The sequence below is a fragment of the Rhinoderma darwinii genome, chromosome 3, assembly GCF_050947455.1.
Source record: "Rhinoderma darwinii isolate aRhiDar2 chromosome 3, aRhiDar2.hap1, whole genome shotgun sequence".
Taxonomy (NCBI): Eukaryota; Metazoa; Chordata; class Amphibia; order Anura; family Rhinodermatidae; genus Rhinoderma; species Rhinoderma darwinii.
This window is the reverse complement of record NC_134689.1, coordinates 252,798,695-252,867,284: the sequence shown is the minus strand read 5'-3', so window position 1 is coordinate 252,867,284 and position 68,590 is coordinate 252,798,695. Positions and strand designations below refer to the sequence as shown.

General features: G+C 44.0%; 1 protein-coding gene across 1 annotated transcript; it reads right to left on the bottom strand.

The window, feature by feature from the left end:
* Window positions 1-10,269: 10,269 nt before the first annotated feature.
* LOXL1 (lysyl oxidase like 1) lies at window positions 10,270-31,388 on the bottom strand. The gene is made up of 7 exons (XM_075857753.1): window positions 29,974-31,388; window positions 29,019-29,127; window positions 17,786-17,923; window positions 13,622-13,778; window positions 11,584-11,679; window positions 11,373-11,488; window positions 10,270-10,456 (listed from the first exon to the last, which is right to left on the bottom strand). Exons 1-7 carry the CDS (start codon window positions 30,920-30,922, stop codon window positions 10,450-10,452), a joined length of 1,572 nt encoding a protein of 523 aa, XP_075713868.1. The 5' UTR covers window positions 30,923-31,388; the 3' UTR covers window positions 10,270-10,449.
* Between the last annotated feature and the right edge of the window lie 37,202 nt (window positions 31,389-68,590).

The following is a 68,590-nucleotide window of genomic DNA, read 5'->3' as shown; positions in this document are numbered from 1 at the left end:
GGGGGGGTGCTCCCCTCATGAAGACAGCGGACTTAAAACTATGAGTCCGCTATATTCTTTCATTGCTCCCATTACCCAAATAGAACAAATTCCTGCCTGATGCAATTAGTCACTCCGCCACTTTGGAAAACTCTACATTCACCTTGAAAAGGTACCTATGCTCACCAGCCTATGATAAAAATTGGTCTTTTAAAGACTATGTTGACACTTTGAATGTTTTTTTTCTTCTTTTATTAAATCAATGCGTTTGTTCATTTTAAGCACTTTTTTAAAATTGACTTTTATTAAAAAATGTCTTTACTTTTTAACAGGGGCCCATAGCTAAGGCTTAAGGGCCCCAATGCAAAAGTCTTAAATGACCCAACGATGCAGCACTAGCAGCCAGGGGCATTGCTAATGTATTAAAACGTCCTTAGGCATATACGTCAATAGTATATGCCTAAGGAGGCATATACTATTGAATGTGGCGTCGCTACCGCTGTAGCAGCCGCTGCTAGCGGTGCCGCCGGCCACAGGGGGGGGCACCCCAACGGGCGGCACGGGCGCCCTGATACAGAGGTAGCGACACCACTGAGAGAAGAAGCTTGTTTCAGAAGCGCCCGGGCCCGGCAACTCAGCAGCTGCCTTTCCGCCCGGGCGCTTCTGAAACATTACTTGGCCTCCGCCATGCTAGCCATCTGCAAACCTCACGATTTTATCGTGAGGTCTGCCGATGAGCTAGAAACCCCTGAATGCGGTGATTCCAATCGATCGCCGCAATCAAGGGGTTAATTGCCGAAATCAGCGGAAATAAGCCGCTGATCGGCATACAGTGGAGTGTCAGCTGTCAGGGACAGCTGGCCTCCCGGTCCCCGGTGCACACTGTCGCCGACAGTGTGCACCGGGAACCACGCAGAAACTGTACGTCCCTGTGTGCTAAGACACTGGCCACATGGACGTACAGTTGCGTCCTGGTGCGCCTAGGGGTTAACATCCATTGTGGGGAAAATGTTTGAGGGGCTATTGAGGGACTATATACAGGATTATGTGAAAAAAAATAGTATTATAAGTGACAGCCAGCACGGTTTTACTAAGGACAGAAGTTGTCAAACCAACTTGATTTGTTTTTATGAAGAGGTGAGCAGAAGCCTAGACAGAGGGGCCGCTGTGGATATAGTGTTTTTGGACTTTGCAAAGGCATTTGACACGGTCCCTCATAGACGTCTAATGGGTAAATTAAGTTCTATGGGTTTAGAAAGTATTGTTTGTAATTGGATTGAGAATTGGCTCAAGGACCGTATCCAGAGAGTTGTGGTCAATGATTCCTACTCTGAATGGTTCCCGGTTATAAGTGGTGTACCCCAGGGTTCCGTGCTGGGTCCACTAGTATTCAACTTATTTATGAATGATATAGAGGATGGGATTAATAGCACTATTTCTATTTTTGCAGGTGACACCAAACTATGTAGTAATGTTCAGTCTATGGAAGATGTTCGTGTATTGCAAGCGGATTTAAACAAACAAAGTGTTTGGGCGTCCACTTGGCAAATGAGGTTTAATTTAGATAAATGTAAAGTTATGCACCTGGGTACCAACAACCTGCAGGCATCATATGTCCTAGGGGGAGCTATACTGGGGGAGTCACTTGTTGAGAAGGATGTGGGTGTACTTGTAAATCATAAACTAAATAACAGCATGCAGTGTCAATCAGCTGCTTCAAAGGCCAGCAAGATATTGTCGTGTATTAAAAGAGGCATGAACTCACGGGACAGGGATGTAATATTACCACTTTACAAAGCATTAGTGAGGCCTCATCTAGAATATGCAGTTCAGATCTGGGCTCCAGTTCATAGAAAGGATGCCCTGGAGTAAGAAAAATACAAAGAAGAGAAACAAAGCTAATAAGGGGCATGGAGAATTTAAGTTATGAGGAAAGATTAAAAGACTTAAACCTATTTAGCCTTGAAAAAAGACGACTAAGGGGGGGACATGATTAACTTATACAAATATATCAATGTCACATACAAAAAATATGGTGAAATCCTATTCCATGTAAAACCCCCTCAAAAAACAAGGGGGCACTCCCTCCGTCTGGAAAAAAAAAGGTTCAACCTGCAGAGGCGACAAGCCTTCTTTACTGTGAGAACTGTGAATCTATGGAATAGTCTACTGCAGGAGCTGGTTACAGCAGGGACAGTAGGTGGCTTTAAAAAAGGCTTAGATAATTTCCTAGAACAAAAAAATCTAAGCTCTTATGTGCAGAAATTTTTTACTTCCCTTTTCCCATCCCTTGGTTGAACTTGATGGACATGTGTCTTTTTTCAACCGTACGAACTTTACTATACTATACCCACTGCCACCAGGGGTGTCGGGAAGAGCCAGGTACGATCCAGTACCCGACCATCTGTAGTGATGGTCGGGCACTTGGGCGGCCGCAGGCTGGTGTTATCAGGCTGGGAAAGGCTAGAAACCGTGGTACTTCCCACCCTGACAACGCCAACCTGCTGCTGCTATGTTGTATCTGGCTGTTTTTTTTAAAAAAAAAAACGAAGACAGATACAACATAGCAGCAGCGGGCTTGTGGGATGAGATTCTAGAAACATTTTGTGACATTTTTGCAGAAAGCCTCAACAAATTGACAACTAGAATTCCAAAGTCTTCAAAGTTGTAATTGCAGAAAATGGAGACTTTTTTGATGAACAAAGTCTGAACCACTTAATAGTTTTCTAGCCTTGTCATTGTCAATATTGATGTTTTCTGAAAAAAAGAAAAGATTTGATATCCACACAGTGCTATCCTAGTAATTAAAGCAGAAAAGAAAAAACAAAAAAACCCTCTAGGATATATCAGCACTCACATGGGTATTGATGTTTTCTATTAATTTTACAACATTTTAATTAATCAAAATATGGGTTTTTTATTGGAAATTGTAACAATCTCTGATTCAAAACTTTTGAATGCTACTATATTTAAAGGCAAGTTCTATGAAATTAAATTGGAATAGTAGCCATTAAATGGGAATTTGGTTTTTTTAAAGAACTGTAATGCTAACTATACACAATAAATAAAAATCTTATAAAATGGATGATTTTGGCCATTTTAGCCAACCATCATTTGCAAGATTAACGAAAACGATCCTTCACGATGGCCAACGGCAGACTTATGTCTGCAATTACGTGTGTATGGTATGATCGGCCACTCATTTGCCACTTTGCACTGGTACCAGGGAGTCAGTTTTTTTTAAAAAAAGCTAACACTTTGATCAATTAGTTTACTCTGTATGTTGCTGGTGGGATCATTCGTATGAATGATCCCATGGATGATTGATAGGCTAAATTATGGCAAATAAATGTCCTATGTGTAATGACAGGGATAGGGAAACAGACAAGTGAGCCCTAATCTACCCGCCACTCAGTCCCTGCCTACTTGCAACGACCCGCCCTAGGCGACGGGGTACAACTGGGCGACGGTCCCTACACTCAATAAGTGCACGACAGACAACAGACAAGGAAACACAGAACAAAGGGAAACGGGGCAGTTGCCCACGGCAACACCGTGAGCAACAAGAGAAGTAAACGAGCCGAGTCAAACCAGGAGAGTACGAGGTGCCAAACGTAGAGCAGGAGAGTAGTGAACAAGCCGAGTCAAACCAGGAGTGTACGGGGTACCAAACGCAGAGCAGAAGAGTAGTCAGTAAGCCAGGGTCAATACGAAGCAGGGTCAAATGGTTCAAGAAGCTGCAGAAGGGCCAGGAAACCAAGAGAGAAGAATCACAAGCAAGGAGGAACAGGAAAGGAAGGTATAAATAGACAGAGGGCGGGAGCTTGCTCCGTCTGGCCAGGCTGTGATAGGCTCTCCCACTCCTAAGCCTGCCATCCTGAGTGGTGGAAGATGGAGTCAGTCTCACAGACATAGAAGCAGGTGCAGACTGATTACCTATGGGCGTGGATACAGAAGCTGTGCCTGGCAGATCCTTAACACTATGTGTATGGCCAACAAAGTCCCTCTATGAACTGAATGGGGTTGCTAGGACATGAGTCACCTTGAATTTCTCATGCTGGAACCATTTGTCTCTCCCTAACTCAAAATAAATGCTAAACCTGTGTCTATATAAGATAAAGGAATTGACTTTTCTACATATACAGTATAGATGAAAACTTGTAAAACATCGTCTTTATTACAATAAGAGTCTTCTTGTGACATTACTCTTTAGAAATTTATAGTAAATGTATACAAGAGCAGCAATATTTTCAGGTTAATGTTAAAACCAGATAATATCTGCAACAACCTATCCAGAAGGTAAAATACAACTTCAGTACACACGATAACGACCATTACGTCTGAAATTACAGTCATTTCAGACGTAATTGCTCGTACTCGCATTTTGCGAGGCGTCTTGGACGGCCGTAATTTGGAGCTGTTCTTCATTGGATTCAATGAAAAACGGCTCAAATTACGTCCGTAGAAGTGTCATGCACTTCTTTGACGAGGCAGTAATTTTACGCGCCGTAAAATGACAGGTCGTCGGCACAGTACATCGGCAAACCCATTCAAATGAATGGGAAGATGTTTGCCAACGTATTGGAGCCGTATTTTCAGGTGTAAATCGAGGCATAATACGCCTCGTTTACGCCTGAAAATAGGTCGTGTGAACCCAGCCTAAGTTGTCCTTATTTTTACAGACAGCTCTAAGATTCCCAAGATTAATAATCGAAACTGCTAATAGAGGTAAAAAAAAAAAAAAGACACTTGCGCTGTTATAAATGCCATCCAACAGCTATCATAATAAAAAATTATGCTGAACTCATGTTACATTTCATTTTACATGTATAAATATTTATAAAGTATTATCTTTAACCCCTACCCCCTGCTTGCATTCTGGGCCCTAATGACCATGCCATTTTTTACGTTTTTCCATTGTCACATTCGAAGAGCTATAACTTTTTTATTTTTGCGTTGACATAGCTGTATAAGGTCTTGTTTTTTGCGGGACAATTTTGTAATTTTTGATAGCACCATTTTGGGGTACATATAACTTATTGATTAACTTTTATTAACTTTTTTTTGGGGGGGGGTATAAATAAACCTGAAATTTCACCACTCCTTTTTTTGCGGCCTAAATCTATGTTGTTTACCGTGTGGTATAAATAACACAATAACTTTATTCAACGGGTTGTTACGATTGCAAAGATACCAAATTTGTATAGATTTTGTATGTTTTACTACTTACACAGTAAAAACACTTTTTTTTCAAAATTATTTGTTCTTGCGTCTCCATATTTGAAGAGCCATAACTATTTTATTGTTCCGCCGATGCAGTTGTATGAGGGCTTTTTTTTTTTGCGGGACAACTTGTAGTTTTATTGGTACCATTTGAGAGGAGATGCAACTTTTTGATCACTTTTTATAAAAATAAATTTAAGTCAGGATTCACAGAAAACAGCAATTTTTCCATTGTTTTTTATTTTATTTTTTACGGCGTTCAAAAATAGATTTATAGTCTGGGTCGTTACGGACGCGGCGATACAAAATATGTGTAACTTTTTTACTTTATTTTGTTTTTTTAATAGTAAAGCATTTTGTAAGGGGAAAAGGTGGGTTTTGAATTTTTTTTTTCACATTTTTTTTTATTAACTTTATTCAACTCTTTTTAACTTTTATACTAGTCCCACTAGGGGACTTTAATATGCGATTCTCTGATCGCTATTATAATACACTGCAATACTTTTGTATTGCAGTGTATTACTGCCTGTCCGTTTAAAACGGACAGGCATCTGCTAGGACATGCCTCTGGCATGACATAGCAGGCATTCACTACAGGCAGACCTGGGGGCCTTTATTAGGCCCCCGGCTGCCATCGGAGACACAGACACTCGGCGATCTTATCGCCGGGTGTCAGTGGGATGAGAGGGAGCTCCCTCCCTCTCTCCAAAACACTCAGATGTGGTGAATGCTATTGAGCACCGCATCTGAAGGGTTAAACGGGTGAGATCGATACTAATATCGATCTCACACGTTCGAGCAGGGATGCCCCCAGCTACCTCTGGCAGCTGAGAGCAGGGAGATTTGACAGCTCCCTGCTCTGTTTACTTTATTTTAATGCAGTCCCTTTGGCTTCTTCTCAGCACAGTGGCGTCCCAGTACACTTGATGTGCAGAGGACTGCAGCACTAGGGTTGTCACGATACCAGAATTTGGACTTCGATACCGATACTTCATGTAGTATGATACTCGATACCAAAACTATACTTTGCCAACAATAATGAAAAAAAAAATGTTCTTCCATTTTCTGATGAGGGGCACGTGGTGTGATGAATTTTGAACCTCCATGTGCCTCACATTAATAGTAATTAAAGGAACAATGTCATCACCCAAAAAAATTTTCATATGTTCAAGATGTTAGTGCTTTATTAAAAACGTTTATATTTATTTGTGTGTTTGTGTTTTACTTTTTCTTATTTTTACACTTTTTCTTCCCTATGGGGGCTGCCATTTTTTGTTCCATTTCTGTGTGTGTCGATTAACGACACATACAGACATGGAATACGGCAGCCACAGTCCCATAGGGACTGCGAACGGCTCCCGTCCCATTGACTGCAGTGTACGGCGTCTGTGTGGGAACTGCGCATGCGCCGCTCCCACACAGTCCTATTCGAAATTGGCGCCGTCCGGCGCCATTTTCCTGTGGACCGGAAGTCGCGGCCGGACAGTAATATTACTACTTCCGGTCGCGGCTTCCGGATTTGTGCACTTGCACCAGCGGCAGCAAACGGAGCGGACGGGCCGGAGGGAGCCGCGGCGGCAGGAGCAGGTAAGAGATTTCAATGTATGTTCGTGTTTGTGTGTGTTTACTACTGTATGTAAACCTACTACACTGTGGGTTAGCTCAAAAAATGGCGACACACAGTGTAGGAGGTTACATCGTTCAAACCCCTCGTTTATCCCGGCACTAGCCAGGATAAAGGAGGGGGGAATGCTGAGAGCTCACTAGAGCGAGGGCTTTTAACCCAACGTTGCAATGCTGCAATTTTGGGAACAGCTCCATCTAGTGACCAAAAATGGGTAGTATTATAAATTAGAAATAATTTATAATATTTCCTGGACTCGTGCAAAAAAATAAAAAAAATTTGAACAATGTTTAATCACCCACACACTAAATGTTTAATTTTTTTAAAAAAAACATGTTTTTCTGGCAACACATTCCCTTTAACCCCATCATGTCATAATGGACAACATTGGGTTAATGTGTGAGGTACATGATGGGGTTAATTAGTATTAATCTCACATGGAGGTTCAAAATTGATAATACCACGTGCCTCACATTAATAAGTGAAAGAAAGCAGTTTTTATTTTATTTTTTAAAAGCGTAAACATCATAAATGACGCTATAAAATTGTTATTACGATCGCGATGATACCGAATATGTGTATATTTTATGTATTGAGACTTTTATTTTAATGTTTATTGTAAAAAATGTGTGTCTGCCCATATATGGTATGTCCCTCGATTGTGTCACAGGGATTCCCTGTGACGCGATCCAAAGTGCATCCCCCTTCTCATTTTCCCCTTGAATGCTGCGGTCAGCTTTGATCGCAGCATTCAAGGAGATGGTGGCAGAGATCAGAGGTTTCTCTGATCTCCGCTGCTAGTGTGGGGCTGCGTCTGCGTAATACAACCATTGCCCCGCTCCTGACAACAAGTGTGTGCGCGCGGTCGGCATAAGGTGATGCAGCCAGTACTGCACTGATGAGCGGGCGGTGCAGGCACTGAAGACAGAGAACATGAGGGTGTTTTGGAGTGCGCCCGCCATGTTCTGTCTTCAGTGACCGCGATCATTAGTGCAATGCTGGAATGCACGCGCACACGTGTCAGGAGAGGGGTAATGGCTGTATTACACAGCCGCAGCCCCGCTCTAACTACATTCATGTGTTACAATACTAAGCTGTGCGGCCCCACAGCTTAGTATCGAAATACATGAATTAACGGTATCGAACCACTTGGGGGTGCATGACATCGAAATATTATCGATATTTCGATGCATCGTGCAACCCTATGCAGCACAACTCCAGTTAAGTGCACAGGGGTTGTGTTGCTGTTCCCTGGGTAGAAGGGAGTGCACCTGTTCAGGGTAAGATCTGTAAAAGTACTGCAGCCCTTAACTAGCAATGTGACACCTTCATTCTGAAGATTGGTGTGGATCGCCGTAATCGGACCCCCACTGATCAGGAAGGGAATGACATATTCCATATGCACCGTGTTCCAAATTATTATGCACATTGGATTTAAGTGTCAGAAACATTTAATTATTCGTTTTTCAATTAAACTCATGGATGGTATTGTGTCTTAGGGCTCTTTGGATCATTGTAATAAATCTCAGACACCTGTGATAATTAGTTTGCCAGGTGTGCCCTATCAAAGGAAAACTACTTAAGAAGGACGTTCCATATTATTAAGCAGGCCACAGGTTTCAAGCAACATGGGAAAGAAAAATGATCTCTGCTGCCGAAAAGCGTGAAATGCAATACCTTGGACAAGGTATGAAAACATTGGATATGTCAAGAAAACGTAAGCGTGATCAACGTACTGTGAAAAGATTTGTAGCTGATTCAGAGCAGATGGGTTTGTTCAGATAATGGCATAATGAGGAAGGTTTCTGCCAGACAAATTAATAGGATTAGGAGAGCAGCTGCTAAAATGCCATTGCAAAGCAGCAAACAGGTATTTGAAGCCGCTGGTGCCTCTGGAGTCCCGCGAACCTCAAGGTGTAGGATCCTCCAGAGGTTTGCAAGTGTGCATAAAGCTATTATTCGGCCACCCCTAAACAATGCTCACAAGCAGAAATGGTTGCAGTGGGCTCAGAAATACATGACGACTAATTTTCAAACCGTGTTGTTTACTGATGAGTGCCGTGCAACCCTGGATGGTCCAGATGGATGAAGTAGTGGATGGTTGGTGAATGACCACCATATCCCAACAAGGCTGCGACGTCATGTTTTGGGCTGGAATCATGGGGAGAGAGTCGGTAGGCCCCTTTAGGGTCCCTGACGGTGTGAAAATGACCTCTGCAAAGTACGTAGAGTTTATGACTGACCACTTTCTTCCATGGTATAAAAAGAAGAACCGTGCCTTCCGTAGCAAAATTATCTTCATGCATGACAATGCACCATCTCATGCTGCAAAGAATACCTCTGTGTCATTGGCTGCTATGGGCATAAAAGGAGAGAAACTCATGGTGTGGCCCCCATGTTCCCCTGACCTCAACCCTATTGAGAACCTTTGGAGCATCCTCAAGCAAAATATCTATGAGGGTGGGAGGCAGTTCACATCAAAACAGAAGCTATGGGAGGCTATTCTGACATCCTGCAAAGACATTCAAGCAGAAACTGTCCAAATACTCACAAATTCAATGGATGCAAGAATTGTGAAGGTGATATCAAAGGGGTCCTATGTTAACATGTAACTTGGCCTGATGCTGCAAATTCAACAAATTACCATTTTAGTTCTTTTTACAACCTTTAAAATGTTTTGATCTCTGTTGTGCATAATAATTGGAAACAGTGCATTTTGAGTTTTTTACTTCTAAAAAAAATCTGTTATCATTAGGAGATTTGTTCAATAAAATTTGCATTATATGCATTATACTCCAACGGTTGATGGCTTGAAGATTATACCGACTGTCATTTGCATCGACTATTTAGGAAAATCAGCGAAAAATAACATTTGCATAATAATTTGGAACGCGGTGTAGCATTATTCCATCACCTCAAATAGTGAGAAAAAACCCTTTAACCAAATATTATACTGTAACTGTCACAAGTTACTCCTCTTTTATATAGCCTTTCCCCGAATAGGATCTTTTCCTATTCCGCCTGTAATTTCTCCTAGCTTTTGAGTCTCCTCCATATCTTCCACAACATATAACAGACTGTATTCAACATTCACCTCTCCCTGGACTCTTCTCTACTGCTCGCAATAAGGCAGTGACATTGGATTATTAGCAACAAATTGAAGTCAATTTTAACAAATTGACATAATAAATATACACTTATATTTGACATGAGACCATTGAGCTTCATATATTCGATATGTGATACTTCAATGAATTGCTCCAGTACGGAGGCACATAAAATAACATTAACATAAGAATGGCAAAAACTTTTGCATGACTCCGTCTTACTACATGATGTCTTGTCATAGGTGGCACTATCAATGGCAAAACAGAAAACATGGGCTGAGAGGCAAATGCTTACATATATTTGTCAAATTAAACCACACATTTCTACAAGATGAATTACGTGGAAGGAAATAATAGAATTTATTTAATGGGTATAAAAAGTGAGGGCTTTTCACACAAGTATTGATGAGAATGCAAGTGTGCTTATCAATAAAGGATGGTGAGAGGGTTGCTGACTTTGTCCAAATGGCATAGGATACTCTGAAATTCCCATAATAATTTCTTTGAGAATCTTGCTCAGAATCTTTGAAAAGAAAAAACAAAAGAAATAAGATAAGAAACATGTATGTGGTGATCAAAAACAAAGGCAGTAACAGTAGAAAAAGTTTAGCCTCATACAACACTAGAAGCACAATGCCTTAGGCCCCATGCACACGAACGTGCTTTTGCGGCCGCAATTCCCCCGAAAATCTACAGGAGAATTGCGGCCCCATTCCTATGGGGCCATGCACACGACGGTGGTTTCCAGGCTCATATCAAATAATGCACGTGGCCATTTGCACGGCCTGCGATTTACGGGCGGCTTGCGGGTGAAATCATGGCTGTGCACATGGCTACGGTCATGTGCATGAAGCCTTATAGTTTTACGGCAAGCTGTTCGGACAGCAGAAAGGATTCATTTTCTGATGAGTCCCGGGTAGAATATAAGATATCTCTAGCTCTCAGACTTTTTAATAATTTAATGCCTAAGCAACCATGATGTGGAGTAAGGCCTCATGCACATGACCGTGCATTTGCGGCCGTATACTATCCGCAATTACGGAGCAGCAATTGCGGCTAGTATAAAACACATGTTAACCTATGGGCCAATGCACACGACCGCGGTTTCCATGGTCCGTGCATTGCCCAGAGCGCAAAAAAAAATAGGACATGTCATTATACAGTCTGCATTTGTGGTCCGGGCTCATTGAAATCAACGCACATTTTGTGTGTGAACGGTCCGTGATTGCGGACAGTCCGGGGATGACACTACGCAGCCCGTCCGTGCCGTAATCAGCTACGGCCATGTGCATGAGGCCTAAGGATATAATAATGGCTTGCTTGACAGGAATAGAGTACTTCTTATTATATGCTGGTTGTTGTTTTTTTATTCCTCGATACTTTGACAATAAAAGACGGTAAAGGCAATAAATACAGTGAACATATAATGGGTTTCTTACTGTGTGATTCGGCAGTTAGTGGCTGACACATATCTTCCAGTATAGTGAATATTGCACCGCACCACATTATTGGTGAAATCAGACTCCAAAACAATGTACTTGGGATTGACTACTACCTATGAGACATGTTATATTCATTAACACATGTATATTACTACAGTATGAGAGAGACAATAATAACCTACAACAAGATCACGTTTAGTTAACTTACCTTGAGTATATAGTTTCCTGGTTTTACTTCTGTTATATCAATCCACTGACAGTCAATGTCTGCGTTGTATGTGTCATAACAGCCAGGACTTAGACCCTGAAACATAGATACAGATTGTCACTGTATTGCCAGTGTATTGTAATGACAATAAGGGAATAGATAGAAAAAGGAAATAGCATTTTAGGCCTCATGCACACTTCAGTTTTTCCTTCAGGGTGCTATCCGTTTTTGTCACTGATAGCACCCTGAACCCATTCATTGCAATGGCCCCATGCACACTTCTGTTATTTAAACGGATCCGTTGTTCCGTTCCGTGCCAAGTAGAGCATGTCCTACTTTGCTCAGTGATTCAGTGACCGTGTGGCCCATAGAAGTCAATGGGTCAGTGAAAAAAACGGATGGCACACTGAAGGCTTCCGTGTGCTGTCCGTTTTTGACTGATCCGTTGCCATAGCAACGGCTGGGTGGGACAAAGTTCACAGACTCACAGTCTACAGTAGCCAGTCAGTTCTGAAGATGGATGTGGAAAGAATGATAGCATTGGTGCAGGATCACCCAGAACTGTGGGATACGCGCACAGAATGCTACCACGACCGTTATAAAAAGGACGCCGCGTGGGAGGAGCTTGCCAAGGAGCTTTTGACACGCAGATGGCAGAAGGGAACTAGTGCCCAGCGTCACAAAATAAGTAAGTAAATGCACACATTGCACTGCTTGTTTTCTGAGCATGCTTTTCTTTTGTTCCATTGTATGTAATTCTCAGTAGGTAAACTTTACACACCCACAGTAATGTTATTTTCGCATTGACCTGCTGTCTTATAACATGTGCTTTGCAATCCCAAAATTCTGACCGGTATAGACTTTGCGCAGTTTCAAGTGTGTCAGAGGGTAGCGTAGACCTTGCACAGTTGTATTCTGTATTATTTCTAGTAGAGATGAGCGAACTTATGAAAAGTTTGGTTTGGCTAGTTCGCCGAATTTCACGAAAAAGTTCGATTCGGACCAACTAGTTCTGACCGAACCTGTAATTTCCGTGCGCCGAGCATGGTACTGTCCAGGGTGCTGATAGAGTTAATGGGCTGCACTAACTCTTTCAGCAACCTTGACAGTACCATGCTCGGCAAGCGGAAAATACAATTTTAATGTAATAAAAAAAATATATAAATACGTTCATACTTACATTCCTCCTGTCCGGCCTCCAGCGATGACGTTTCATCCATGTCACCGCTCGCTGCAGCCAATCACAGGCTGTAGTGGCGGTCACGCTCGTCACGTGACCGCCTCTGCAGCCAATCACAGGCTGCCGCGGCCTCTGCAGCCAATCACACGCTCCTCTCCTGAAATACTCTGTGCTGCCTTAAACTCTGTGGACAGGTCAGGATCCTGTTTCTTTTAAATGCTGCACTGTAGCGCAGCCTTATATCGTGGATCGAGCGGGTTCCCCAGCAGCATTTAAAAGAAACAGGATCCTGACCTGTCCACAGAGTTTAAGGCAGCACAGAGTATTTCAGGAGATGAGCACGGCCGGGCACGTTTTTCCGAGCCGTGCTGCCATTATAAAGTATAGGAGCACGGCCCGTAAAATAAAAAAATAGAACATGTTCTAGCTTTTTAACGGCTCGGGCACCTTCCCGTGAGAAAACGGGAAGGTACCCGTGGCTAACAGAAGTCTATGGGCCCGCTATTTCGGGTCGTAATTACGACCCGTAAATCCAAAGTAAGCCAAGCAGAGTAATCTCAAACTGTTCTCTATGCTCTGAAAGCTAAGAAAACAGCACTAAAAACTTCTTGTAACCTTTCTATGGGTGTTTCCTGGGACATGTGACAGGTTCAAGTGAAGTTCACATCAGTTTTTTAAACGGAAACACGGAACGGAAACGGAGTGCACACGGAAACAAAAACGGACACACGGATCCATCAAAAACGGCCGCTAAAACGGTGATGGAAGTGTGCATGAGGCCTTAGAGGGCAGATAAGCTGGAGGCAGTATAGCTATTCACAAAAGAAATGGTATAAAACACAAGACATATTCTCTTACCTGGGTGTGAGAGGTGCATGCATATCTCTTGAGGTTCCCAAAGTCACATGTGGTGTCCTCCAAACAGAAGCTAGCCTTATGTCCCTCTGCCACTTTCCGGCCTGTTGTGGCATCCAGCAGATCATAATGACTGAATTCATCCATACTATGATAGTGTCTGGAATCGACAACTCGAAAGTCAATTGTCTCTTGGTCAACTAGTTTAATTATTTTTAAACACATTTTACATTGATAAAAATATGTGAACTTTATTTTATAAAGTGGAAATCTACCATTATAAGTGACCTTCGTTTGCTGATCTTAATAATATGTTATGGCCTATTTTCATCCACAACTACACAATAGGAACATTAAACATCCAAAATTCACAAAAATAAATAAATATATGCCAGCAGCTCCTCTCTTAAGCTCCTATTTTGTCTCATACTGCAATTAAAATTGAAAAATAGATAAAGAAATCTTCTCTACGGTATGTGCACCAGGAGATCTGCCATTCCACTCCTTCTCCTCACAGTTCTGTGTCTGCTTCTAAGACAACTGGTTGCAGCAGGAGCCTTCCCCCTTTGCCCTGTCTGCAGTAGGACACACAAATTGATTAGCCACGGCCCTGGCTAACTTCCATTCACCACCCAAAATAGGAACAGATCAGTAGGAAATTAATGTTTTTTTTGCGGGACGCATTGTATTTTTTCACAATTTTTTTTCACCATCATTTGGCAACCTTCTTTTCTTTGCCATTTACCATGTGTCATAAATAACATGCTAACTTTATTCTTTGGGTCATTACTATAACAGCGACACCAAATATTCAGGGTTTTTTCTGTTTTAAGAGTTTTTTCTAATATTTTAGTAGTTTTGCATGTTTTGTTTTTTAAAAAAAACAAAACATTTATGTGTCGCCACTGCTGATGTTTCTGTATGAGGGCTTTTTTTAATATTTTATTGATTAACTTTTGTTATTTTTCTATAATTGGGGTATGGGGGGAAAAAAGCAATTCCGCCTATGTTTTCTGGAATTTTTTTTACGTCATGTGTCGAGCAGTATAAATAATGTTAATAGAAGTTGTCAAACTAACCTAATCTGTTTTTATGAAGAGGTGAGCAGAAGTCTAGACAGAGGGGCCGCTGTGGATTTAGTGTTTTTGGACTTTGCAAAGGCATTTGACACTGTCCCCCATAGACGCCTAATGGGTAAATTAAGGACTATAGGTTTAGAAAATATAGTTTGTAATTGGATTGAGAATTGGCTCAAGGACCGTATCCAGAGGGTTGTGGTCAATGATTCCTTCTCTGAATGGTCCCCGGTTATAAGTGGTGTACCCCAGGGTTCAGTGCTGGGACCACTATTATTCAACTTATTTATTAATGATATAGAGGAAGGGATTAATAGCACTATTTCTATTTTTGCAGATGACACCAAGCTATGTAATATAGTTCAGACTATGGAAGATGTTCATGAATTACAGGCAGATTTAAACAAACTAAGTGTTTGGGCGTCCACTTGGCAAATGAAGTTTAATGTAGATAAATGTAAAGTTATGCATCTGGGTACCAACAACCTGCATGTATCATATGTCCTAGGGGGAGCTACACTGGCGCATTCACTTGTTGAGAAGGATCTGGGTGTACTTGTAAATCATAAACTCAATAACAGCATGCAGTGTCAATCAGCTGCTTCAAAGGCCAGCAGGATATTGTCGTGTATTAAAAGAGGCATGGACTCGCGGGACAGGGATGTAATAATGCCACTTTACAAAGCATTAGTGAGGCCTCATCTAGAATATGCAGTTCAGTTCTGGGCTCCAGTTCATAGAAAGGATGCCCTGGAGTTGGAAAAAATACAAAGAAGAGCAACGAAGCTAATAAGGGGCATGGAGAATTTAAGTTATGAGGAAAGATTGAAAGAATTAAACCTATTTAGCCTTGAAAAAAGAAGACTAAGGGGGGACATGATTAACTTATATAAATATATTAATGGCACATACAAAAAATATGGTGAAATCCTGTTCCTTGTAAAACCCCCTCAAAAAACAAGGGGGCACTCCCTCCGTCTGGAGAAAAAAAGGTTCAAGCTGCAGAGGCGACAAGGCTTCTTTACAGTGAGAACTGTGAATTTATGGAATAGCCTACCGCAGGAGCTGGTCACAGCAGGGACAGTAGATGGCTTTAAAAAAGGGTTAGATAATTTCCTAGAACAAAAAAATATTAGCTCCTATGTGTAGAAATGTTACCTTCCCTTTTCCCTTCCCTTGGTTGAACTTGATGGACATGTGTCTTTTTTCAGCCGTACTAACTATGTAACTATGTAACTATGTAACTTTTTTCTATGGGTCGTTACCATATACGCATTTTTTTTCTGTACTATTTTGCAATAATAAAATAATTTTTAGGGTAAGCTCACAGGGGGAACATGTGTTTCCGATATTTCTGCGACTGTCCCATTCCCGTGCACATGCTGTACAACCCCATTGTTAAAGAGTGTTTTTTTTGGGGGGGGGGGGGGATTTTTTCATTAAACTTTATTTGTTATTAGTCCCACTAATGGAATTGAAATTGTAATCACGTATTAGTATTCTGAAGCATTACTGCCTGTCAGCAACACACTGATCAGACAGGGGGCGTGCCGATGGGCTGACAGAGGAAGCCCCCTCCCTTCATCAAACTCTGAAGATAGCCCTGTCAGTATTGATCATGGAATCTGAGAGTTAAAACGGGTGAAAGGTCTTTTTGATTTCGGCAGTTGCAGCGGGAGCCTGGCTTATCTGCCTGTACATTCATCTGGACATACTATTGCGGCCTACTGTGGTTACAAGACTGCAGGTAGGACGTAATAGAATGTCCAAATGTGGAAATGGATTAAAGAGAACATTACCGTTCTCCTAACATGTCTGTTTAAGTAAATACCTGTATTTTTCATTAAATCAAAATTCTGGAGCATCTATTAGTATGTTGTGCTATTCCTCTGTTGTTATTATTATACTCCTGGAAATGTATGAATAAATTGACAGCTGGGCGTTACCATTTCCATGTCAACAGGGTATGTTCCTACGCAGCTTCAGAAATTCAGCAATGATTCAACAGTGTCAGACTTTGTTGGGACATGCTCCAAAAGGGGAATGGTAACAGCCAGTTGTCAATTTCTTAGTACATTTACAGGAGGAATAAAAGAGGAACAGCACAACGCAGTTTTTAATGAAAAGGAGCTCCAGAATTGTTATTTTATACAGGGTGCAAGTATTTACTAAAACAGACAAGACAGTTGACAGGTCCTCTTTAACTAGAATACTATATTGCAATGTCATCCGCTGGGAGATTTACTGAGCAATATTGGCCTGATGTAACGAGTGTGTTTGAATTTACCTACGCAAAAAATGTTCTGTACAGACACTCAACCAATAGGGAGCAGTTGCGGAATGCAGGATCTTAGGAAAATTCTGAATGCAGCAGTAGATGAAGATGGATTATGATCCATGATATAACTCAAAATCAGTACAAGATGAGCAAAGAAAGACAATTGCAGTTACAAAAACTTTAAAAGAAATAATACACTCAATAAGTATTTTTAAAATTATTTCTATATTCACACTTACAAAAGGGAAAGTTCTTGTCCTTGCTTTTATCACAGAGATACTACAGCTATCAAATCACAGGCCAGTTTTTCTTTGTAACTTTAACTCTCTATACAACAATATATAGTATTTCAACTATAACGTGTGGCCATACGTTATCGAACCAGCAATCTAATATTTTTACTTTTGGGATATTATTGGTCATTAAAGTAATTTATAATGCCAGAAATCTGCAAGGATCTGAATGATTTTTTTGTGCCCTTACAATCTTCAAAAATATAGTTGCGCTTGTATTTTCATGTATGATTTATGATGACATTTTATAAACCTAACATTGAATCAGTCGTGGGAAATACATTTATTTAGAACAAGACCTAAACCAGTGGGAAGAATACAAATGTAACACATTCTATAGTTTATAACAAATTATTTTAGTCCAATAAACATACAAATTATTGTTATTGTCTTTGACTGTTGGATTGTTAACTGTTATTATTGCGTCTATGGCTAGTTTAGTGGCCATAAAGAGGTACTGTGACAGCATGTATAGGAGGATAATGTAGAGTCAATCTACCGATAACCTTCTTGTACTCACTGATGGCAGCTGTGCCACTCCCATGCCTGGCGAGGTCGTGTAGGCAAGAAATCTGCAGTACCCTGGTTTTTCACTCTCTGTGGGAAGCGAAGCAGAACTCTAACATCATAATCTGAAGAATCTGCTGCATATGCAGAGCTGAGAAGAGAGTATAAAGAAAAGAGGAGCTGTGAAAATCAATGATAAGCAATGTATAGCCAAAAAGCCTCAAAATACATTAAGGGTATGTTCACACGGCAGCGTCCAATACACCTGAATTTACGGAGCTGTTTTCAGGCGAAAACAGCTCCTGAATTTCAGATGTAATTGCTCGTACTCGCGTTATTCGTGGCGTCAATTACAAACGTCAATGGTGTCAGTGAAAAACGGCTCCAATTACGTCTCAAGAAGTCACATGCACTGCTTTGACGCGGGCATCTTTTTACGCCTGTGTGCACAAAACATCGTAACCCCATTGATTTCAATGGGCAGATGTTTGCCGGCGGTTTGGAGCCGTATTTTCGGATGTAATTCGAGGTGTAAAACGTCCGTAAATAGGGCGTGTGAACATACCCTATCACTTCAATGACTCCTGTGTCCAGGTCAAATTTTCTATTTCTGATATGCACTTCTTTAAACGATAATATCTTTGGAACCGCTTTGAATATCACAACTATTTTTACTTTGTTTTTGTTTTTTTACAAGACTTATGAGACTTTCATTTTCTAGATTAGTGTTTTAATTTTTATTATGAGCAGACAAATCACAAAAAAAATAAATAGATAATACATTTTTTTATATATATTTATCTATATCATATATATATATATATATATATATATATATATATATATATATATATATAAACACTGTACAGCTCTGTAACAATTAGTCCTCTTCTCTCTCCGTCACCCTGTTTTTGTTTTTTTACAAGACTTATGAGACTTTCATTTTCTAGATTAGTGTTTTAATTTTTATTATGAGCAGACAAATCACAAAAAAAATAAATAGATAATACATTTTTTTATATATATTTATCTATATCATATATATATATATATATATATATATATATATATATATATATATATATATATATATATATATATATATATATATATATATAAACACTGTACAGCTCTGTAACAATTAGTCCTCTTCTCTCTCCGTCACCCTGGATCGCTGTGAGGGGAGAGTGAAGAGGGCTATAGTCACACGACGTGAAAAAAAAGTGCAGTTAACAACGGATCAACTGTCAGTTTTTCATGGCTATTTTGCATCAATGTGTCTCAAAATTTTAATACATTTCCCGGCCGTCTGACCGTTTTTCACCGCCATTTGCCATCCGTTTTTCACGGATGTTAAAAAAAAGATGGCTTTTATTCGTTAGTTTTTTTTTGTCCCAGCCATCTGAAAACACCACAGTGCCAATGTAGATAGTGATGCAATACAGATGTAGATAGTGCCACATTGGCCACTGTAGATAGTACCAGTGCCCACATAGATAGGGTCCACTGTAAATAGTGCCGCAGTGCCCACATAGTGCCACAGTTCCCACTGTAGATAGTTTCCACATAGTGCCACACACAGTGCCCATGTAGATAGCGACACTCTGTCCCATGTAGGTAGTGCCCATATAATGCCACAGTGAAACACCCCCTGTATATAGCACCCCCGTGTAGACAGCACTACAACCCCTGTAGATAGTGCCACACCCTGCAGATAGCACCCCCCCTGTAGAAAGCGGAACCCGCTGTAGATAGCGCCACCCCTGCAGATAGCACCACCCCACCTGCAAATAGCGCCACCCCCTGCAGATAGTGCCACCCCCCTGCAGATATCGCCAGTCCCCCTGCAGATAGCACCATCCCCCATGTAGATATCGCCACCCTCCTATATACGTCAGGTCAGCGGGTCCGATCAAGCTGTTACTGATCACATCTAAGTTCATAACTTTGATGTTATTGATAACAGGTGGATCCTGCGTGGACCTGCTGTCCTGACAGATTCAGGTCTCCAAGCACGATACAGATGCTCTGCATATAAAATATAAAGCAGCTGTATCTCAAATATTTTGTAATAAAAAGTAATTAGAAAGTTGCACCAAACACATTGTCACACATTTATTTTTTTTGAGGCAATTTTGTGGTCAGTGTTTTTTTTTTTCCAAACGCAGCATGCTCTGGGTGTGCCATTTCTCTTCTCCATAGGACTTCAAAAATGCCAGAAAAAAGCACCTACAAAATGACCCCAAATAAAAACCTCTACCAAAAACGCCTTAAAAAACACATTACATAACGCTAGTGTTTTTAGAAGCATTTTAGAAGTGTTTTTAGAAGCGGTTAAAATTGCCTGAAAAATTCTGTGTTCTGTGTGTGAAAGAGGCCTTAAAGAGAAATTGTTTATTTTGAATCGTTAGGCTTTGTTCACATCTGCGTCGGAGTTCTGTTAAAAAAAACATAGCTTTCCGTTTGCATTACCATTGATTTCATTGGTAATGCTTCCGTTGCTAATGGTTTCAGTTTGTCTCCGTTCCTTTTGGCAAAATTAATAGCGTAGTCGAGTATGCGATTGATTCTGCTGAAAAAACAGAAACCTTGCAGAATGGAGACCAATGGAAGCCATTAGCAACGGAAGCGTTACCATTTAAATCAATGGTAATGCAAACGGAAAGCTATGGTTTCCCCTGAGGGAAAGGTCTGACGGACCCCATGAGCGGAACCCCGACGCAGACGTGAACGAAGACTAAGGCTACATTCACACGACAGCGAACAACGAGCCTGTGACGAACGTTTTTTTAACGGCATTCACACGGTCGTTTTCAAAACAATGAAGTTCTATGGGTGTATTCACTTTTTTTTAACAGCCCGTGAATATTCGACAATGGATCAGTTTGTACCGACCGTTTTTCAGGAAACAATCGTTGTTACGGCTGGTAAAAACTGATCCTGGCTGAGGACTCCCCGCACACAGCGCTACTTTGAGCGCTGAGCCCGGGGAAGCCCTTGCATTACTGTCCATATAAGGACAGTGAAGTCAGGGCTTTAAAAAATTGAATCCCTGGCCAGAGTATCGCAAAATCTTTGGCCAGGGACTCCAGGCTTGTAGATAGAACCCCTCCATGTAGATAGCATCCCACATCACCCATAGATAGCGCCACTGTAGCTCTCTGTAGGAGCGAAATCCCCGGCAGACAGACCCCGCTCTGGCCAGGATTCCGCTCCTGGAGAAGCCCCCGGCGTCACTATCCATATATGGACAGTGACGTCAAGGGTTTACTCCTGGAGCGGAACCCCTGGCCTGCTCTGGCAGGGGATTCCACTCTCCTGACATCACTGTCCACATATGGACAGAGACGTCAGGGGCACCATCTATGAGCGGAATCCCCGGCCAGAGGGATTCCGCTCCTACAGTGAGCTACAGTGGCGCTATCTACAGGGGAGGGGGGTGGTATCTACAAGGGGGTGGTGCTATCTACAGGGTGGGTGATGCTATATGGGGGTGTGGCACTATCTACATGGGCACTGTGGCACTATCTACACGGGACACTGTGGCGCTATCTACATGGGCACTGTGGTACTATGTGGGCTCTATGGCACTATATACAATGGGCACTGTGGCACTATGTGGGCACTGGCACTTTATATGTGGGAACTTTGTCACTTTATATGTGGGCACTGGTACTATGTGGGCACTGTGGCACTATCTGTAGTGGGCACTGTGGCACTATATAGACACTGGCGCTTTATATGTGGGCACTGGCACTATCTACAGCGGGCACTGTGGCAATATGTGGGCACTGTGGTACTATGTGGGCACTGGTCCTATGTGTGTATTATCTACAGTGGGCACTGTGGAACTATCTACAGGGACATTCCAGCACTATCTACATGGGCACTGTGGCATTTTCAGGGGGTTGGGACTAAAAAAAACCTGACAAATGAAATCCATCAATTTTTTTTAACGGCCATGAAAAACGGATGACAAACAGCCATTAAAAACGGACAGACGGACTGGAAATGGATGAAAATTTGGAGACACACTGATGCAGAATGGCCATGAAAAACTGACAGTTGATCAGTTTTTAATGGCCATTTTTTTTCACTGTCGTGCGAATGTAGCCTAATCCATTTTTCATGGCCGTTAAAAAAACTGATGAATTTCATTGGTCAGGCCTTTTTTTGTCCTAACCCCCTGAAAACACCCAAAGGAAGGTCACATGTTCACCTAGACACTATTTACAGTCTCCCTGTAGATGCCACACAGTTCCCCTGTAGATGATGCCACACAGCCTCCCTGTAGATGAGGCCACACAGCCTCCCTGTAGATGACACACAGCCTCCCCATAGATAATGCCCCACAGCCTCCCCGTAGATGATGCCATACAGTCTCCCTGTAGATGATGCCACACAGCCCCCTTGTAGATGATGCCACACAGCCCCCTGTAGATGCTGCCACACAGCCCCCTGTAGATGCTGCCACACAGCCCGGATGTAGATAATGCCGCACAGCCTACCTGTACATGATGCCACACAGCTTCCTTGTACATGCCACAAAGCCCCGTTGTAGATGATGCCACACAGACCCAGATCAGTAAAAAAACTGATGAATTTCATTGGTCAGGTCTTTTTTTTGTCCCAACCCCCTGAAAACACCCAAAGGAAGGTCACATGTTCACCTAGACACTATTTTACAGCCTCCCTGTAGATGCCACACAGTCCCCCTGTAGATGATGCCACACAGCCTCCCTGTAGATGATGCCACACAGCCTCCCTGTAGATGATGCCACACAGCCTCCCTGTAGATGAAGCCACACAGCCTCCCTGTAGAAGGTGACACACAGCCTCCCCGTAGATAATGTCACACAGCCTCCCCGTAGATGATGCCACAGTCTCCCTGTAGATGATGCCACACAGCCCCCCTGTAGATCATGCCACACAGCCCCCTGTAGATGATGCCACACAGCCTACCTGTACATGATGCCACACAGCTTCCCTGTGCATGCCACACAGCCCCGATGTAGATGATGCCACACAGCCCCCCTATAGATGATGCACCCCAACCCTACACTCACCGATGCAGCGCCGTCTTCTATAGGTAGGTCTCTAGTCTTCACATGTGGTCTCTCATCTTCACGATTACGTCATCGCGTCGCCTTTGCAGAACCCATGAAGACTAGAGACCACACCTGAACAAGACGGCGCTGCATCAGTGAGTGTGTAGGGAATTCAGCAAAACGTGCCGCCGATAGCCAGCAAGGGAACCACTAGTTCCCTTGCCTCTTGAATCCCCATGTCACAAATCCGTTTTTCACGGTTGTTACATGTATTGATGGACATTAAAAACGGATCCATTGACTTCTATGGGGGCCGTCTGGCCGTGAAAACGGCGAAAATAGGACATGTCCTATATTTTGACGGCCAATATTGATGGGCCGTTGAAAAAATGGCCGTGTGAATATACCCATAGAACACCATTGTTCTGAAAACGGCCGTATGACGGCCGTTCAAAAAATGGCCGTCACACAGCCATTTTTAACTGTCATGTCAATGTAGTCTAAGACTTTACAGTGGTCATATATTAGTAGATCAGAAGTTAGAGCAATAAACAAAGTTAAGTATTTATGCTGTTTTTTCTGTTTTACTTGATGATCTGTGGAGTTTTCATTTAAACATAATGGGTTATTAATGTGTTAATGACTATTCTGTAATAGTATAACAAGACAAACACTGAACATGTTGCAACTGTTCTTATCTGTCTCGATTATTCTTAGTGACCTAATTCTTATAAATTGCCTCAACCATGTATCCGGAGATGGCACATAATGGTTCCCAAAGGAATATTATAATTTCTCCAAGTCGCTTATAGCACAATTCTTTTACCTAAAAAGGAAAAACATAACTGAGCAACTATGTGTTTACTGCAGCCAACAAAAACACACGTCCTGGTTAACAATCTGACAAATTAAGGCTATGAAAATGCATTGCTACAGAGTACAGACATACCTGTAAGGCCCTGTTCACATCTGCGTTCGGCATTCTGTTGTTCTGCTTTATCAGAAGAGCAGAACAACGGAAATGCCGGAAAGCTCAGGTTCTGTTGAACAACGGAGACAACCGACAGTAACCATTGACTTTAATGGGTTCCGTCGGGTTTCCATCAGAGTGTCCGTGAATTTACTGGAAACAATAGCACGCAACTGTTATGGGAGTTCACACAGGGTTTTTTGACAGACAGATTTTAAATTGCCAGCGTTTTTTGACATATTTATTATGTATACTATGTTTACTATTTACTATGTATACTATGTTTTTTCCTGCCTCCCATTTATTTCAATGGGAGGTCAGAGGCATAAACTGCACGAAAAAAGATCATGCCACTTTTTTTTCCCCGCGAGCGGCCAAAAGTTGCCCAAAAAAATGCCTCTGCCACCTATTGAAATCAATTTTTTGCCACTGAATCTGACGTGGATTCCGCATCAGTGCCATAAAACCTCTGTGTGAACTCATCCAAACAAAGAGAATGGCGCTTTTTTTTTCCGCGAGTGGCCAAAAGTCGCACTGAAAAAAAACAGCCTTTGCCTCTTGTTGAAATCAATGGGGGGCAATTTGGGGCGTTTCTTGCCACTGATTCTGACAGTTTCCACGTCGGACTCAGCACCAAAAAATGCGGTGTGAATTACCCCTTAGGGATGTGCCTGAGAACCAGCTTGTCAACTGTTTCCAATGACAGAAGCTACAAGACAAGCAAAACTGTGAATGCAGCTTGGGATTATAATACAGGGTGCAATTTAGTCTATAGAAGATAAGTAATGCAATGCATATACAAAGTTATTTAACTTTTTATGTAGGTGATAACTTTAATTGAACTGTAAAATTGTGTTGAAATGTGGACAAAGCCATTAAAGTGTAGGTTAAAGGGGTTATCCAGGATTTAATAATTGATGGCCTAGCCTTAGGATAGATCGGTGGGGGTCAGACTCTTGGCACCTCTGCCAATAAGGTATTTGGAGTGGCAACGGCGCCTAAGCAGATACAAGGGCAGTCTGTGTCCAATTCACAAACTAAAGATCTCTGTAAAATGTCAGCCTTTGGTTTTCTGATGCAGGGCAATGGCAAATACAGCAAATAGAGGGTGATGAAGTAAAGTTACTAAAAGCGTGCGACATCATAATCAAAATTACATACTGTTCAGTTAAAACGTGTATGGGAACATAGAGTCCTTCAACGGTCTTATCTGGAAATGTGAAATTATGGTGAAAGGGTATGCAATTTTTGCTGTATGTATTCACTACAACATTTGCTCCACTTTTCTAGACACTCCTAAAAGCTCAGGGTAGTCACTGTACCAAACTTGTATTGCTCTGGTTAGTTGTTTTAAGTAACTCCTCCATTTTTTTAACATTTGTCTTAAATAAATATGAAATGAGGATCAGTTTTAGGCCGGGTTCCCATGTAGTGTAAACGCTGCGGAATTTCCGCAATGCAATTAAGTACGTAAATTCCACAGCATTTACAGTAGCAGCAAAGTGGAAAGAAAAACGTAGCATAAACGTTAATAAATTGACCTGCGGTGGTAATTTAATTCCGCAGCATGTCAATGTATGCTGCGTTTTTGTTGATTTTCTGTTGCGGGTTTTCCCCATTGAATTCAATGCGGATGCAAACACGCAACCGAAAAGCCAAGTGTTGCGAATTGAAACTCTGGAAAAAAATATCATACTTACCTAGAACGCTCTCCTTCTTCCTGCAGTCCGGCCTCCTGGGATGTCGTTTCATCCCATTTGACCGCTGCAGCCAATCACAGGCTGCAGCATCACATGGCCTGCAACGTCATCGTAAAAGGCCGGACTACACGCAGAGAAGACGGAGGGGGTAAGTATGAGTGCTTTTTTTCCACATCGGAAATTCCATTCGAAAAAACGTACCACGAAGCGGTGCGATTTTTCGGACGGAATGCACTGCGGGTACAAGGTTGGATACGCTGCGTGATTTTTACGCAGCATATCCGTCCCGTGAGACTTGTTTACACATTGCGTAAATACTGTGTGAACTCAGCCTTAGGCTAGATTAACAAGGGCGTTGCGCATCTCGGACGTGAAAAACTGCAGGTTTTCACGTACGAGGTGCATCCGTGCTCAGCGCTGCGGGATGCGATATCACGCATCACCCATAGACTAGATTCTATGGAGGGATGCGTGAAGCGTGAAATAATAGGACATGTCCTATTTTCTCGCTGAACCTTCACACGGTCCGGTGAAACAACGGCCCTATGAACGGCCACATTGAATTATATAGGTCTGTATGACGGCCGTTGTTTCAACGGCCGTCACCCGGACATTTAACACGTTCGTGTGAATAAGGCCCTAATGTATATGGTATCAGAAAGAACTCAATGGCAATTCAGGTTTGAGGAAGGGGACAGAGTCAACCGTGTTGGCCAATCGTCTTTTGTTTTCCATTGAGAGAAGTGGCACCAGAGATATCTGGCAGCCCCTCTTCCATTTTCCCTCAATGTGCATGTTGTTCGCAAGAACAGAATTGAGGCTCTCAGTTGGTGAGTCTAACAACATGTTTGCACTGGAATATAATAGAATGAATTAGTAACATTTGCATTAACCCCTTAGTGACCACTAATACGCCTTTTAACGTCATTCACTACTGGGCTTTAGGCTAGGCTGACGCCTTTTCACGTCAGCCTAGTCTAAGTCCTGCACGGGTCTCCCGTGCAGGCTGGTGCGGGGGCTCTGCTGTCTGATGACAGCTGAGCTCCTGCTCCAACGCCCGCGATCGAAGTTTACTTCGATCGCGGCCGTTTAACCCGTTAAATGCCGCCGTCAATAGCGACCGCGGCATTTAACTTTGTTTACAGAGGGAGTGCGCTCCCTCTCTCACTCATCGGCGGCCCGCGAATGCAATCGCGGGTCTCCGATGCGGTGTCATGGCAGCCGGGGGACTGATAAAAGCCCCCAGGTCTGCCCTGGACATATGCCTGTTAGGATGCGCCGGAGGCACGTCCTAACAGTTTGCCTGTCAGATTTACACTGACAGGCAATAATGCTCTGGTATACGAAGTATACCAGAGCATTATAGCAGCGATCGGAATATCGCACAGTAAAGTCCCCTAGTGGGACTAATAAAATCAGTCATCAAAGTGAAATAAATATTATTAATAAAAAGTACAGTAAAAAGTGGTTTTATTTAGTAAAAGTGTAAAAAAAAAAAAAAGTACACATATGTGGTATCGCCGCGACCGTAATGACTCCATTAATAAAGTTAATATGTAATTTAAACCGCAAAGTGAACACCGTAAAAAAAAAACGCCAAAAACTATGGCGAAATTGCAATTTTTTTCCATTGCCCCCCAAAAAAGTCATAATAAAAATGAATCAATAAGTCCCATGTACCCCAAAACAGTACCATTCAAAACTACGTCTTGTCCCGCAGAAAACAAGCCCAAAAAATCACTACATTGATGGAAAAATAAAAAAATTACGGCTCTTGGAAAGCGACGATGCAAAAACAAATAATTTTAGTTCAAAAGTGTTTTTATTGTGCAAAAGTCGTAAAACATAAAAAAACCTCCACATATGTGGTATCGCCGTGATCGTACCGACCCATAGAATAAAGGTAACATGTTAATTACGTCGCACAGTGAACGGCGTCAATTTAAAAACGCATAGAACAATGGCGGAATTTCAGGTTTTTTTTATAATCCCCCCCAAAAAGGTTAATAAAAGTTAATATAAAAATTATATGTACCCAAAAATGGTGCCACTAAAAAGCACAACTAATCCCGCAAAAAACAAGTCCTCATACAGCTATGTAGACGAAAAAATAAAAACGTTATAGCTCTTTGAATGCGACTATAGAAAAACGAATAAAATAGCTTGGTCATTAAGGCCTAAAATGGGCTGGTCACTAAGGGGTTAAAGAGGCTCTGTCACCAGATTTTGCAACCCCTATCTGCTATTGCAGCAGATAGGCGCTGCAATGTAGATTACAGTAACGTTTTTATTTTTAAAAAACGAGCATTTTTGGCCAAGTTATGACCATTTTTGTAGTTATGCAAATGAGGCTTGCAAAAGTCCAAGTGGGTGTGTTTAAAAGTAAAAGTCCAAGTGGGCGTGTATCATGTGCGTACATCGGGGCGTTTTTAATACTTTTACATGAGAAGTATCATCCACTTCTCTTCAGAACGCCCAGCTTCTGCCAGATCACGCTGTGACGTCACTCACAGGTCCTGCATCGTGTCGGCCACATCGGCACCAGAGGCTACAGTTGATTCTGCAGCAGCATCAGCGTTTGCAGGTAAGTAGCTACATGGACTTACCTGCTAACGCCGATGCTGTTGCAGAATCAACTGAAGCCTCTGGTGCCGATGTGTCCTCGCTCGTCTGACACGATGCAGGACCTGTGAGTGACGTCACAGCGTGATCTGGCAGAAGCTGGGCGTTCTGAAGAGAAGAGGATGTTACTTCTCATCAGAACGCCCAGCTAGTAAAAGTATTAAAAACGCCCCGATGTACGCACATAATACACGCCCACTTGGACTTTTACTTTTAAACACACCCACTTGGACTTTTGCAAGCCTCATTTGCATAACTACAAAAATGGTCATAACTTGGCCAAAAATGCTCGTTTTTTAAAAATAAAAACGTTACTGTAATCTACATTGCAGCGCCGATCTGCTGCAATAGCAGATAGGGGTTGCAAAATCTGGTGACAGAGCCTCTTTAAAGGGAAATTTTGACTGAATTCATTGTATTTTCAGACAAATAATCCCTGCAAGTGAGGAGCTAGTTAGGAAGAACTTTACTGTCTAGCAAAACGCCTTCTACTAGAGGGGACTATGCTGGATCTCCATGTTCTTGTGGACACCAGAATGGTCCCTTCTATACTACAAAAGTGCTGTCGGTAAGTATTTGTCACACCATCCCCCCCCCCCGTTTTATATACGTGTTACAGGAGATTGATGACCATCAGAAGAGACATTGGTCCTCATGATAACAATTATTGTAAGAAAAAGTGTCAGAGTTGCACATTCGTTCCATCTTCCGTTTTTCCGAAGGTTTGAAAATGTAAACTCTTCTAGGTTATTATAGGCAATACTGACACTTTTTCTATGAACACTTTTAATGTATCAGGCATTCCCTGCCAAAGGTTTTCAAGTGAATGCTTATCTAAGATCATGAAACCATTGGGTGTATATAAGGAAGGAATTTGTATTCTAGGACATTTCTGGGGGTGCAAACCTAGAGAGGCAATTTTCCTCTGCCGCACAACGTAGTGAATACAGATGAGCTCGCTGAACATAGGTTGCTGCCTGGACATAGCTTGGATCCGGAACCAAATCAGGAAGCCCTAGAACAGAAAAAAGATTTGACTATTATTAGTATGTGAGCAAAATAAAAAATTCACAGCATTTTTATATTTCTAAAGTGTGGGACTGTGTGAAATGTTCAATGGCACGGGTTGTCCACTTTAGAAAGTCCCTTTTAGTTAGAAATGTTCCCCAACAATATGCAGATCACAGGGCATCCCACTGCTAGTACCCCCCCCCCCCCCCCCCACTAATCAGCTGTAATCTGTGGGGGAACTCTTCAGCAAGTGTTCAATTCCCTACAGTGCCGCCACAGGGGAAACAGAGTATTAAATACACACGGCCTATTAAAATACATAGGATGTATGTGTAATGCACGGACGTGCTGGTTAGTCCAGAGACCAGTGGGAGAGATGCTCTTTGTAGCCACTCTCTGCTAATAGATGAGGGTTTGACCCCCTCCCCCTCTATAATTCCCTATAAGGGTATTTGAAAATGGGTTTTTAAACAAGACAATTCCTTTAAACTGGCTATAAGTGAGAAATTGCAACAACATCTATTCTCAGAAGGTTGAAATAATCATGTTAGAAGATTCCTAAAAGATTCTGATCAACAAAAGTGCTCAATAACCCCCTAACCCCCACCTCAGTACAATGTGCAATTCTCCGCATATTTCAAGCTTTAGAACTAGTAGGAAAAAAAGAAAGTAACATATACATCTACGATATAAAGTATTAAATAATATGTCAAGGCTTAAAATAAAGAAATAATAATAATCATATATCTTGCCTGATTCCACATCTTGGCGAACCAATGGAGGGGGATTAAATAGTTATTTTATATAAAATGGGAGAATAAATGTGACTAGACACTTGCAGTAAACTCACCTCTTCCACTCTGACCACCACGGAAAACACTCCCAACATTGGCTCTTCCTTGTTGCCCGGTCTGTGACTCACCTCCACTGCTCGGAGTATTAGTCACACGGCTTTGTGGTTGAAAATAATCTGGTCTTTGTGCTCCATAGTAGCCTTCTCCTTGACTTACTCCACCATAAGGGGGGACTCCTGCATCACTCCCTCCACCTCCTAGAGCTGGACGTACTGGATCACTTTCTACAGGGATATCAACTCCTCGGAATAGACTATGGGCAAAGCGTCTGTCAAGTCCATCCTGGGGCACTACAGGGTTCACTGGAGCTGGTTGCCGAGGGGGCAAAACTGGGGGAGCAAAATATGGTGGTTGAGCAAAAGGTGGAGAAGGCTCCTCATAAACATCTTCATAACCTCCGCCCCAAGGTGGTTGTGCAGCATAGCCACCCCCACCTCTGGAATAGCCATAGCTTTCTTCATGTGCTTGAGGGTAAAATTCAGGCTGGGGTACAAAGGGAGGTTGTGGTCTTGGGACAAAAGACTGTCCTACAGAATTTTGGGATGATGACTGACGTATTCTAGTACCCCCTCCTCTTCCAGCACCAGCCCCTGCGGAAGGAATAAAGCGACCTGTGCCGGCCGTTTCACCTCTCTCTTGCCAATTATCTGGCACTTGTCCAAAACCAAATGGGTGACGAGTATTGCCCCTGACCGTCTGTGATCCAGCCCGTGGTAAGGTGGGTGCTTGACGGCGAAGATCAACACCACTTCGACCTCCATCCAATACAACTCTAGTTCCTCCTGTGCCCTCTCCTGCAGCCTGGTACTCAGACCCTGAATTCAGCAGCCGATAGCGTCTTCCACTTTCTTCCCACTGGATCATTTGTCCCCAGCCTGCCCCATCCTGACTTAGGGACAAGGACAGTGCTGACAGACATAGACATAGTTGAGCTATTAGAGCCATGTTGGTGTCCTCTCTTCAGTGATAAACTGAGGAATGTGGTAGTGAGGTGCCAAGCTAGAAGGGTGAAATGAGAACAGCTTGTCTGAGAACAAGAAACTTTCAATGTTCACATGAACACACACATGTTGGTGAGAAGAATCAATGCAGAAGTGAAGCAGAGGAGATCAGCGACGCCCGACTGCAGGTTCCTGTCATGCACACCAGTGACCGATCAGCGGTGCTCTACAGGTCAGCAAAGGATGGTGCAGTCAGGCGATTAAGCAGAAGGCGCCGCTTCTCAAGCTCTCCAGCACATAAGGGGTTAACCGTCACATTCTGTGTACTCCAGGTCCCGTTATTCCGTTCATGTCTGTCAGTGACTTGCAGTCCAGTCCCGTCCCGTGTCCTCCTCCTCCTTATCTGTCTCCTCCGTCACTCCATCCTTTCTCTGTATCCATTTCTCCTATAACTTCCTGTTTATCCCCCTCTCCCCCACTTTCCCCTCTCTCCGCCCTCCTTCCTTCCTCACTGCCCCTTCCCAAACTTTCTCTCGTCAGTATAGTGCAGTGCAGCTCTCCCCTCTATTACTATAGAGCAGTTACACAACGTGTGTATCGCTAATGTAAGCAGCTGGTCATAGCGACATTACCCCCTGTGGTCCCCGCGCCCTCCTGACTCTCCCTGCAGAGAGCACCTCATGACGCAGATTGTATGTGTTTTGTTCAAATTCTATGGCAAAAAAAGAATAAAAAATTGCGCAATGCAACCCTTATACTAAAAATTGTTTCCACATTGTAGTGTATGTCGTACATATTAAGTGGGCACTATAAATGCCCGGAATACCAGGGGTAGGAAAGGGGGGAAAAGTTGCCCATAGCTACCAATCATGTAGCTTCTTTCTTTCTACAAAGGAATAAATGCTGGAATCTAATTGGTTGCTACTGGCAACCACTGCACCTTAACTAGTTTTTAGAAATCTACCTCCAGGTCAGGTCCCTAGAGGGGTTCACATGTCACCCCTTAATTTAAAGTGACACAAGGCTTGGGGAGACCTTACCCACACAATGGGCTAGATTTTTTTTTAAGCCGGCTTTACTAGCAGACAGGTGCACTGACTCGTTTTAGAGCAATGTAAAGCATATCTCCTATCTCACATCTGTATCTGGGAAAATGGGTGCAACTGAACAACAATGGTTATAAATGTTTCTGGCAGGCCCAAAAATGTCGCCTTTTTCCGGCCGCCACCTGTTCCTGTACATGATAATGTATCGTCTATACTGACAACACGTTACCTGACCATGGTGAACAATCGCTGGCGCCCTGGAGACATTATTATTTAATCTCAATAAAATGTTTCTCAGTAGTCAAAGTTGAATAATGTTGGAGCTATAGGTTTGCAGCCAGAACCACCAATGGTTGCTACTGAATACAACTTTTGCAAAGCACAACAACCTCTGGTTCAACTTGAGTTACATGTCCCTCTTATGCTGGGCATCATTTGGCAGAAGTTGCTGTGCACCATAGACCGCATGGATGGAGATAGAAGTACCCACACTTCAAGTGCAAAAAACAATCAGTTATTTCCTAATTTTCAAATTAGCCAAGAATCACACTTGTTTTTTGTATTATCTTGGATATTAGGGAATTGTATATATATTGTATATATTATCTGAATTTCCTCATTTGGGCACAGGATTGATCTAATAGCAGAGCATGGAAGCCATGTTCGAATATATTCCCCTTCATGCCTTGTGAATCCTTCAGCAGAATGCAGATTATCCTTCATGGCAGCCCGTATTGTGTTTATAGCGCAGCAGATTGCCGTGCCCTACTCCTCAGAGGGCAGTAATTCTGATAATGGATGCATGTTGGAGAATTACTGTATCTCGATGAACACGTGCATAGAGCGCTAGGGACTATCCCATATGTCCAGTCCATAAAGTAACCTGAGTGGATGAGCCTGTAAGAGGTTTTTCGTTTGTGGCCCTTGAACCTGACACGGTACCCCATTTAAGGATGACACATTAATGAAAGGCAGACTCAATACTGTTCAATATAACAGAACTTTACTACAGCTGTAGCACAATGCAGAATAGTTACTTACCGTGGCACTTAGCTTGGTGGTCTCAAATGTGAACACAGCTTAGGGGTTACAAGTGCTGGCACACAGCTTGGCAGTTTCAGTCTCATATGGGCACTTAGCTTGGCAGTTACAGTCTCTAATGAGCACACAGCATAATGGTTGCAACAGAAGGCACACATCTTTGTGGTTTACAGTCTCTGTTAAACTCAAAGAGCAATTCACAGCACTTATTGAGCGCGGTATCACTGCGGGGGCACTGTCTCAGTTTCTGGTCTTTGGTCACACTTGCAGGCAGGGTTAACAATGCTTTCAGCCGCCCTCGGTACAGGAACACGCTGGATGTGTTCCAAAACCACTTGCAGGATACACATGGCGTTCTCCAGTGATAGAGCACTCTCCCTGGCAGACCCAAGTAATACAGCAGTCTAGATTCAGGATCAAGTCGCTGGAAGTGGTCCGCAACAGCATTTTAAAACAGGATAGGTGATAAATATCTGATCAGTGGAGGTCAGACCGCTGATCCTGAGAACGGGCTTACCTTTCCGTTTCTAGGAGCCCTATATGAATGGAGAGGTAGTACGCATGCTCAGTGACCATTCCGTTGATTTCTATGGGGTGCCGAAGATAGTGCTTCGCAGCCCCATAGAAATGAATGGAGCAGTGGTCAAGCATGCGCACTACCTCTCCATTCATATGGGGCTCCTAGAAACGGCAAGGTAAGCCTGTTCTCGTGATCGGTGGGGGTTCTATCGGTTAGACACCCATCGATGAGATATTTATCACCTATCCTGTGGATAGGTGATAAATAATGATTATAGGAATAATGATTATAGGAATAAATAATGATTATGGGAAAAACCCCTTAAGGAGCATAAAGCACTAAGTCTCACATTTATCAAAAGTGGTCTTATTTTAGCCAATGTGTTTAAGTTAGGGGGGATTCACACGAGCGTGTATTCGGTCCGTGCGGGCCGCGTGGTTTTCACGCGGCACGCATGGACCAATACAAGTCTATGGGGCAGTACAGACAGTCCGTGCTTTTTGCGCAGCGTTTGTCTGCTGCGCAAAAAGCGCGACAGGTTCAATAACTCTGCGTATTTCGCGCATCACGCACCCATTGAAGTCAATGGGTGCGTGAAAACCACACAGGTTGCACGGAAGCACTTCCGTGCGAACTGCGTGTTTGCGCAACAGCTGTCAAAAGGATGAATGTAAACAGAAAAGCACCACGTGCTTTTCTGTTTCCGAACATCCAAACGGAGTGTCTTTGCGATTAGCGAAGCCGGACAAGCGAACCGAACTTCACCGGGTTCGGCCAAACTCGTTTTGGCCGAACCCGGCAAAAAAATTATCGGTACGCGACGTCAGGAGATAGTCACTGTCCATGGTGCAGAAAGAGTTAAACTGTTTCAGCACCATGGACAGTGACTTCCGATCCCAATAAACATGAACCTGTAAAAAAAAAACGAAGTTCTGACTTACCGATAACTCCCGGCGTCTTCCTCCAGTCTGACCTCCCGGGATGACAATTCAGGCCAAGTGACAGCTCCAGCCAATCACAGGCCAAGCACAGGCTGCAGCGGTCACATGGACTGGCGCGTCATCCAGGGAGGTGGGGCCCGATGTCGAGAGGCGCGTCACCAAGGACGCGTCACCAAGGACGCGTCACCAAGGCAACTGCCGGGAAGTTCTCGGTAAGTACGAACTTTTTCTTTTTTTCAACAGGTTTTTCGATATTGTGTTCGGCATTCACTGTCGAGGGTGCTGAAAGAGTTAGCTCTTTCAGCACCTTGGACAGTGACGGGCGTCGACTAGCCTCATCTCTATGATGGCGTCTGCGCGAAAATCACGCAGCCGCGCATCAGACACGGATGACACACGCAGCTGTCAAATGGTTTTTGCGCGCGCAAAACGCTGCGTTGTTTGCGCGCGCAAAAACGCAACGCTCGTGTGAATCTGCCCTTAAAGCCAGACTGTTTTATTGACATATGATGTGACACAATTATGACTGCATTTGCCCCTTTTGATAAAACTCACAAAACACCTCTGCAATTACCTTTCACCAATGGTTACTATTACTCCATTTTTTTTCTATACCAGGGTCTTTGTAAAGTAGAGATGCACCATTTTTTTCTCATTTGCAACTTTTTTGCAAAAATGTTGCATTTCATAAATCTATCTACATTCTGGCCAAGCAGTAAGCCACACTTTTCACTCAACTTTCTCAAGCTGACTTGCATGGTGCAAATGGCTCTAAATTTCTGGTGCAAATGGTTAATAAATATGTCACACAACAGATTACGCACTATTTTGCCATAAAATGTGCCAAAAAATAGGCACAAATACATTAATAAATGTTGGCCCAAATGTGTTCTCTTATTTTAATAATGTTTACTAAGGTCTGGAGACCCCCTTTAATTTCTAATATCTGCATATGTGAAACTTTTTTTGTGTTGTATTGATTTCTGGATGACTTTATTTCCTTCCATAGTCCAAAGTAATATTTGTTTTGTAAAGTTTGCACTGGGATGTGCACATGGTAGAGAAATTATATAACGTGTTCTGGGTAAGACGTGTGTCTACATATGAATTTCTAATAAAAGTACTGAGCACTGTAAGGCTGGGTTCACACGACCTATTTTCAGGCGTAAACGAGGCGTATTATGCCTCGATTTACGCCTGAAAATAGGGCTACAATACGTCGGCAAACATCTGCCCATTCATTTGAATGGGTTTGCGGACGTACTGTGCCGATGACCTGTCATTTACGCGTTGTCGTTTGACAGCTGTCAAACGACGACGCGTAAAATGACTGCCTCGGCAAAGAAGTGCAGGACACTTCTTTGCAACGTAATTTGAGCCGTTCTTCATTCAATTCAATGAAGAACAGCTCAAGATTACGGGCATCAATGACGCCTCGCAAAATGCGAGGAGGAGCATTTACGTCTGAAACGACGGAACTGTTTTCTCCTGAAAACAGTCTGTAATTTCAGACGTAAAAGCCAGTTATCGTGTGCACATACCCTTAGGGCTTGTCCACGCGTAACTGAATTGCTGCGTACATTCCGTCCGGAATTGCGGACGGGAAATACGCAGCAGAATACAGTAGCAGCAAAGTGGGGGAATTTTAACAAATCTCATCCACACGCTGCGTAAAATTTCCGACCAGAAATTCACCTGCGGTGCCTATTTTTCATACTGCAAGCATGTCAATTCTTGGTGCAGAAAGTGGACTGAAAATCCGCACCATTTTCTGCAGTAAAAAAAACGCAGGAAATGGTGGGGTTTTAACGGAAATGCTGCAGAAATTCTCTGCAGCAATTCCGTTATGTGTCTGGACAAGCCCTAAGATGGTGGTACGTAGGTACATTATAGATAATAGAGGATACTTATAAGATCACAAACCTATAATGTCTTTCTGTAAGCGGTCAAGTACACATTGCTGTACTATATTTCAGAATATTAGACTGCTCACATTAGTGGCATATTTAGGCTGGGTTCACACATAGCGTAAGTACTGCAGATTTTCCACAAAGGGATTTCATTGCGGAAAATCTGCAGCGTATTACAGTAGCAGCAAAGTGGATGAGTTTTGAACAAATCTCATTCACATGCTTCTTAAAAAACCTGCCAAAAAAAGTTAATAAATTGATTTTTTAATCCGCAGTATGTCAATTTATGCGGCAGCATCGCTTGTTTTCTATTGTGGGTCTATTGGGAATTCAATGGGGGGGTAAACCCCCAACAGAAAAGCACATGTTGCGATTTTTGCAGTGGAAAAGCTGCGATTCCGCCGCAAAAATCGCAACTCAGAAAAAAAAAGTCTGCACTTACCCAGTCACATAACAGCTGCGTGTGTCATCAGTGCATGATGCGCGGCTGCGTGATTTTCGCACAGCCGCCATCATTATGACACTCCGTTTTGATGTTTGTAAACAGAAAAGCACGTGGTTTACATTCAGAGTTTGACAGCTGTTGCGTGAATCACGCAGTTCGCACGGAAGTGCTTCTGTGCGGCATGAGCGAAAAACGGCGAAATATAGAACATGTCGTGAAATTTCTTCCATCCAAGATATTCCACGATCAACTGTGAGTGGTATTATTACAAAGTGGAAACATTTAGGAATCACCGTAAGTCAGCCACGAAGTGGCAGACCTTGTAAAGTTAGGGTATGTTCACACGAAGTGTTTTCAGGCGTATTTCGGGGCGTTTACGCCTTGAAAAACACCTGGAAAAACGGAAACTGAACACCTACAAACATCTGCCCATTGAAATCAATGGGAAAAACAGCATACAGTTCATACAGGGTGTCTTTTTACGCCTCTGTTTCAAAACACGGAGCGTAAAAAGACGCAAAAAGAAGTAGCATGTCACTTCTTGAGGCGTTTTTTGGAGCTGATTTTCCATTGAACACTATGAAAAACGTCTCAAAAAACGCCTGAATAGACGCCTCAAAAGAAGCTCCAAATTTAATTTTCAGCTTCAAAAACGCCTGAAAATCAGAGGCTGTTTTCTCTGAAATCAGCTCCGTATTTTTACCCTTAGGCTATGTGCACACGCTAGCTTCCTTTTACGTCTGAAAAGACAGACTGTTTTCAGGAGAAAACAGCTGCGTTGTTTCAGACGTAAAAGCTCCTCGCATTTTGCGAGGCGTCTTTGACGCCCGTAATCTTGAGCTGTTCTTCGTTGACTTCAATGAAAAACGGCTCAAATTACGTTGCAAAGAAGTGTCCTGCACTTCTTTGCCGAGGCAGTCATTTTACGCGTCGTCGTTTGACAGCTGTCAAACGACGACGCTTAATTGACAGGTCGTCGGCACAGTACGTCGGCAAACCCATTCAAATGAATGGGCAGATGTTTGCCGACGTATTGTAGCCGTATTTTCAAACGTAAAACGAGGCATATTACGCATCGTTTACGTCTGAAAATAGGTCATGTGAACCCAGCCTTACAGAGCGAGTGCTGAGGCGCATAGTACAAAAAAAGTCGCCAGTGCTCTGCTGACTCAAGAACTGTGGAGTTCTTAACCTCCTCTGGCATTAACATCCACACAAAAACTGTGCGCCGGGAACTTCATGGCATGGGTTTCCATGGCTGAGCATCTGCTTGCAAGCCTTACATCACCAAGCACAATGTCAAAAGTCGGATGGAGTGGTGTAAAGCCTCTGGAGCAGTGAAAATGCGCTCTGTGGAGTGATAATTGATGCTTCTTTATCTGGCAGTCTGATGAACGAGTCTTTGTTTGGCGAATGCTAGGAGATTGAATTGTCAACTGTAAAGTTTGGTAGAGGAGGGATCTACACAAAATTCAACTTGCCCAACACGAACTGTAACTCCTGAAGTCTGACCTTCCAAAGACTACCGAGATAACAGATCCCCACCCACAGGTCAGGTAACATCCTCCGGCAAACGGCAAATCCCACCCCTCAAGTCAATTTCCAAACCCAAGAAAGGGAGGCAGGGCACTGGACCAACCGTCTTGTCAGCCGCTATAAGAATGCCTAATTCCCCAGCCATTCTCAACAACGTATTCAATATGTACACAAACTGGACACCCAGCCGGGCCAACGCACAAGAAATTGTCCAAGTAATAGATGATGCTACCAAAACCAGAAGACTCCTTCACCACTCACTCAACAAAACTACCAAAGGCCTCAAAATATGAACTGGACAGCGAAAGACCTATGGGTAACCAAAGGTCCACAATGTACCCCCTATCAAAGAAGCAGCTAAGCAAATGATGACTATACGGGTGAATTGGATGTTGCTTAAAAGCCGATTCGATATCCGGTTTGGCCAACCGGGCGCCCGGACCCACTTCCCGTACCACATCTACTGCCCTAGAAAAGGAAGAATACGACACATAGCAAAGTACCTTGACTATTCTGTCATTAACAGAGGATCCTTTTTTGGAAAGGAAAGATGATGCATCATCCTAAACTACTGATCCTCCTTTTTCGGAACCACCCTCAACAGAGGAACCCGTCAAGTTGAAAGGGGGGGGGTGCTCGAAAAAGGACCTTCCATTCTACCTAACGAAACCTCCTTCTCAATTTTGTTCCGCACCACCCCATGAAACTGAACCGCCAATTTTAAATTCACTGGAACCCCTGAACAAATCCCAAAGCCTTCGCCCCGGAGTAAGAAAACCATCCAAAAAACCGTCCCGCAACAAAATCGTGTGTGCCCTATTGCCATACTGCTCGCGCCATGGCAACATTACGCATAGCCCCCTTTTCCCGCGGCGTCCCCGGGACGCTTTCCGTATCGCTTGAAACAATGGGAGGACCTCCGCAGGCCGAGCTCTCATGCCTAAATTTACACGACAGACCTGCTTTGCATTGGCCTTCATTAAAGGGCCAATACACTTCATTTTTGTTAAGCGCCGATTGGCAAAACCCTGCCCCCCCGCCCACCACGAAAGGGGGCGGGGCGTTGGGACATCATCAGCCGCATCCATAAAGGTAGATACAATTGATCACACCGCATGGTAGGGCATGCCGCCAGGCATTGACGAAATTGTTTGATGCACCGCCACCATGCCAAACCCCCATAAGTCTTGCATGCATCCCAAATGCCTTCAATGTAACAAAACATGGATGGACATTTTTCCGGAAACTTCGCCCCCAGACGCTCGCATAAATACAAAAGGCCCGCAGCCAATTGCCAAAAGTCTTAGGAATCCTTCTGCTTCTAAGGAGTGGTTAACAGGCTGGCAATAGGACCCCTCACATACAGTGTACCCCTCCCTCCATGATTTTTTGAGCTTTACCCTGGGGCCTGTGTGCTCCACCCGCTTATCTGCCTAAGGGGACTTGGGCTCCTTTTCCTCCTGCCATGCCACACTGCTAGTGCTCAAACGATCCAGGGACATGGAAACACGCATCGGCCTAGCTCCGGGCTCCACCGCAAACTGCATCCCGGAAAGCTGTGCTGCCCGCCAAGCCGATCCCCGCTCCGTGGCTAAGGCCCTGACGCTTTTTAACAGATCCTCCATGGAAAAAGCGCGAGCCAACACCAAACATGTGCTCGTTTGTTGCTCCTGCCAAACTCCGCCACCAACTCTACCCTCCCGGTCAAGCCGCTCCTCCCCTGATGTGCCGCTATTCAGTAGCTCCGAATATTAATGCCTATGGTTTTAGAACAGTATGTTGAAAGCTCCTGTAGCTGTAAGGTGTAAGTGTCACAATCCCTTTGTCTATAAAGTGTACATTACCAGGCACAGACTATGCACAAGAGTGGAGCTGTTTCTGGGTAAAAAAAAAAACAAACAGAACTTTTCACATTACTGTTATACCATGAAAGTGGTGCCAGATCCAATGGTGCCCGATAGAACTCATTAACAATAATGCGGTCCGTCGGGTCTCGGTTTTGGTGTCCGCTGTTTGACGGAAAGCATAGAACTGCATGCTGCGCTATTCTTCCTGTCAAATATGACAGAACTGAAAGACAAGGTTCCAAGCAAAGCCTCTGACAGTAGTGTGAACATTTCGATAATGTTGTACAGTTGTATATTTTGTCTATTGTTTCCTGTTATCAGCCATCTCAGACTGTTCTCAGCTGGGAATCAATGTCTACCATCATGATCACTACTTTATCTCACATATCTGCAGCTCTGAGAACCTCCAGAAGAATTTATATTCATGTAAGCAATATGGGGCAATCATGGGGTTAAAATAACAAAGAGTGGTTAGCAGGCTGGCAATAGGACCACTCACATACAGTGTATCCCTCCCCTCATGCTTTTTTGAGCTTTACCCTGGGGGCTGGAAACAGCTGGAATGAGGTAATGTGAGGAATGTAACCAGGTTAACCCTTTCAATGCCAGCTTGATCCAGTCAATGCTGTGGGCTACAGAGCCTAGAGTCATTCAAAAGTACATGTTTAACAATGCTATTTTCTCACAATTACTGGCATAAATCTCATTATATGATGATGGTTATAAATAAATTCTTCAATCCAAGTTTGGGCCAAAATAAACCAACAAGGCATTTTGTATGTTATTCCCAGCCAACAATATCACTCTTTAATTATGTGCGTTAACTTGTGCCTGGAATGCAATCCCCTGGGAAAACAGTGCGTGCAGTCCCTACAACTATTGCAACTGCAAATCTAGATGTCCGTATAAGCCTCCTTTACACACACTGGGGAGAATTTATCAATCTTTTTACACTGGCTTTCTGGTGTATGTAGAAAAGTCGCAAAGGAGCACAAAAGTCGTAATTTGCACCGCAAAGGCTTTTTGCCTTTTTGCGTTGCACACGCCACTTTTGTACAAGGGGAGCATTGCCTTGAAAAAGGGGTGTAGATTGCACCTTGTGGAGCGTAGCAAGGTAAAGGCCCGTGCTGAGCCCAGTACCTTGCCTCCCCCGGATCGGCTCCCCCCAACCCCCACCCATCGGACAGTTATAGAGGCTCTGTCACCACATTATAAGTGGCCTATATTGTACATGATGTGATCTGCGCTGTAATGTAGATTACAGCAGTGTTTTTTATTTAGAAAAACGATGACTGAGTTATGACCTATATTAGCTTTATGCTAATGAGTTTCTTAATGGACAACTGGGCGTGTTTTACTATATGACCAAGTGGGCGTTGTACAGAGGAGTGTATGACGCTGACCAATCAGTGACCAATCAGCGTCATACACTCCTCTCCATTCATTTACACTGCAGATAGCGATATAGCTATATCGCTATGTGCAGCCACATACACACACTATAACGCTACTCATGTGTCATGACAATGAATATACATTACCTCCAGCCAGGACGTCATGTGTATTCATTCTCCTGACCACTTCTGTAGCATCTGTGTGATTTACAGCACAGCACAGCGAGATCTCGCTGTGAATGACAGTTTACAGCGTAATCTCGCGAGACTACGCCTGCTGTGTTGTAAATCACAGAGACGCTACATAAGTGGTCAGGAGAATGAATACACGTGACGTCCTGGCTGGAGGTAATGTATATTCATTGTCATGACACATGAGTAGCGTTATAGTGTGTTTATGTGACTGCTAATAGCGATATAGATATATCGCTATCTGCAGTGCAAATGAATGGAGAGAAGTGTATGACGCTGATTGGTCAGCGTCATACACTCCTCTGTACAACGCCCACTTGGTCATATAGTAAAACACGCCCAGTTGTCCATTGAGAAACTCATTAGCATAAAGCTAAAATAGGTCATAACTCTGTCAAAAATGATCGTTTTTCTAAATAAAAAACACTGCTGTAATCTACATTACAGCGCCGATCATATCATGTACAAGATAGGCCACTTATAATGTGGTGACAAAGCCGCTTTAAGAAACTCATTAGCATAAAGCTAATATAGGTCATAACGCCGTCAAAAATGATAGTTTTTCTAAATAAAAAAACACTGCTGTAATCTACATTACAGCGCCGATCACATCATGTACAATATAGGCCACTTATAATGTGGTGACAGAGCCTCTTTAAACTAAAAAAAAAATTATTCCTCACCTCATTGCTCCTCTTCTCCCCTCCGCATGACGCAGCTCATGCAATGTTCTGACGCCGGGCAGCATCAGGACGTTGTATACGACGCAGCACTGATGACGTTGAAGTGCGACGCATATAAGGCTCTGACGCTGCTTGGTGTCAGGACCTTGTAAAAGCCGCACTGGAATGCTGAGGGGGAGAATAGGAGCCGTGAGGTATGTGTTTTTTTTATTTTATGGACGATGGGGGGGGCATGGCCACGATCATTGCGCTACAATTGTGGCACATGGCTGGTCAAGAGATGCAACACATTTATTAAGGTGCGTTAGCTTGTTACTCCAACTTTTCTATCTATTTAACTGGCATATGAAAAGCCAGTCTTAATAAATTTCCCCTACTCTTTTTTCAAATGTTTTTTACAAGTGTTTTTGGTGGTGTTTTTTTTACTTTGAAACATTTTAAACATGCATTTTTGTCTGGCAAAACAAATGCTATGGGAAAATATTCCAGAAAAAACACCATACCCAGAGCATGCTGCTTTTTGAAAAATCACGCCACTGACCCTAAAAATATCAGAAACCAAAAAGCTTTTTATGGAATGTTTTCTATATTTCACAATAGACTTTAAAGTAACTTCTGGATGTAGTGTTTTCTTACCGAAAAAAAAAAGAGGTGAAAAATGTCAATGAAAACGCAGCGAAAAACACAGTAATTAAAACTGTTCAGGTTTTCTTCTAATTTAACAGGAGGATACACAAAAATCACATTATACTAAACAAAAGTTAAAAAAAAAAAAAGTTATTTATAATAAGAAACCTCCTAATAAAAAGTAAGAACTGGTCGCCATCTTCAGGCATCTTGTGAAACTGTTGTGCCGTAGTAAAACATGAAAGTAAGGTATCCATGTAACATGATTGTAATGTCACCAGAGGTAGGGGGGATTCACACGAGCGTGTATTCGGTCCGTGCGGGCTGCGTGGTTTTCACGCGCCACGCACAGACCAATACAAGTCTATGGGGCAGTACAGACAGTCCGTGCTTTTTGCGCAGCGTTTGTCAGCTGCGCAAAAAGCGCGACAGGTTCAATATCTCCGCGTATTTCGCCCATCACGCACCCATTGAAGTCAATGGGTGCGTGAAAACCACGAACCGACTGAAACAGCGCACCAGCTGTCAAAAGGATGAATGTAACCAGAAAAGCACCACGTGCTTTTCTGTTTCCAAACATCCAAATGGAGTGTCTTTGAGATGAGCGAACCCGGACAATCGAACCGAACTTCACCGGGATCGGCCGAACTCGTTTTGGCCGAACCCGGCAAAAAAAATTCCGGTACGTGACGTCCGGAGATAGTCACTGTCCAGGGTGCTGAAAGAGTTAAACTGTTTCAGCACCATGGACAGTGACTACCGATCCCAATAAACATGAACCTGTAAAAAAAAACGAAGTTCTGACTTACCGATAACTCCCGGCTTCTTCCTCCAGTCTGACCTCCCGGGATGACAATTCAGTCCAAGTGACAGCTCCAGCCAATCACAGGCCAAGCACAGGCTGCAGCGGTCACATGGACTGCCGCGTCATCCAGGGAGGTGGGGCCCGATGTCAAGAGAGGCACGTCACCAAGGACGCGTCACCAAGGCAACGGCCGGGAAGTTCTCGGTAAGTACGAACTTTTTCTTTTTTTTAACAGGTTGCTGTATATTGTGTTCGGCATTCACTGTCGAGGGTGCTGAAAGAGTTACTGCCGATCAGTTAGCTCTTTCAGCACCTTGGACAGTGACGGGCGGCGACTAGCCTCATCTCTATGATGGCGGCTGCACGAAAATCACGCAGCCACGCATCATACACGGATGACACACGCAGCTGTCAAATGTTTTTTGCGCGCCCAAAACGCTGCGTTGTTTGCGCGCGCAAAAACGCAACGTCCGTCTGTATCTGCCCGTAAGATAACTCACATTAGTAATATTATTATAGATGATAGCATAGTAACAGCCCCATGGTCCATTTTATAACTAAATACAGCAGACCTATCAGACTCTTCTTATAGGAAAAAAGTCATTCAATACTCTCACATTTACATAATTGGCAACATTAGATTTTTTTTTCCAGGGACACTTAGGGTGTGGCGTCTTTGGTTAGTGTGTCTTATGTGGGTGTGGTTTATCTGGTGGGTGTGGCGAGTGGCTTTCCAGAATTTCTGCATGCAAAAAAACAAACAAAATTTCTGCACTAGTTTGGCTGACAACTACTATGGTGGCCGGTATGTCTCGTGTTATCTGGTTGTTTATAGGCAGGTGATGTCTCACTTTATCACTAAGGCTAGGCGATATGTGCTGACCACTAAAACCAGTGTAGATCGTGCCGCACTCAGTGCCCCTTGCAGATGGTGCTCCACACTGTTCCCAGTAGATTTTGCCACACACTGCTCCCTGTATATATTGCCACACACTGCTCCCTGTAGATGATGCTGCACACTGCTCCCTGTAGATGATGCCACATGCTGCTCCCTGTAGATATTGCCACGCACTGCTCCCTGTAAATATTGCCACACCCTGCTCCCTGTAGATGATGCCACACCCTGCTCCCTGTAGATGATGCCAAACCCTGCTCCCTGTAGATGATGCCACACTCTGCTCCCTGTAGATTATGCCACATTCTGCTCCCTGTAGATATTGCCACACACTGCTCCCTGTAGATGATGCCACACACTGCTCCCTGTAGATGATGCCACACATTGCTCCCTGTAGATGATGCCACACACTGCTCCCTGTAGATATTGCCACACACTGCTCCCTGTAGATATTGCTACATACTGCTCCCTGTATATGATGCCACACTCTGATCCCTGTAGATATTACCACACACTGCTCTCTGTAGATAGTGCCACATACTTCCCCTGTAGATAGTGCCACATACTTCCCCTGTAGATAGTGCCATATACTCCCCCTGTATATAGTGCCACATAGTCCCCTTGTATATAGTGCCACATACTCCCCCTGTAGATTGTGCCTCATACTCCCCCTGTAGATAGTGCCACATAGCCCCACTGTAGATAGTGCCACATACCACCACTGTAGTTAGGCCCCACCCCCTCCCCTCCCTGTAGATAGAGCCATTTTGGCTCCCTCTATAAAGCTGAATCATCGGCCAGGTGTCAACAATGCTCTGGCCGGGGATTCCGCTGCAGGAGGTGTCCCTGATGTCACTGCCCTTATAATGACATTGAATTGATGGGCTCATTCTATGAGCGGAATGCCCGGCCGAGCGTCAGTAACGCTTTGGCCGGGGATTCTGGCATGCCTGGAGGAGCCCCTGACTTCATTGTCCATATGTAGACAGTGACGTCATCAGTGGCTCCCTCTATAAGCGGAATCCCCGTCCAGGCATAGGCAATGCTCTGGCCGGTGATTCCACGTCAGGAGGAGCCCCTGACGTCACTGCCCTAATATGGATGCCCTGGCTGGGAATTCCACTCATAGAGAGAGCGCTGACTTCACTGTCCATATAAGGGCAGTGATGTCAGTGGCACCTCCTACAGCGGAATCCCCGGCCAGGGGGTGGCAATGCTTTGCCTGGGGATTTCGATCTAGGAGGGGTGAATGGCTGAGCAGGAAGCGGATAATTTCCTGCTCTGCTATAGTATTCAATTGTATTTGCGCCCTGGGGACGCAGATACCATTGAATGTAGCAGTTACCGGAACAAGTCCCGGGACAGTAATTTGCCCGGACTGTTTCTGTAAATTCGGGACATTCCCGTCAAATTTGGGACAGTTGGCAAGTACGCATTTACAGATAAGTAAAGGATGTCATACATGTGACTTTTCATAGGTTACTTTTGGAAAAAAAACAGCACAGACATGTAAAAGAGGAGGTTATTATGCATTTTATTTTCCAATCAGGTTGCTGCTTTCATTTTCCAAAAGGCCTCTGAAAAATGAGAGGTGATTTGTGATTGGTCGCCATGGGCAAGTACTACACTTTTCCTTTGCATTAGTTTTCATATATCTGCTCCAGTGGCTCGAACTATTTCATCTGGGCAAGGTGGCTGTTATTATGAGGACGTGCTTCAGCTGTCATTAAGGGGGCACTGTGTCTGTCGTTATGGGGCGCTGTGGCTGACATGATGGGTGCACTGTGACTGGGTCATTGCTTGTCTACTTTTCTAGAATGTCTAGTGTGGTGTCAATAGGTTTGTGCCCCAAGCTAAAAGTAGCATTATTGTATAATGACTGTGATTAGGAATGGCTAGGATATTTGAGAGTGTGACTTATTACACCTGTATTCTCCCTCAAATCATTTATTTTTCAAAAGTTTTTATTAGAATTTTCCAATAAAAGAACAACAGAAAGCAATAAATAAGATGTGCTAACATCAGAAAATGCACAACAAATAGGGCAATAGCTATGTAATCGCAAAACCTTCCAGCCAACATGGCCCATATAATTATCAAAAGGTATTCCAAAGGATCAATATTCTGAACAGTATGAACAACATGTATAATTTCACAGAAGTAAGTAAAGGAAAGACAAACAAAATAGAAAATAATAAATTATGGATGGGTGAATAAGACTGATGAGAGGGGGAAGGGGACAATAGGGAATGAGTAGACTCAGAAGGCTAGGGGAATCTTGTCCAGAGGAGGAAATCTGGAGTGGGATGAAAAGGGTGTTAGCAGGTTCCATGAAAATTCACATAACTGACCAGTGGGTATCGGGTTCCCTAAGCAGATATCCATCCTAAGAGGACCACACTGGGTCAAAAGGATCTTGAGTATTTTAAATCTCCGCAATGCGGAATTCCATCGATTTAACATCTGTGATACGTCTTGGCTAGATGGTATGGTGGTCCATCTCCAAAACATAGTTAGGAGGCATTTAGTTGCTGTGAGGAGGAGATAGTGGTTATTTAATATTCAGTACCTGTTTAATCAGAAGTTAAAGAAGCACTCCACTTCTTTCTTTTATTGCACCCTCCATTCGTACATTGGTGTTTCAGTGGGTTGCTGTGTGCAGAAATACTTATCGATCCCGGCATCGTGTCGTTTTCAGGCCCAGCGAAGCCCACTTGATCTTCGTTCTGACCTGGTCTGGAATCACTGCTTTTCAGAAAACTGGAAGTCAGGCTCTAAATGCATTCCTATGGGAGCCTCGTTCTGGCTCCCATAGGAATGCATTGAGAGCCTGACTTCCGGTTTACTGAAAAGCACAGTGATTCCAGACAGGTCAGAGTGAAGATCACTGTCCATATATGGACATTGACAATAGGGGCTCCTCGTGGAGCGGAATCCCCAGCCAGAGTCAGCAACGGGGATTCCGCTCAAGGAGTAGCCACTGACGTCACTGTCCATATATGGACAGTGACATCAGGGCTTCCCTCTAGGAGCAAAATCCTTGGCCTATGCTCTGGCTGGGGATTCCACTTCTAGAGGGAGTCCCTATAGTGCTATCTACAGGGGATGTGGCGCCATTTTCAAGGCGGGGGGGGGTGGCACTATCTACATGGACACTGTGGCACTATATAGGGGCACTATCTACAGGGGACACTGTGGTGCAATCTACATGGGCACTGTGTCGCTGTCTACAAGGGCACTGGCACTAGGGGCAGCTAAGGTGCATTATACTGTATAAGGGCATCTAGGGGGCATTATGCCATATGGGGTAGCTTTGAGAGCATTAAGCTGTATGGGGCAGCTATCGACATTTTGCAGTTTAGGGGCATCTGTGGGCATTTTACTGTATGGGGGGTATTATACTGTATGGGGCAGTTATGGGGGCATTATGCTTGATGGGGCAGCTTAGGGGCATTATGCTGTATGGGGTCATTTATATAGGCATTATACGGTATGGGAGAATCTGTGCGCCACATCGGTATTCCCTCTTTGTGATACTTAAAAGTTGGGAGGTATGCATATATCTTTTCAAATTTTGTGGGTTTAGAAAGGAGTTGGTAGTGGAGTGGAAAACATGTAACTAAATGCTTAATTTGGAGGCAGCTGGCTATAATGTGCTGTAGCGGGAAGGTTATATTTTTTCTGTAGCGTTTCAAGGGCAGTAATTGACGAGTAATAGGGTACACAATATCCGCAAGTTTAAACAAAGCTGACTGAAACCACGGTCCAGACATCGCCGAACAGAGACTATCCAGAATTTAAGAAGTAAATAAGAAAAACATAAGAGGATGGGAAATCAGGAAATATTTAGCGTTACAAAGATGCCAAATACATTTAGCAAACTCTATGGGGCCTAGCAAATGACCAAAGTGTTGAAGAGTTGTAAGCGTCCATAGAAAGGAGTTAGCATGAATTGGGGTGTAAGGTCTGCAGGCCCCGGATTGTGTAGGGCCCGATGCAGGTTGTGTCTCACGGAAGATAGGAGTGATGCAAAATATGTGTTTACGTTCAGACCGGTGATAAACGTCACACACGACCACAGCAAACAATTACAACAATTTTTCTCAGTAGCCACTGTCGCTCAGGCAGGGAGATGTTCAGGCTTAGTAGGCCATAAAATGTCGGCTGCTGTCTGCTTCACTTTGGGCCTAGTGCTCCTTGAGATGATGGTTGCTGATTCACAGACCTCTATAGGCTTGATTTGGGACAATCTCTTCCCTTAGTCTTGAACTTTGCTGGCCACTGTAGGTGCACCACTTTCTCATAGGTCTGAATGTTTCCTTTACAGTCCCACTCTAACCGCCTAGCTAGGTCTCCATACAGTTTGGGCTGCCAGCCCACCCACTGCTTGCTCTTTAGGACCTGCTGCCACTAATAAGAACCTATTAACAGCCACTACAGGCTCAACGATGGATGCAGTCTAGCCTAGTTTTCACCAGTTTCCTCAGTTGCAGCTCGTTCAGACTGGTCCCTCTATCTTCCTGCACCTCCAAAGCAGCTTCCTCCTTGCAACTATACCTTTCGCTCTCTCTCTCTCTCTCTCTCAGTAGCTCGTCACCATCAGCAGCGTGTCACTGCTTTTATCTGCACCACCACTGCATTTTATCACACTCGTCACACCCTCCTGAATAAACTTGTTACTTCATGGGCCTTATCCCGCACTCTGAATACTGTTTGATGGGCTCCTTGCTACTTTATACATAAAGCTCCGCCCCTAGCACAAATCCCCACCTCATCACTAAGCCCCTACCCAGAACGGCGCCCAACCTATGAATCCTGTGTCTTTAATCTAGATAGGGCCATCAAGCCAACCATCCCTTGCCAGACTTGCAAGAGAGAGAGAGAGTTAAATTAACATAACATGAGTTCAAAACTATACACAGTGGAATATACACAGTGGCCGGACTGAACACTCTTACTCAAATTCTGTCATCACAGTGGCTGCACTCACTACGGACTGGATGCCACCTAGTGAGGAGTAGACACAAAACCAACAGATAACACAGAGGCATAGTTAGGTTCTCCAGCAGCCAGGGAAAAGATTCAGTTTGGCGCCCCCCCAACCTCTTTCCCGACCTCTCCTTCCCCCTCGCCATGTTTGTTTCTCTACCAATCAATGACGTGTCATTTCTTTTCCACATTTTTTTAATGTAACTCGAGCATGAAAACATTTATACATTTTACAAGCAATATAGTTCTATACACAACACTAGAACCAAGCTCATTACATATATACAGCACCAGAACAAAGCTCATTACATATATACTACAGCACCAGAACAAAACTCAGTACATAAATACAGCATCAGAACCAAGATCATTACATATATACAGCAGCAGAACAAAGCTCAGTACATAAATACAGCATCAGAACCAAGTTTAGTACATAAATACAGCTCCAGAACAAAGATCATTACATGTATACAGCACCAGAACAAAGCTCAGTACATAAATACAGCTCCAGAACAAAGCTCAGTGCATAAATACAGCCCCAGAACCAAGCTCAGTGTCACGTTGGGTACGTGGACCCACTGTACCATACCGCCTTGACAGTATGGCAGCTGGCCAACAGGACACGGGTCACAGTCTGTAGTTCGTATAGGTGTACCTGTGGTAGCTCAAACAGTAGCAAGACAGGCTCGGCTGGGACTTAGGCAGCAGGCGGACACCGGGCGTGGTGAAGCAGGACAGGCGTGGTACCCAGCACAGCATCACTCCAACTCAATACGGCCCTTGACGAGGATAGCACGGGATACAGGTTACAGGTAGCAGGAACAGGAGACACTGGGACTTGAAAAACACTTTGGAGACCATTTGCATCGACAGACTAGGGTAACTACAAGAAAGCTCAGGCAAGACTGGAAGGGGCTGGACCCCTCTTATAGTTCATGGGCTCATGGGCTAATTTTGTACTTTAATTCAGGTGCACACACTGGCCCTTTAAGAACAGGCACAAGTGTGCGCACGCACCCTACAGGACCCGGCCGGGGGAAGCCGAAGTGAGCGCTGGCATCTCCTGAGGAGGAGATGGGGACCAGCATTCACAGATCCATGGCTGTGGCCGTCAGGAGGTGAGTGAGCCTGACGACCCGTGGCCATGGACATGACAGTATCCCCCTCTTACGCCCCTCCTCTAGGGGCCAGAACGAGAGAGCAACTTCTTCAGGAGGGTAGGGGCATTGAGGTTCTCTTCTGGCTCCCAGGACCTCTCTTCAGGACCAAACCCCCTCCAATCCACAAAATAGAAGGTTTTTCCACCCACTCTCTTGGTGTCCAGGATCTCTTTAACCTCAAAAGTCTCTGATAAACTGCTGGAAGCCACTGCAGGAGTGGAAGTCTTGGAGTAGCGATTCAAGATCACCGGCTTCAGCAGGGAGACATGAAAGGAGTTGGGGATCTTGAGGGTAGGAGGCAGCCGAAGCTTGTAGAAGACAGGGTTGATTTGTTGCAAAATCTCGAAGGGTCCAAGGAACCTGGGAGCAAACTTGTACGATGGCACCCTCAGCCGGATATTCCTAGAGGATTGCCAGACCTTAGTGCCTATAAGAAAAAGGGGAGGCTCTCGTCTTCTAGTGTCTGCCTTTCTTTTCATGCGGTCGACCGCCATCAGAATAGAAGATCGGGTCTGCAGCCAGATCTGCAGAAAGTCCCTGAATGCAGAGTCAGCTGCAGACACCTGGGACGTAGTGGAAACAGGGAGAGATATTCGTGGGTGTTGGCCATAGACAATAAAGAATGGACTGGAGGTGGTAGACTCACTAGTGTGGTTATTGTAGGAGAACTCAGCCCAAGAAAGCAGCTGCACCCAGTCATCATTCTGCCTGGAGATAAAGTGTCGTAGATAGTTCTCCATAATCTGATTTATTCTCTCGACTTGGTCATTGGACTGGGGATGGTAGGCAGAGGAAAAGTCCAACTTCACACCGAGGAGTACGCAGAGAGCTTTCCAGAACTTTGAGGTGAACTGAATCCCCCGATCCAGCACAATATGCAGAGGCAAGCCGTGCAGACGGAAGATGTGTTGGATGAGGAGATTGGCCAGTCGGGAAGCGGACGCTAGGCTGGTCAGTGGAACGAAATGAGCCATCTTGGAAAATCGGTCCATCACCGCCCAGACCGTACTGCATCCAGCAGAGAGAGGCAGGTCCGTGACAAAGTCCATAGCAATATGTTGCCAGGGGGCATCGGGCATGGGCAGCGGCTGGAGCAGGCCCGCCTGTTTGGAGTGGGCAACTTTATTTGCTGCGCACACCGTGCAGGATGAGACAAAGTCTGTGATGTCTTTGGGCAGCATGGACCATCAGAACTGACGAGCAATCAGGTCTCGGGTCTTACGGACAACCGCGTCACCTGCCAGTATGGAACTGTGTCCCCAGCGGAGGATTCGTTTTCTATCTGCCAGACGCACAAATGTCCTCCCCGGGGGAATGTCTCTAACTTGCAGAGGGATGATGCAGGACGGATTAATGATATTCTGTGGATACTCCATAGTCCTCTGTCTCGAACGGCCTGCACAAGGCATCGGCCCTCACGTTCTTGTCGGCCGGATGGTAGTGGAGCTCAAACTGGAACCGGGCAAAGAACAGCGACCACCTGGCCTGGAGGGGATTCAGTCGTTGGGCCATCTGGAGATAAGTGAGGTTCTTGTGGTCCCTGAATATCAAGATGGGATGAACTGCGCCCTCTAATAGATGTCTCCACTCCTCCAGAGCCAATTTGATGGCTAGCAATTCCCGTTCCCCAATCGAGTAGTTGCGTTCTGTGGAAGAGAAGTGCTTAGAATAATAGCCACATACCATTGACTTGCCCTTGGAACCTCTCTGGAACAGGAGTGCACCAGCACTGACAGAGGAGGCGTCCACCTCCAACGAGAACTGTCGAGAAACATCTGGATGATGGATAGTGGCTAACGTGAAGGCACTCTTCAGGATATTAAATGCGGCTTCCGCTTCTGGAGTCCACACCTTGGCGTTCATGCCTTTCTTGGTGAGGTTAGACATAGGAGATGTCAGTAAGGAGAAGTTTGGAATGAACTGTCTGTAGAAATTGGCGAATCTCAGGAGGCGCTGTATGGCCCTCAAGCCTTGAGGGCATGGCCATTCCAGGACGGCCTTTACCTTTTCAGGATCCATCTTGATTCGAGATGATGTAGCCCAAGAGGGGAAGAGCATTTTTTTCAAACACGCACTTCTCCAACTTGGCGTACAGGCGATTCGCCCTTAACCGTAGCAAAACTTGACGTACAGGTCTCCGATGAGTCATTGGATCTGGAGAAAAAAATCAAGATAGACCACAACACAAACATAGAGGAGGTCATGGAAGATGTCATTAACGAACTCTTGGAAGACTGCGGGAGCATTACACAGGCCGAAGGGCATAACTAGATATTCATAGTGTTCGCCACAGGTGTTAAATGCCATCTTCCATTTGTCACCCTGGCGAATCCGGATTAGGTTGTAAGCCCCACGCAGGTCTAGCTTTGAAAAAATCTTTGATCGCATACATGTGGAGCCAACAGTTCAGAAATCAATGGCAACGGATACCTATTTTTTACCGTGATCTGGTTGAGACCCTGGTAGTCGATGTAAGGATTCAGAGAACCATCCTTTTTCTTGACGAAGAAGAACCTGGCTCCTGCCGGGGAGGAAGACTTCCATATGAAGCGCCTCTCCAAGTTCTCCTTAACATAGGCGGACATGGACAGAGTTTCTGGCAGGGAGAGAGGATATACCCTACCACAGGGAAGGGATGCAGCAGGAACCAGGTTGATAGGACAGTCATATGCCCGGTGTGGGGGCAGCGTCTCCGCCTCTTTCTTGCTGAAGACCAGGTAACGATTGAGACACTCGGGGCTCCACTGGAGAACATCTCCAGAATTCCAGTCCAAGACTGGAGCATGTAGTCGGAGCCAGGGAAGGCCCAGCAGCACAGGATTGACGGGACAAAGAACGAGAGGAGCTCGGAATGGAGGGCTCCCACTTGGAGCCTCAGCGGTTTGGTCACAGCTACAATTGGGTCTGGCAGAGGTAATCTACTCACAGACGCAACCATCAACGGCCTCTCCAGAGGGGTTGTGGGCAATTAGAGAAGATCCACCAGGTCTCTACAAATGAAATTAGCAGCGGATGCAGAGTCCAGATACGCAGAGACCCGATGCGTTTTCTCGCTGGACACTATGGTCACGGGAATAGACAGTTTAGACAAAATTCCTTCTTTACCCAGGGTTGTCTCTAACCCCAACTCTAGGCCCTGGGGCTTTTAGGGACACAGACACACAAGATGGCCTCCGAGGCCGCATTATAGACAGAGTCCCGAGGTGCGTCTGCGTTGTCTCTCCTGGGTAGACAGCTTAAACTGGTCCGTCCTTACAGACTCCTTAGGAGGATCAGCATCTGAGGACAGCAGGGGTTGCTGCAAAGTTGGCACCGGGCTAGGGGGTCCTCCCTCCCGAAGAGCTTCTTGGAGCCGTTCTCGGCTCCTTATATCAATCTGGGTGGCCAGAAGGATGAGGTCATCCAGGGTAGACGGTAGATCTCGGGCGGCAAGCTCGTCCTTAATCTTAGGAGAGAGTCCCTGCCGGAATGTAGCCACCAGGGCCTCATTGTTCCACAACAGTTCTCCCGCCAGGGTGCGGAAGTGGATGGCATACTCGCCCAAGGAGGTGTCTGCCTGGCGTAGCTTCAGCAAGGAGGCGGCTGCAAACGAGACTCGTCCAGGCTCCTCAAACACAGTGCAAAATGTCCATAGGAACCCCTTGAAGTCACAGGTCTCTGGTCCTTGTCTCTCCCAGAAAGGGTTCGCCCATGCAAGCGCCCTGCCAGTGAGGAGAGACGATGAAAGCGACCCTTGCGCCATCAGACGAAAATGCCCTTGCATACAGACTAAAGTCGATCTGGCACTGGTTCAAAAATCCACGGCAGGTCCTCGAGTCTCCATCGGGAAGCGGTAAAGAAAATCGGTGATGAGCACTGCCAGGAGGTGTAGTCGGAGGATCTGTACTGCCAGGAGGTGTAGTTGGAGAAACGGCAGCTTGCACCTCCAGCCGACGTGCAATAATGTTCAATGCCTGGAGGAGTTGGTCCTGTTGAGGACGGAGGTATAGCATATCCGCCCGCATCTCTTGTGACGTCGTCATGGTCTTCGATGGACTGTCACGTTGGGTACGTGGACCCACTGGACCGTACTGCCTTGACGGTATGGCAGCTGGCAAACAGGACATAGGTCACAGTCTATAGTTCGTATAGGTGTACCTGTGGTAGCTCAGACAGTAGCAAGACTGGCACAGCTGGGACTTAGGCAGCAGGCGGACACCAGGCGTGGTGAAGCAGGACCAGCGTGGTACTCAGCGCAGCACGACTTCAACTCAATACGGCACTTGACCAGGAATGCACGGGATACAGGTTACAGGTAGCAGGAACGGGAAACACTGGGAACTGGAAAACACTTAGGAGACCATTTGCATAGACAGACTAGGGTAACGACAACAAAGCTCAGGCAAGGCAGGAAGGGGCTGGACCCCTCTTACAGTCCAGGGACTCATGGGCTAATTTTGTGCTTAAAGGGCCAGCGCGCGCACCTGAATTAAAGAGCGGGCACAAGCGTGCGCACGCACCCTACAGGACCCGGCCGGGAGAAGAGGAAGTGAGCACTGGCGTCTGCTGAAGAGGAGATAGGGACCAGCGTTCACAGATCCATGGCTGCGGCCGTCAGGAGGTAAGTGAGCCTGACAGCCCGCGGCCATGGACATGACACTCAGTACATATATATAGTACCAGAACCAAGCTCAGTACATTTTAGTGCAATTTAGTGCAACCCCTGGCGTATGGGTTTGCACTAAATTGTTTCGAGCTCCCAGCATGGCCTGAACAATGGTAAGGATATGCTGGGAGTTGCTGTTTCACAAAAAAAAAATCATATCATAATCATACCACCTATCATCTCGCTGCAGATCATACAGTGACTACAGTACTGATTAGAGGCAGAATAAACATTTACATTCTAGTTCTTTTTCTCCATCCGATCCAGACCTCTATGATGACTTCTCCCAGTCACAGCCCATTTCGGCAGTTTGCCGCACAGATGTCTTCAGTAATTGTACTTATTAAGTGATTGTAGTAGTGTTCACTTAACTTATTGCCCTGCTGGGCTAAATAATATACAAAAGTGTTAGGACGTGAACCTTAATGAGATTCTGACTCTGGTCAGAATTGTATTTTAAACACTTTCATAGCAGGGTATTTATTTATTTATTTTTTGTATCTTTTTAAACAAATCCAATAAAAGGTTATGTTGTAGATTAAGGGTCATGTCCTGCCACTTTTGTATATCAGATGTCTTCAGCTTCACACTTTTCAAACATTTCTACACCTATAAACAAAGAAAAAGTTCTCATTATACCACACACTACGCCCCTAAATATAATAGCGCCATACACTGCACCTCTAATTATAATAGCACCATCCACTGTGTCCCACACACACACACACACACACACACCGAGCCCTGGGCCCCTGTAGATAGTGCCTGCCATAGAGCCTCCTGTAGATAGTGCCCCCATAGAGCCCCCTGTATATAGTGCCCCCCATATAGCTCCCCCTATAGTGCTCCACATATAGCCCACCGCTGTATATAGTGCTCCACATATAGCCCACCCCTGTATATAGTGCTCCACAGATAGCCCACCCCTGTATATAGCCCCCCTGTAGATATAGCCCACCCCTGTATATAAAGCTCCAGATATAGCCCACCCCTGTATATAGTGCTCCACATATAGCCTATCCCAATATATAGCTCCTCTTGTAGATACAGCCCCCCATAGATAAAGCACCCCCTGTAGATAAAGCCACACCCCGTAGATAAAGGGACCCCCCGTAGATAATGCCACACAATTTTTTATTAGGATAAAAAAACTAACTATGCAAACTCACCATAATCCCGTTCCCACGCCGTCCGGCGGCAATGGAGACCTGTTCTCTTTTGCGCAGGTCTCCTCGGGTTGAATGACGCAAGCAGCGCGATGCCGTGATCGCGTGCTTGCCTCTATGAAAGGAACTGATTGGCAGGGCAGAATGACTTTCCCTGTCAATCAGCGCCTTTCAACGACGCAAGCGGCACCATGTATCGCACCACTTCACTCGTAGAAAGGCGCTGAATGGCCGGGCACGGAACGTACCCGGCCATTCATTGCTTCTAATTGTACCTGTGTACTATAGACTCAGGTACAATTATAGTGAAGGAGGGGGTGGCGGCGGCTGGTTTCAGTGGCGCCGTCAAACCCTCAGAGAGGCAGCAGGCCGCTGTCATGGATGGTGCAACCCTGGCGCCCCCTCTAAGTTGCGCCTGGGGCACAATCCCCGCCTGCCCCGCTCTAGTATGCAGCGTGTCCGACCTAGAACCTGCAGGGAACTCTGCCCGAATAACCGCACCAAATCGTGGTGCAGACTTTCGGGCAAAATCTCTTATGTGGAAACAGTGCTGCAAAAAAACAAACCAAAAACAATACTTACCATATGACCACTACAGCTTCTGATTGGTTACAGCCGTCACATGGGATGAAACAGCTGGGGGAACAATGAGCCGTAACAATGACAACACCAAGGGGGTATAGACTTTTTAAATTAAATTATTTATTTATTTAAATTTGCGATTTTTGCAGCGGAATGACCGCAAAAATGTGAGCATTTGCAATATTTTGCAGCTTTTACCTCCCTATTGAATTCAATGGGGAAAAATTGCAACAAAAGCACAATTCCGCAGTATAAATTGACATGCTGCAGATTAGAAAAACGCACCGCAGGTCAATTTATAAACGGTTTCTCAGATTTGTTAACATCTCATCAACTTTGCTGCTACTGTAAATGCCAAGGATGTTCCGCACAGAATTCTGTTGCGGAAATTCCGCAATGTTTACGCTACGTGGGAACCCAGCCTAAGGGCCTGTTCACATCAGCGTTGGTTTCCGTTGAGGGGTTTCGTCTAACCTTTCTGTCGGAGGAACCCCTTAACGGAAAGGCAAACAGAAACCATAGGTTCCATTTGCATTACCATTGAATTCAATGGTAATGCTTCCGTTGCTTATGGTTTCCGTTTGTCACCGTTGTGTAAGATTTCTGTTTTTTTGACAGTGCAGTCGACGGGGGAATAGGGGATCCTCTCTATTATCTCTAATTTGTGAAAATTGGTTTTATGAACCAGATAAACCCTGTTAAATTGTACCTACACTTTTGCATGACCCATCACATTTTAATGTATATCATAAATAAAGCGAGTTACAGATATAAATGTACTGCTACTTTTCTCTCCTTCATCCTGTTTACTTGCTTCATGTTGCCTGCTTAAAAAAAAAGGCCCTGTTGATAATAAAAGACAGTCCAGAAGCAGATACAGTACCATTGTGTTGCCACAGGGTGGCTCACATTCAGTGCCTGTATCTGGTGCTGCAGATCAATAATCCTTTTTCTCAATGCTGTATTATTACTATAACCAGAGGCATGTGTTAGAGACTGTTACACTCTCCCCTACTGCCTCGCTACCTCTCTCTGACTTAATCAGCTTCTCCTAAGTAAGGCCTCATTCCCACCCTGGATTGTGTAGCAAACTAACACTGAATTTAAAAAATTGGGGAAATTTTGGCTGTAATAAGCCCTAAGAAATCATTTGCACAAGAACTGGCGTTGTACTTACAATTTTAGTACATTCCCACGTAGTGGATTTACTGTGGTAAATTTCTACAGCAAATCCGCTCACAGAGCAGGGAAATCTGCAGCGAAAAATCCTGCACCAAATCGTTCAAAGTTTGGATATGTGTGGATATCCTTGTGGTGAGGGTCTTAAAAAAACCAAAAACACTATACTCATCTTCCCCGCCGGTTTCTGTGCACGCAGGCTTCAGCGATGATGTTTTTGCACAGGTGTCCGCTGCAGCCTGTAATTGCAGGAGACCGGGAGTAATGAAACCGGTGGGGACAAAGAAAGCATTGCCAGGGAGGCATCAAGAGAGGTGAGTATACTGTTTTGAGGTTTTTTTTCAAATGTATTTTAAACTATCTGGACTTGATTTGCTTTTGTTTGTTTTTTACATTCACCATTAAATTAAATTGGGAAAAACCACAACAAATACGGTTCCTTTGGAAAATCTGCAGGAAATTGTGAACACTTTAACTTAATGGGTTGTCATATTTCTAGGATATTCCATTATTGTCTGATTGGTAGGGAACCGACATCTCTGACTAGACTGATCGCTAGACCAGTGACAGTAGGAAAGTCTGACAGCTGTGCTCTGGATATGCCAGCAATGTTTGTGGTGAGACAACCTTCAAGATTTAGCTATTTTAGGCCTTGAGGACGCAGATTTTTTATTTTTTATTTTCTCATCTTTGCATTCAAAGGGCCATCATTTTTTTAATTTTGCTGTCGACGTAGCCATATGAGGGCTTGTTTTTTGTGGGGCAAATTGTATTTTTTAATGGTACCATTGTAGGGTACATATAATGTTTTAGAAAGCTTTTATTAGATTTTTTTGGGGTAATGGAAAAAAACAACTTTATTCTGCAGGTTGTTACCAAATTTATATAGTTTTTTGAAAGTTTTTTATACTTTTGCACATTAAAAACACTTTTTAAAAATTAATTACATTTTATTAACTTTGTTTGGGAAACTATTCCACCATATTTTTTTGTGTTTTAAATTTATGCCGTTCACGTTCATAAATAACACGTTACTTTTATTTTATGGATCGGTGTGATTTTTTTTATTGTTTTACTACTTTTGCACAATAATAGTACAGTTCATGCAAAAAAAATAAAATATTTATTTTATTTTTAACATGAAATTTTTTTTCCTAACAAACTTTATTAAACTTAAATATTTTTACTTCCATTAGGGGACTTCAAATTGCAATCTACTGATTGCTTTTTTAATGCTTTAGTATACTCATTATAACAAAGCATTATAGGTTGTCAGTCTAAAACTGACACCTAATAGGTATATAGCCATGGCAAGCCTGGGGGCCTTACAAACATTTCGCCGGGGCACTAAAGGGGTGACAAAGGGAGCCCCCTCCTTTTTTAGCCACTTAGATGCCGTCATTGAATGGCATCTGTTAGGAAAATACGTGTTCCCTTAAGGTTACCATGACTATGGTTCTGGCTTCTGGGCATGTCTGTTTTACCTTGAGCCTATCTCTTTTGTCTGTCTTTCTGCCTTCAGGTATAGAATTAGTATTTATACACAGCCTCCTCCACCTGTCAGTGCTTGTGAATTTTCCTGTCTTCTGTTGTCTGATCAAGCTTCCCACATTCCCTGCACTCCTGACTTCTGGACCTTTTGGAAACTGACCTCGGCTTGTCTCTCATTAACCCCTTGTTTGCTGATTTCGGATTATCTGCTCCCGGACAGTTTTGACCTTTGCTATTCCTGATATCCGCCTGTCTTCTGATTTGGACTTTCTGTTTAACCCCTGGCTGTCTGGTTTCCTGCTCAGGTTAGTCTGCATTGCAACACCTATCCAACGCTGAACTCTGCGAAGACAACCTTAGTCCTAAGCAGCAAAGTCCATCCCACCTTGCTGTCGGCTCTGGCGAAGACACATTAGGGTCACCTTAGACACTGTCGATCAGAGTTGTGACGGATTTGAGGTCGCGGTTTTATATGCACGCTCTCTCCCGGCACTCTCCAGCAGCATTTGGGGAATTGCTAAAATTGCAATTGCATAACAGCATCTAAGGAGTTAAACCGCCTGGACCGCAATCAGGACGTAATGGTACACCTGTTTGCGCAAAGATAGTGCTACCCAGCAACACTTGAATTGTACATAAATGTAATGTTTCCTATTACAAATAAAAGTGGAAGGGACCTTACAGAAATCACAAAAACGTGGTTGCATTTTTTACGATGGTCACATGGACTGAGGGAGACATTAAGGTTGCACGGTAGTTGTGGCTTAACCGCAACCAAAAGTTGCCATGGGACGCTGGCCTAAGGTATCTGTCAGATTGCTTAAAAAAACCAGAGAAGATGCTCCCCAAATTACCCATAAAGACCATGCTCAGGTTTATTTTTATTTTTTTATTTTATTTGAAAGAACCATTAACTTCCAGGGCGCTGTACATAAGAAATACAGGGGGGTTTAAATACATAATTTTAATAAACGATTGCAACAAGCAAGTACAGTAAACGTACTAAGTGATAGACTGGTACAAAAAGAGAGAGGACACTGCTCGTGAGGGCTTAAAACCTTGAGGTAATGGGGAAAGACACAGTAGGTGACGGTAGAAGCTGCTTATATAGTTGTGTAGTGGCAGCAGGATTATTGCAAGTTGAAAGATTTTCTGAAGAGGTTGGTTTTTTAGGTAGCTTTTGAAAGTTTGGATGGTGAGAGAAAATCTCATGTGTTGGAGTTTGGAGTTCCAGAGTACCCCAGAAGTTCCCCCAGAAGCACAGAACATACAATAGGAGAGCAAAGAATGAGCTCTTGAAAGGACCAGAGAATATCTGTGGGAGGTAAAGGGCAGGGGCGGATTAGGAGCTTAAAGTGGCCCTGGAAAAATGTCAAAAAAATTGGCAGCAGACGAGGCCAACATAAGTAGCCAGGGTCCGCAAACTCTTAGCCATTGGCCCCATTGTTGGTAGGTGGGGCCAATGCAAAAATGCAATGGTAGGTGGAGCCTTTCCAGTAATGGATGCCATTAAATTATAATGGGACTGTAAGGTTTATTGGATAGAACAGAGCAGCATGCTGTAATATTATGTCCAAGGAAGAATATTGGAAACATGAGAGAATATAATGAAACGGTTATTTACATTTTATAATGTAATGGCATATGACAGTACCTTCCCCTGCTTCTCCTATCCTTGGCATCTACAAGCAGAGCAGAGTGATCTCACGCTCTGTGATGCTTCCCCTCCCCTCCTGCTTGTAATACACCAACAGGACTGCTCTAACCAGTCCTGCTGCAGGCACCCTTACACTGCAGCAAGAATGTCACACCCGGTAGATTTTGTTGCAGAAATGTTATGTGACTGAAAATCAGTTCCATTCTTCTGAATGGATCTTTTAGAAATCCGTGCACCTGTTACAGAAATAACCTCATTCAGATGAATGAAATTTCTACAACAAAATTTTCCACGTGGGAATCCACCCTATCATGAGCTATCAGCTGCTGTATAGTAACAGATAATGTAGGAGGAGGATGGCTCCTCACTGCTGGCTATGAGAGAAGCATGCTGCTTTTATCCAACACTTAGCATTTACCTCTTCTTTTCCCTAATCAGCAAAACCTCTCTCGCTCCATCGGCCCCTCTAGTAATCGCCACTGAGTATACCGCCAAAAGAAAAGGTATTGAACAGTGTAATAAACTACGCTATTCCATCCTGCAAAGTCCAGTTAAAAAACGTATACGTTAAGCACTGTTTACATCACATTTTGGCCGTAAGTTTAGCATGTACATCGAGAACTCTCCCAACGTACATACTAAACGTGTCCATTGGGCTCCATTGTCAGACGGAAGCCAAAAGAGTGTCCTTTTGGCCTCTGTCTGGTTGTTATATGGAGTATACTGGCATGAAAAAATGTAGTAGAATATGCTATTCCATCTGGAAGAGTGCAGTAAAAGAACATAAACGTGGCATGAAAATAGCTAAAACATAAATTTAACATGGTAGCCTATGACTCACAGGCAGCCATTAAACATATACGTCATGAGCCTTTCAATAGCTTTTCTTGACGTATGCGTTAAACCAGTGTTTCCAAAACTGTGGGGTCATGTAAAGACCTCTGGGGCGTATCGAGCCACTCACCGATATGCTGTGCGGTGCTGCGGTCTGGAAATGGCCACTGATTGACAGGTTGGGTCACATGACCCACCATCAACCGCCATAGTTGGGCCTCAGTTACGCCCAGCAGCAGGATACCATTGTCAGGGTTAAACTTCCTTCTCCCTGTTATTCCACACCGAATAGCCACCTCTGTATATTGGAACTGAAGGCATGCATGGAGAAAATATACCACGAGACCAGTTGGTATAGATCCCCCCTCAGTGAGGTAGGAAGTGAACTGAACTTTTTATTGAACAAAGAAACACAAAGAAATCTTCCCTGTAGGAAGGTTGGACGTGCTTAAGCCCCATTGGCTCCTCAGCTGTAAGTTCTTCTGTACACTCCTCTTGCATTCCAGGGGCGGTGTCTCCATAGGCGTGTCCGTCATGCAGGCTCGTTTGTGTTCCATAGATCCAATCTCTTTGTGAAATACACTGATATATATATATATATATATATATGTAAGGATAATATTTTTGCAAACAATATACATGGTAATGATCCCTGACAGTCCCCCCTAAAAATATTATTACTCTATTCCTGAGTCTTGCCTAGCAACCTACTACTGACCACTCGAACCAGGCGGGTAGGGGTTTTGGATTTCTTCACCAGCTTGAGACGAGCTACTCCTTATGAGTAACCCCCCTTTGTACCTGGACTTCCAAGGTTTCGGAGTGGTCCTAACTGTCCCTATTCTCCTCAGTATACAGGATGGTTGTCTTTAAAGGGACTGTCGGTGTCACCTCGTCTATTTGTGTAAACATAGTGTGCACAGTCTGTTCTACAGCTTTCGTCATCATTTTCCTGATACAAGGGAATATCACAGCACACAAGGACAGAGAATAGTATTAAAAAAACCACTATCACTACTCCTATTTGTGCTAATATTTTCTGCCATCCAGTCATCCATGAAAAATACTGGTCCCATGGGTCGGTAATACCTGAGTTCCTTTTCAACTCTTGAGATAAGCTCTCCAACTTATGTATGGCCATTGTGACTTTCCCTTTGGGCCCGGTGTTGTCAGGGATATAAGTACAACAGGTTGTCCCTATCATTCGGCATACCCCACCTTTTTCAGCCAATATCATATCAAGAGCCATTCTATTCTGGAATGTCATAGTTGAGGTAGGCCCTAGTTGGTCGGCTAACCCTTGTAAAGCATCTCGGTTATAATTTACAAACCGCTGCTGGTTATAATATATATAATTAATCCAGTCTACATTTTTATTAACGGTAATAATTGGGATAAGAGACTCAAATCTTGCCTTCACCTGATCTCTGGCCTTGAACTCGTCTGGCACCCCCCTTGGGACACCAATCGTATCTATATACACATGTGGATCGAAGCTTCCCCTTGGGGATGCCTCCCTCTTTCTGCGGTGGTAAGATCCTTTTATTGGTTCTTCATCTGAACATTCGCCAAGAATGTGGAAAGGCATAATTGCTTTAGCCAATGCACACTCTCCTTTCCATTGCCCCTCAAGTCTGGTTCTGATTTTCATATCACCACAAATCCAGTATATATTGCCCAAAAACTGCACCTGATTCTGAGTGATCGATGCATTTAATGAGCTGTACTTTGAACAGTACCCTTCTGGAAAGTTCCCTAGGAACCGGCTATTCCCTTCTCTATTGGTGTAACATGTGTAGTTGCCTTTGTAAATGGTAAGTCCCTGGGCTTGTTTGGGTGTCGTGGTGACTATGGGGTATTCCTTTTTCCAGAACTCGCATACTGTGTGGTCTAATGTTATATTGGTGTATAGGCTTAGGAAACATTCTTCTGCATCGTCTGGAATATTAAGTGGTACTATCCCTAGATGTGGCCGGGCTCCTGCACACATAGCAGTTGGACTTATTCACTTTCCGTGTTGTGTATTGTACCCACTCTAACCAGACATTATGGTCCCCAAATCCGGTTTCTACGGCCATAGTGTCTTCCAATCCTGGGTCAGCCATGGCCATCATATTTTTATGCATCTGTATTTGGGATAGCAACATGTTTATCAGTCTCTCGGGGTTCAACTTTCTCCATTCTCGGGAGTCTACCATATCTTTTAGTTTGAATTTTCCCATTTCTCTGTTTACTCCCCCATAGGTCCCTAATATGTATGTGTCTTGGTCTGTTTTACTAGGGTTTTCTATGGTAAGGATTAAGCCTAATCCTGACAGACCACATGCTTTCCTTGATAACGTCATTTCAGTTAGAAGTGACTTCCCATTAATGTCTTTCTTTTCTAAGACACTCTGTGGGCGATATCCCCAATGGTCCCCCGTGTTCCAGCCCACCGCCCCCCAGGACATACAACGATTGCCGTAATAATTGTCTGTTACACATACACTACCGTTCAAAAGTTTAGGGTCACTTAGAAATTTTCTTATTTTTGAAAGAAAAGCACAGTTTTTTTCAATGAAGATAACATTAAATTAATCAGAAATACACTCTATACATTGTTAATGTGCTAAATGACTATTCTAGCTGCAAACGTCTGGTTTTTAATGCAATATCTACATAGGTGTATAGAGGCCCAATTCCAGCAACCATCACTCCAGTGTTCTAATGGTACATTGTGTTTGCTAACTGTGTTAGAAGGCTAATGGATGATTAGAAAACACTTGAAAACCCTTGTGCAATTATGTTAGCACTGCTGTAAACAGTTTTGCTGTTTAGAGGAGCTATAAAACTGACCTTCCTTTGAGCTAGTTGAGAATCTGGAGCATTACATTTGTGGGTTCGATTAAACTCTCAAAATGGCTAGAAAAAGAGAGCTTTCATGTGAAACTCGACAGTCTATTCTTGTTCTTAGAAATGAAGGCTATTCAATGCGAGAAATTGCCAAGAAACTGAAGATTTCCTACAATGGTGTGTACTACTCCCTTCAGAGGACAGCACAAACAGGCTCTAGCCAGAGTAGAAAGAGAAGTGGGAGGCCCCGCTGCACAACTGAGCAACAAGACAAGTACATTAGAGTCTCTAGTTTGAGAAATAGACGCCTCACAGGTCCTCAACTGGCAGCTTCATTAAATAGTACCCGCAAAACTCCAGTGTCAACGTCTACAGTGAAGAGGCGACTCCGGGATGCTGGCCTTCAGGGCAGAGTGGCAAAGAAAAAGCCATATCTGAGACTGGCTAATAAAAGGAAAAGATTAATATGGGCAAAAGCACACAGACATTGGACAGAGGAAGATTGGAAAAATGTGTTATGGAAAGACGAATCGAAGTTTGAGGTGTTTGGATCACACAGAAGTACATTTGTGAGATGCAGAACAACTGAAAAGATGCTGGAAGTGTGCCTGACGCCATCTGTCAAGCATGGTGGAGGTAATGTGATGGTCTGGGGTTGCTTTGGTGCTGGTAAAGTGGGAGATTTGTACAAGGTAAAAGGGATTTTGAATAAGGAAGGCTATCACTCCATTTGGAAACGCCATGCCATACACTGTGGACAGCGCTTGATTGGAGCCAATTTCATCCTACAACAGGACAATGACCCAAAGCACACCTCCAAATTATGCAAGAACTATTTAGGGAAGAAGCAGGCAGCTGGTATTCTATCTGTAATGGAGTGGCCAGCGCAGTCACCAGATCTCAAACCCATAGAGCTGTTGTGGGAGCAGCTTGACTGTATGGTACGCAAGAAGTGCCCATCAAGCCAATCCAACTTGTGGGAGGGGCTTCTGGAAGCATGGGTGAAATTTCTCCCGATTACCTCAGCAAATTAACAGCTAGAATAGCAAAGGTCTGCAATGCTGTAATTGCTGCAAATGGAGCATTCTTTGACAAAAGCAAAGTTTGAAGGAGAAAATTATTATTTAAAATAAAAATCATTATTTCTAACCTTGTCAATGTCTTGACTATATTTTCTAGTCATTTTGCAACTCATTTGATAAATATAAGTGTGAGTTTTCATGGAAAACACAAAATTGTCTGGGTGACCCCAAACTTTTGAACGGTAGTGTATATATTGAGTGCCTCGATCACACAGGTGATAAGCATTCCAATATCCGCATGTTTGCTTGATACAACCATGTTTGTTTTTGAAGGATGTTACAGACTCAAATTCAAACTGGTATGTAGCTACATGTGTACTAGAAGAATTATACCAAAAGGTGGTCACCCCATCAGCCTTGGTGATTGCTACATGTCCCCCCTCAACACTCTGCAATAACACGAAAAAGGATAAGGATGTACATGGTTATAGTCATTCTTTGGAAGAGACCCTCTTGCAGTGCGAGGCGTGGATCCATGTCGGCCTTCCTTCCAGCTTAACTGCAGTGGGCGAGATCAGGAGGACCTGGTATGGACCCTCGAATCTGGCTTCTAAGGCCCCTCTGATGTGTCTTTTCACCAGTACACAGTCTCCTGGTTGTAGCTTGTGCACCCCTGGGACGGAATCTGGATCTGGAATGGAAGAAAACACTGCAGCATGTGTTAGGCTGGGTTCACACGACCTATTTTCAGGTGTAAACGAGATGTATTATGCCTCGATTTACGCCTGAAAATACGGCTACAATACGTCGGCAAACATCTGCTCATTCATTTGAATGGGTTTGCCGACGTACTGTGCCGACGACCTGTAATTTACGCGTCGTCGTTTGACAGCTGTCAAACGACGACGCGTAAAATGACTGCCTCGTCAAAGAAGTGCAGGGCACTTCTTTGAAATGTAATTTGAGCCGTTTTTCATTGAAGTCAATGAAGAACAGCTCAAGATTACGGGCGTCAATGACGCCTCGCAAAATGCGAGGAGGAGCTTTTACGTCTGAAAAGACGCAGCTGTTTTCTCCTGAAAACAGTCTGTCTTTTCAGACGTAAAAGCCACTTATCGTGTGCACATACCCTTACTGTCAACTCTTTATTGAGGGAAATGACAAAATTAACAAGACTATCATTTCCTAGACTAAGCTGTTGTGGGTAGTAACATCCCATTCTGGGAGGACCCCAAAGAGGACTTCATATGGGGTGAGTCCTGTTGGCTGTTTGGGGGTATTTCCAACCGAGTACAAAGCAATGGGCAATACTTCGGGCCATGGCAGGGACAGTTCTTTAGTGGCTTTAAGAATTTTACTTTTCAGAGCACCGATCATCCTTTCCACTTTGCCACTGCTTTGAGGGTGGTACGGGGTGTGTAGTCCGAGATCTGCACCCACCATCTTCCAAATGTCTCTGGTCACATCTGCAATAAATGCTGGTCCCTGATCACTTTCTATGACTTCAGGGATACCGAATCTGCAGACTAACTCTGTCAACAGTCGTTTCACCGTGGTTCTTGCTGTCATGTTGGACACTGGGTAAGCTTCAGGCCATCCTGAGAACATGTCCACCACCACCAGGACATTTTCATACCTTCCACTGTTTGGTAATTGCATATGGTCTATCCGTATCCTTTGAAACGGGTACAATGGTCTTGCCAAGTGTTTCTTTGGAATGGGTTCAGTTCTTCCAGGATTTCAGGTATTGCAGATTTCACAACTTTGGGTGTATTGCTTAGCTGGTATGGAAATTCCGGGTGCTACGTATAGTTTGTTTATGGCAGCAATCATCTGATTCTTCCCTCTGTGTACTTTTCCGTGGGCCCATTGTACTGTAGATGGGTAAAGTGCTCTGGGTAGACATATTCTGTTCCCTTTTCTCCAGAGTTCATCCTGTAACGATTGTATCGCCCCTGTTCTGAGCCATTCTTCTCTCTCGTGGGTCGAGGCTTGTTGTTGGAATTCCTGGAGGGTCTTGACTCCAGGATTGTCCATTTTCTCCCTCTCCTGCTCATCCTCTTTCTTTTTACCACTCCTCGTCATTACGTACACACCTGCTTCCTCTCGAGGTCCTATGGCTGCTTGCTTAGCCTCTTGATCCGCAAACTGATTTCCTTGGGCTTCTGCCGTATGGGTTTTCCCATGTGCTTTAACTTTGATTACTGCCACTTGCAGGGGGAGCTGGAGG

What these genes read in the sequence shown, in the direction of transcription:
- LOXL1 (XM_075857753.1), bottom strand. Translation starts at nt 30,922, where the DNA reads ATGGCTCTAATAGCTCAACTATGTCTATGTCTGTCAGCACTGTCCTTG. An exon ending in TGGTGGTCAGAGTGGAAGAG is followed by an intron (nt 29,128 to 29,973) that starts GTGAGTTTACTG and finishes TTTCTGTTCTAG; the next exon opens with GGCTTCCTGATTTGGTTCCG. An exon ending in CATGCACCTCTCACACCCAG is followed by an intron (nt 11,680 to 13,621) that starts GTAAGAGAATAT and finishes TCTATGTTTCAG; the next exon opens with GGTCTAAGTCCTGGCTGTTA.